General features: G+C 37.9%; 3 protein-coding genes across 3 annotated transcripts; 2 read left to right on the forward strand and 1 right to left on the reverse strand.

The window, feature by feature from the left end:
• Positions 1–13,695: 13,695 nt before the first annotated feature.
• Positions 13,696–14,157, reverse strand: LOC145787255 (uncharacterized). Its single transcript, XM_082598969.1, has one exon. The coding sequence runs from the start codon at positions 14,155–14,157 to the stop codon at positions 13,696–13,698; it is 462 nt and encodes a 153-aa protein (XP_082455095.1).
• Positions 14,158–16,529: 2,372 nt separating this feature from the next.
• LOC145787256 (uncharacterized) lies at positions 16,530–26,898 on the forward strand. Its single transcript, XM_082598970.1, has 6 exons — positions 16,530–18,037; positions 19,596–19,793; positions 20,981–21,275; positions 22,125–22,376; positions 25,222–25,975; positions 26,792–26,898. Exons 1-6 carry the CDS (start codon positions 16,530–16,532, stop codon positions 26,896–26,898), a joined length of 3,114 nt encoding a protein of 1,037 aa, XP_082455096.1.
• Positions 26,899–27,910: 1,012 nt separating this feature from the next.
• On the forward strand, positions 27,911–59,642 carry LOC145787391 (polycystin-1-like protein 2). Its single transcript, XM_082599128.1, has 37 exons — positions 27,911–27,962; positions 28,364–28,494; positions 28,768–29,000; positions 29,920–30,090; positions 30,725–30,837; positions 31,206–31,315; positions 33,091–33,172; positions 34,346–34,456; positions 34,922–35,054; positions 35,255–35,372; positions 35,584–35,878; positions 36,702–36,882; positions 37,463–37,557; positions 38,254–38,375; positions 40,568–40,777; positions 41,181–41,329; positions 41,458–41,574; positions 41,865–41,995; positions 42,485–42,592; positions 43,416–43,586; positions 44,628–44,788; positions 45,399–45,559; positions 46,080–46,226; positions 46,719–46,804; positions 47,665–47,792; positions 48,054–48,234; positions 48,844–49,015; positions 51,177–51,409; positions 52,135–52,309; positions 53,141–53,309; positions 53,574–53,739; positions 54,060–54,248; positions 54,489–54,654; positions 55,031–55,299; positions 55,960–56,121; positions 58,167–58,287; positions 58,972–59,642. Exons 1-37 carry the CDS (start codon positions 27,957–27,959, stop codon positions 59,166–59,168), a joined length of 5,670 nt encoding a protein of 1,889 aa, XP_082455254.1. The 5' UTR covers positions 27,911–27,956; the 3' UTR covers positions 59,169–59,642.
• The last annotated feature ends 1,306 nt before the right edge of the window (positions 59,643–60,948 follow it).

Here is a 60,948-nt window from a genome sequence, read left to right on the forward strand (position 1 = left end):
TGAATTAGGAGAATTTATTTTTTGGGAAGGACTTGTTGAAGGATTTCCAACCCAATCAATTGGTGAGATGTGGCAATTTTTTTTAATCTTCTACACCTACAAAATAATCTTTTCAACATGCTTTTAGTTACGTACGCATTTGATAAAAATATAACCAATTTACGCATTTCTCAACTATGATGAAATTTTTCCCAATTATGGACTCTTTGCATGAAAGAAAGACAGCAAGTGCTTCTCATGAAATGACACACCGGTGCAGGGACTTGCATAAGACTGGAAGATGACTGTTAATCTTACTCGTCCAATCGTATCCTGATTAATCTAATGTCTTTTTTTGCGGATGAGTTTTATCTAAAATCAATTTCGTAAAACCTTTGTCTATAACTCTCATGTTAAACTTTGAAACTGTAATCATTTGTTCATTGAATACAATCATATAAAAGTTGTTCTGAAAAAACACTTTTTGTTTACAATAAAGAATTATTTTATCTTCCTTGTTTGGTACCAAATAACACGACTATAAGTATTCACTTCATCTTCCAGGCCGTCATTGCGTTAAGCCTTGGAGTCAAATTGGGGAAAGTTGTTACTCCGCATTTCATAACCCAACTTCAGTATCCCATGCTGAAATCACTTGTAAATTGGTCAAAAGTGAATTGGCGCACTTTACATCCCTATCTGCCTTCCAAGGTTTAAAACGCTATTTATCGAGACAAATTAGCCCCCCCATCATTTTATGGACAGGACTATATGTCACCAAAACGCCAAATGATCCCGATATCGAATGGAAATATGTGCACCTCCCTTATGATGTTTCGGTTAGTAGCATGGTAGTTTTACTCAAAGCAAATTTCATTATTTCACAAATGTTTGATTTAGAATTTTTTCATACTCTCTCAAATTGACATGTCGTTGTGTGGTACGAATATAAAGACTAACCTACGCTCATGTTTATTGTTCCTTGCTTATTTCTTCTAACATTAGTGGTAATTTTCAAGTACTATGCAATGCCTTAGGAAATACCAATGTGCTTATTTTTGAGTTGTGTGCTTAATTTATTTTTAAGAATGTTTTTTATCCGTTCTGCCACTTTTGACTGTGGAGTGAAAAACTTTATTCATCCGTTACTGTATATCAAAAATATTATTAATTTGGTGTTTATTTTTACTCAATAAATCAAATTTAAAACTAACCTATTTGTTTGTTGGTAAAAGTAAGGAAGTCTATGATAAACCTTTATTCAAAACTGCGGCAATTTGATATTTTTTAAACCACAAGTGTTTCGTTTATTATTGTGGTTTATATGACAAAATAATTATTTTCAAATGACTTGTGCTCAAGTAACAGCAGGATTTACATTGTAAGGCTGTCAGGATTTAGATTGTAAAGCTGACCGGATTTACATTGTAAAGCTGTCAGAATTTACATTGTAAAGCTGTCAGAATTTAAATTGTAAAGCTGTCAGAATTTACATTGTAAAGCTGTCAGGATTTACATTGTAAAGCTGTCAGAATTTACATTGTAAAGCTGTCAAAATTTACATTGTAAAGCTGTCAGGATTTACATTGTAAAGCTGTCAAGATTTACATTATAAAGCTGTCAGGATTTACACTTTAAAGCTGTCAGGCACTGTCTGACTCCAATGGTTCACAATGCTGCTATTTTTTTAAACATGCTTAGTTTATTTTACATAAGATAGTTTTATTTACCTAGATTTATGTTGATTATAGTCCTGGGGTATATACACGAATTCACCGAGCTTCAAGTGGTATCATTTAAACTAAAGGAGTAACCACTCGGTAACAGTCTATCAGACATTATGGTAGACAGAGGGTTACAACAATATTTGTGAACAGCTTGCAAAACTTTCAATGCTGAAACAGAATTTTGTACCTTCTTTTTACAATTCTGAAATGAGCAAAATATTAATACGATCGGGTCATTGACCTGTAGGTTTTCTGGTTACCTCTAAAAAACAGTCACTAAACTAAAATTAAAGTAATCTATAATGTCAACTAAATCTTTCAGTTTTGCTTTCACATTTACTTTTACATTTCTTTATAATAGATATTGGGAACCTCTTCTAGCTTGAAAAATGAATGAAATAATTACCTACTCAATAAAAATCGTAAAAAATTAAATGAAAAAACGATAAGTAATAAAGTGCTTTTTATGTTTTTAAATCTTCGTTCTGGCTTCTCGATGTTGGGAGAATTCCAGATTCAAATTTTATTAGGATACATGTTTAAGAATAAAAAAAAATAACTAAACATTTTTTTTACTAGGTCCAGCGATAGCGTTGTGTTGAAGCAAATATTGTTGTTAAAAATTCATTTTGTTACTTAAAAAAAATCTTCCATCACTTTCAATTGTGCCACAACATCTGTAACAATGTTGAATCTAATTGACTTTTGCATTTGCGTAGAATTACAACAGTATTGCTGGAGTGAACATTGATGCAACATCGGCCTCCCACTTTGTGGTGCACCAAACCAGCGACGGCTATCAACGTCAAGAGATGTATTTCTCCAATCAAGAAAGCTCTTCACCGGATGGCTACTTGTGCGCTATGCCCCTCAGTCAAGGTACCATCAGATCATTTCAAATTTGATTTTAGTGTTGAGCATATTATCTTTCAACTTATCTAAACTACTTTATGATTTCTTTGCTACTCAATCTTGGTAACGAGCAATGTTGTGTATTTATTCTGCAATCTATAGGCTATTTAATATCGTAGCGGCGAACACCTTATTTCTGTATGAAAATAACTATTCCTTGTATTATAAGTCAATTTCTTAACTTCAATATATGCGTATGTTGTAGTTTGTTTTTGTGATGTTTGTCAGGTCCAGTAGTCCCCTCATTGCTTTAACAATTGGCACTCCAGTTGTTTTAGGAACGAGGAGACCACTGATTCTTTGAACTAATCCATCTAGGCTACTTGTTTCAACTATCAGGCTTGGTAGCCGTGCCTAATTATATTCATCGATACATATGTAGGCTATAAAGCATAAAATTATATCTTGCACATGCACGTCCTAAACCATTGAGGTTTTGCTACCTTTTCCTTTTGTTGGTATTGTTGCTGTATTTGATTTTCACAGTATCGCTTTTTTAGCGTTCCAACAAAAAATAAATTAATTGAATTGTGACTCATCAGTAAGGTTATGACCCATTTGTAAGGTTACGACTCATCAGTAAGGTTACGACTCATCAGTAAGGTTACGACTCATCAGTAAGGTTACGACTCATCAGTAAGGTTACGACTCATCAGTAAGGTTACGACTCATCAGTGAGGTTACGACTCATCAGTGAGGTTACGACTCATCAGTAAGGTTATGACTCATCAGTAAGGTTATGACTCATCAGTAAGGTTATGACTCATCAGTAAGGTTACGACTCATCAGTAAGGTTATGACTCATCAGTAAGGTTACAACTCATCAGTAAGGTTATGACTCATCAGTAAGGTTACGACTCATCAGTAAGGTTATGACTCATCAGTAAGGTTACGACTCATCAGTAAGGTTACGACTCATCAGTAAGGTTACGACTAATCAGTAAGGTTATGACTCATCAGTAAGGTTACGACTCATCAGTAAGGTTATGACTCATCAGTAAGGTTACGACTCATCAGTAAAGTTACGACTCATCAGTAAGGTTATGACTCATCAGTAAGGTTACGACTCATCAGTAAGGTTACGACTCATCAGTAAGGTTACGACTCATCAGTAAGGTTACGACTCATCAGTAAGGTTATGACTCATCAGTAAGGTTACGACTCATCAGTAAGGTTACGACTCATCAGTAAAGTTATGACTCATCAGTAAGGTTATGACTCATCAGTAAGGTTACGACTCATCAGTAAGGTTGTTCTGTAACATTAAAACTTCTACACTTATAAATATCAAGCTTTGAAGTTAAAAAAAGTTTATCATGTGACTGCAAATTTTTTAACGTTTTATTTATTTTGACGTAAGCGTTTGTTGAAGATTGGCCCAAATAACCTTGAGAGACACTAACCAACCTTCGTATACAGACTCGTATACTCATAATGTTATAAAGCATAACATAATGTAACTTCAGTGGATCATATTAAATGCATCCCTGTTTTTCTTGTTCTATCATTTTATAATCAGAAATTAGTTTTAAACGGATAAAAGGGAAAATCAAAAAGTTATTGTCGGTTTTGTTATGATGTAATAAACTGAATTATCGAAAGTACGGTAAAGGTGAGTCCCACACTTGATCCAAGCATTGGGGGATGAGAAGATAAGGTTCTCATTATACTAAGTCTTTGGCACTAACGAGAGTAGGGTGGCTAGTTCCCTTCTCTCGGCCGCTTTTTTTCAGCAACTACGCCCACCCAATTTATTACGCCCTGGGTAGAGGTGAGCGGTGTTTATCAACAACCTGCATAAGCCGGTAGTCGAACCAGGATTGCATAATTGGAAAGTGAGCGCCTTACCCGCTTCGCTATCTTTTCGGGTGATATTCGAAAATATTCATATTTAAATTTTCGTTTGGTTTATCAATTACAGTATGCCATTTGTATTTCATTAGAAAAAAAATATTCGTATTCGAATACATTGTAAATCAATGAGTTTATACACCAGTTTAGAGAAATAGAAATGTTCACATCCGAATACGTTCTTCAGTGTTCACCCCAACTCTGTCCCTGTCATGAAAAAATAATTCTTAAAATGAAGTTAAATCGATAATCATGATTACTCATTGTTTGCCATATTTTTTATAGATTATCTCCATCGCGGCTGTTACACTCCTCATTTGGAATCAGAGACGTTTGGATACGGCTCTTCTGATGGTTTCTTTACGCATGATCTTGTCGCTGAGCTTCCAGCTGGCATCATAAACAGCCTTGGTGATAACGATATCCCACACAACTGCCGTCGATCTTGTTATCTTGAGCATGGTTCTCTTGTGTCGGTTGTAAAATCCTACAAATGCTTTTGTTTGAGTAAGCTCACAAAGCTAAGTGACATTACATCCAGAGCATCCACTATAACAGACAAGCATGCCTGCTCCAAAATGGACGATCTATTTTTTAGCAATTCATTGGAATTTGGTTTTTCTATTCTCAATTCAAAGCACAATCAGTTTAGCGTCCTGGATAAGTTTACTGACCCAAACAATTGTGGACCATACGACAACGGTGGGGTTTTCAAATGCGGCTCAGTGCAAAAAGCTGCCATTTACGGCCTTGGTGATCTTTTTTCTGTCAAAGACATTTCCCTGTCTCCCCTCAAACAAGTAGAGTTGGATATTCTTGGTTTTGATTTATCCAAACCACTTGTTTTGAATACATTACAAGTGATCACAATTGTAACAAAAAATCTTGTTTGTGAAAGTATCCCTGTACCACTAAACCAAGACGACATTGGATGTAAAAACTCGTCCGTTGTTCTGAATATCAATTACGGAAATGGAAGCATGTTTAGTCACGTGATGTTACCAGAAGAGGCAGAAAACTTTCAAACTCTACATTTTTACAACACCAGTGGAGAGTATGTCATACAAATTAACATAAAAAACTCTATCGGGGAAGGATTTACTTGGACTGGGAATGTAGAAGTTCCAGCCACCCCAGAAAAAGTTGAACTTAATTATGTACAGATCAATGCCACAAGACCAAATGATCTGACAGAAATTATGGTTTTAGGTATACAAGGAACTTATTTCACATGCACATGGGATTTTGGGGACAGATCACAATTTGAAAAAACATACTACGACAAGATGGTGCCTCTTAAAAACTTTCATCGCTTTAGGTTGCCTGGTATATACACCGTTGTTGTAACTTGTGGGAACAGTTTGCAATATCGATCGGTAGTCACGAACGCTTATGTTCAGGAACCGATTGTCGGATTAAGAGCTGAAAGTGATGTAGTGGTTCATTCTGGCAATGAGTACACACACCAATGGAGAGCATTGCGTGGTTCGCATGTCAACTGTTTGCTGTTTATTGGTAACCATTCTGTGCAAAGTACATCGACAAAGACGCTTTCAAGTGGTCAATCTTCATATCACTTTGATCAAAGCACAAATCGGGGCCTCGCATTGTTGCCCTGCCCCCAACAGCAAGACCAGTGTTATCTGCCGACCGATGCCACCAGCTACACATTGCTAGTAACGTGTTTCAACGCTGTAACCAATCCATCGCCAACTGCCATAACTAATGTCAAAGTTGAATTTCCAATCACTGAAATCATCACAAATATCACACACAATACGTCATACATTCAACCCGCAGAAAGATTTTGTATTTCAATCAGCGTAGCCACCGGTTCTAATGTAATACTGGGAGTGACTTGGGAAAATGATGAAAAGCATCTTTTGAGTGTGATCGAATATTGTGGATTAGAAAAATGTGAAACAAGGTATGGCTTCAAAAATAAACGTATAACATTCACAACATATTTAGGTTAAATTTACAGCTCCGTTCTAGAGCTTTCTTACATAAAAACTAAATAACCAGATACAAATAGATGATTGTTAGGTGTTCACAAATGGTTGGACTTGATAACTTTTTATTGACTTTGTGAATTTTTATAAAACTTCTATAAAGTTATAAGCTGACAAATATTAATCTATTTGACAATTTAGGCTACTTGTACGGTCTTAATTAAAACTCCCTGAGAAAGATTCTGCACAGAAACAGCTTGTTACCAAGATTACGTTGGTGTTTTATGGTACATACGCTCATACGCTGTCAGAATTGTTTCTGAATTGGCAAAAACCAAAATTGATAATGGATCGGCTGTACCTTGGAAAAGAAAGCAGAATTACACATTGCAGTTTTTGAAATTAGCTGATCAAACCGTATCAAGAAAGTTTTCATTGCCGGAGCATGAGTTCGAACGAAAATTTGTATCAAGTTACATCTTGAAACTAGCCCTGTTGAAAAATAAAATTCCAAGACTTCCTGTATCAAGACAAACATTTATATTAAATGAAATTCTTTTTTATTGTTTCAGAGCTTTTTGTGTTTCTCATAATCTTCCTGGAACGTACATGGTGAATATCAAAACGTTCAACCCTCTTGGCATAAAAAAGAAGGATATCTTCATGAGTGTGGAAACGCCAGTTTCTAAACTCAAGATCGAGTTCAATCCAGCGCCTGTCGCCTTTCAACAAAGCGAAATTATTCTGTCTCACTCGCGACCCCTTCCGAAAGGAAGCGTGCTCATCAACTATGGCGACGGCATTGTGCAAAACATCACGATGCTCTTTGATGAAACCACGACCAAAATGAGCGTGTTGCACAGGTAACTCTAACCTTACGATAGTGCGTACAAACTTGCTTCACTTGAAAATCAACGGGCATCATTATTGATTTAGTATTTATGATAATAATACATATAATAAAAGTAATTTGCGTTCTTCTGGTGACTATTTACTAGGTTACCTCCTGATGTTAAAGATGATAACTAGCTTTTGTATTTCCGACGTTTCGTCAGTCAGCACGACTGACTTTATCAAGGTGGCTAAAACAGGTTAACACAACCTGTTCAGCAACGATGGCACAACACAAAAACGTACTGATAAAATGAATAAAGTAAGCAGCAAGAATCAGAATTAAAACACGCAACAATTCTGATTCTTGCTGCTTACTTTATTCATTTTATCAGTACGTTTTTGTGTTGTGCCATCGTTGCTGAACAGGTTGTGTTAACCTGTTTTAGCCACCTTGATAAAGTCAGTCGTGCTGACTGACGAAACGTCGGAAATACAAAAGCTAGTTATCATCTTTAACATCAGGAGGTAACCTAGTAAATAGTCACCAGAAGAACGCAAATTACTTTTATTATAAAATGCCTGGTGAACAGTCTCTCTCTGTTTTTAATAATACATATGTTGCGTAAACCTTAATAAACATCTATATTTTTATAGTTTAGTTTTGGTAGAGAGATAATTCCTAAATACCATAGACAGATGATTGATAACAACTTGATAGAATTGAATTGCATAATTCAAAAAGAACAGATAAAACTGTAGTAACATAACAAAATATTTAATTGGAACGTTTTCGGCTAGAGTTTCTAGCTCAATGCCGAAGACTGCCTATGGTATTTATCTTTTTGACTACGTAACATCTATATATCTAGGTACCCGGCCATCGGGTTTTACAATGTTTCTGTCACAAGTCGAAACAATGTCAGTAGCTCCTTTAGTGAATCTCAGATCCAAATTGGAATTATTTTACAAGATTTGAAGCTAACAATTGCATCTGTCAGGTAAGTCTTTTATTTCACTTATCCAACGATTAAGTCGCCACTCTGCTTAACAATTTTTTAATGGCTGAAATTTATTCAACTTGATGATTTAAAAAAAAGGGAAATTGTTTAACGGAAATCGTTTTAAGATTGAGAGTCAATTTGAAATCAACTTTGTAGTCTGTGAAACGATACAACGTAACAACGGCACAATAAAATAACACAAAATTACACAAATAACATGTTTCCCAATCACAACTCAAGCTATCAAATTATACTAGCTGTTCTAACTGCTATCAAGTTTTGCAGACTAGCTTCCAGTTACATTTGAAGCTTACACGTTGACATTACCGGCGCGCAGGGCCGTGTGAGCACCATCTTGCCCCATCCCTAAAAATCCACAAATTTGCCCCTATGTTTAGTGATAGTTGTTAAAAATAAGACAAGACAGCGTTAGGTTATGGCCGAAATTTTTTCAATGTAAGAAAAAAATTCACTTTCATCAGTGAAGTCAACAACTCTGAGATTTTTTAGGAAAAAATACTAAAGATGTCGACTATGCAGTAGCAGATTTGAAAAAAATTTGGGGAAGGACCAAAGTTTCAACAAAGCAAAACTGACAAAATAAACGGACAACGCAAAACTAAATATCCGGAAAAGTGAAGTCGGATAGGGCCATTAGGGAGGTGTATAGGGGGCTTTCCCTCGGAAAATTGTGAAACTATAATCTTGTTTATGGTCAATTTTTAGCATTTTTGGCGCACTAATTCTTTTAACAAGATGCACACTTTGTATATAACCATTGCTGTAACCATAGGTCGGTTTGCATGTAAATAACCTCATCAAATTAAAATTGCATTTGCATGAAAGGTTTGGTTTAAAATTTAATTTAGATTACCATTCCAAACAAAAAAAACTTCATTCACGGCCACAAAAGGATTTCAATGATTAATTTCTTGAAAATTTGCATAGCCTAGTGTGTAGCCTTTCAGCTGGCCAGAACTTCGAAAATCTATCTGAGGTGTCTTCATGCTCGCTTCACCTGCAATCTTTTCACGGCACAATTCACTTTATAGCAGTCATCTCCATTTAACACTGACGTTTATTTATTGAATTGTTAATTAACTAGGCTATTTAAGTGAGTGGTGTTTACTTCGGAATATTACATTATTTTGTTAGTTTTTAGAAAACACAAAACAGTTTTACTTCCTCAATCCACTTTCTGAAACTACCCTATGCATGTTCAAAATAGGGTAGCTGGTCTGGTGAATAAATATGGTTGCGTGGGCAAGCGAACGAAAATTTTTTCAAAATTGGAAGAAAAATTCGAAGAAAAAGTATAACAAAGGTTACATGTAAAATTACCAATTCGAAAAACGCTACATAGAATAATATGCGTGGGCTCCTAGAGAGAGGTGGACCCCCAGCCAGGGCTTGGGAAGCAGTAAATAGGCCTTGCATAATTTAATATTAATTATTGAGCTTCTGTGGCAGCTGTTTTCTTTTTAAACAGTCCAAAAACATTCTACAGACTAAAATGAGGGGGGCTAAGCTACGTTGCCTCCCTCGGCCGAGAAGCATGGGGGGCAGTTTACACGGCCCTGCCTGAGTATTAGTCGCCATGTTTGGAAAGTTAAACTTACGGATTTGATTGCGCCACATAACCTATGATATTGTTTGGTTTTTGTAGCGAGTTTGGTTCATTAACGTGTAATATTCTTTTCTGATTTGTATGTTTAGGAATAGAAGATCTCAGTTAGACAGTGTTTTGTTTATTGTGAGCATTGCCAATGGATCAATACCGAGATACAAATTCCATTTTGGTTACGAAGACAAACCACCATACGTTGCAAACTCTGTGCTATCCTTTGAAGAAAATTCAACGAGGAATTCTCCTGATCTTCCAGATATCCATTACATTGAGCACATATATAGCCAACCTGGAAACTACACCGCTTTTGTTCAAGTAGAAAATATATTTGGTAAAATGGAAGTTAACAGCACTGAAGAAATCATTGTGCAGAACCCACTCATCGGCGGAAAGTACAAGTTGGAAGTCAATGCAATCCCGCCAGTAGCCTTCCCTCCTGGGACTACATCCTTTAACGTTGATTTGGTGAAAACAAAATCTCAAGACTTTTATCTAAACGAACCTGAACCTGACGGCTGGGCTAACGACGTTCATATCACGTGGGTAAACGCTAGATCAACCGAAAACATCGTTCTCCAACGTACTTTTGCGTCACGCGACTTGGGTAAGATTAAAATATTTACTGCATGAACAATTTTATAATTACGTAAAAATTATCTCGCTTTGACATTGAGACGTTCAACACAGTAGGCATACTTCTAGTTGCGGTATGAAAATTGATACTGTAGTTAGAGAGCCCAGTCTAGTTCGATTACACTCTGGAGTACAAAAGGTTTGGCACTTCAAATTAGTAGATCTCGGTCTTCTTATCAAGAAAAGCAATTAAGTTTTTCTTATGGTGCGTTTAGGGCGCGGCTCTTGGAAAGGCCTAAAAATCATTTTCCATCACAGTTTTGAGCTTTGCAAGGAAATTATGTTTTTTCTAGTGAAAGAAGAGTTTAGAAAGAAGAGTCAAGTAGGAGTCAAATAAGTAGAATACACTTTTGAGTAAAAGTTTCAAAATTTGAAAAAAACTATACTTTATAGATGCACTAGTTTTAAAACACCAATTCAGGAAGAAAAAAAATTTGGCCGTTTTTATTCAAAAACGAGGGTCAGTTAAAGTTCATAGCCCTATAAACTGCATTTTGACGTCTGTGCAAGCTGATTATTGTGCAGCAGTCAATTGTATTGATGTTGCTGTGCACAACCAGCGACTTCAAAAATGAATACAACTAATCGTTTGTAACAAAAATTAGGAGTTACATAATAACCAAAGAGCCCCTACTTGCTTTTTATATATAATTTCGTAATGGACTTGTTAAAAATATCTGTTTAAGGATAATAGAAGGGAGCGTGGTGCAGTTTTGTGTCTTTATTGCATCTGCTCCGGGAGCCGTCCACACACTCAAACATTCAGCAGGCACACCATACTTAGGCCTAGGATTGTATCTAGCAGGGAGAAATAGGACTCACTCTTGTCGAAAGAACATGTTTTCGCCAAGCTCGAGAACTAGCACGTTTTGAAGAAAAATAAGTATTACTGTAGTTTACATGGATTTGGTTTTGTTTGTGTGCGTAGGATTCATTTTGGTGCCCATTTGAAAAGGTACACCGTGTGTAAAAAGGGCCCCTGCAGTCTGACATTTCATTTGGCCGGAATGGCAGAGAGGAGCGGCCAGAAGGAAGGCAGTCTTGTTGGGCCTAGACTCTTTGTTTGAGGGGCCGCTGTAATCATATCATTCCATGGCAAATGGGGCTAGGAAGGGGGACAGTTAAAGATGCCCCGCTGCAATCACTTTTCGACATCCTGGCGTTTCCAATGAATGAGATGGATGCGTTAACATTAGAAAGACCAGTAGCCATTTTTGACCGCAGAATGATTTTGTTTTCTTTATCATCGCGTTGTTCGTGCAAATTAACCTTTGTCTCTCAATGAGTTTTCCTAACTTTGCTAAATGTAACAAGAAATAAAAAGAAATAAAAACGTTAAGTTGGTCAAATTTTGAAAACGAGCTCCCAAGGGCTATTTCTCGAAAGACGGAGCGGTGAACTTTTTTTGCGAAGCAAATTTTTCGCGATTTTAAGAAGTCAACTTATTCAAAACTTTTGTTCGTTATTTTAATTCATTTTTGTTTCTTATAACGTTAAATGTGGTAGTGTTGCTACGCATTGTTTTTTTATGGTTAAAAAAGAAACCTCTTTACCCAAATCGTGAATATATGGAACACAAAACGGTCCACAAAACTGGCCCTGTGGGTAATAATGACAAAAACCAAAAACATAACACAATAACATTTCTTTGTCATCTGACATTTCCTCCTTCTAAGCCTAATCCTATACTGTCAAAAGAAAATTCTATTTTTAAAATTCCATATAAAAGTTCTATTTTTATATGGAACAAAAAATGGAACCCTGCAAGGTGTAGTGATATCTACCATGAACTCTGAGCCTTGTGATGCGAAAAAATTACTGATGGCTCTAATTTTCTTACGGTTTTTACAATTTGAATGTGAATCAAACTTAAAAATTATTTTTAACACCAAACACGAAACTGCACTACGCCGACTATTGTTCTTTTTACGTTAACTGCCAATGGAAAGATAACTTGTGATGGTAAAAGGTTATTTTCTATTTCCTGACGTCATAATGTCCCAGAGCGGCCTGCTGTACCACCAATTTTGAGGTCTGTTACGTTGCAAGGTAGAGGAGAGGCACGCCTTTTCATTCTTATGCGTTTCTTTTTTCGATATTTGTAGATGTAGATCAGATCTGTAATTTCAATTTATGAAGAACATCAGTCAGTTGGTTACTTGAAAAGGGCTAACAGAAGTATGGCCGAAAATGTTTGTAATTTTTAGTTTATTTTCATGTTATTATGTTAAATGCCGTCTGGTTGTTAGGTTTTATTTGTCTACGGTTTAAAAAAATGACCTATCTACCAAAATTGTACTTTAAGATCACTGGGCAAAATATAATTTCCTTGGGTGTCTCACAAAACTTTTAACCCATTCAAATAGCTTTATTTCATGAACCAATCAACATAGTTACAAAAACTAAACTGAAATGGAAAGCTGAGATGTTAACAATTCTGAAAAACAACATGCCTACAATGTAATACTACATCCACAGTAGTAATACAGCAGTTCATAAAACATGCTCCAGATGGCCATCGTTGCGCTGGAGGCATATTTGAGCACGGCGAGCGAAGTTTTTTTTTTTTTTGTCGTATCCAGGCTTACACCCGGTGGTTGAAGATTTAGATTAAGTGGACGGGAAGGCAAGAAAGCCAATCTTCGTGTCCACCTTTAGGCATGCCTTTAGGTGTCCTGCCAAAGACACTGCCGCATGCTCTTGAGCGGTGTCGAATCGGCGCCCTTTTGATTGCCGTTCCAGGGTTCTCACCACTCGGCTATGCAGCCGACGAAGTCGTCAATGACCCGACCACATTCTTCCTTTGGGATGGCCCTGATCTTCTGGGTGATGCCTTGTTTTAGTTCAGGGATGTTCTGAGGATTATCCTGGTACACATTGTCCTTCAGATAGCCCCACAGATAGAAGTCAGGGGGGTTGAGGTCCGGGTAATTCGGGGACCACTCAGGGTCTCTGCGGCGGCTGATTAGGCGGTCTGAGAACTTCTCATCCAACCACGCCAGGGTGACATAAGCAGTTTGGGGGGTGGCACCATCTTGCTGGAACCATTGCTCTGCTCTTAGGAACGGGCTTCTTTCTTTGGCTTTGTTTCTACGCCCCATAGCGGTCCAGAACTGCTGGAGGACCACAAGGTAACGCTCCTTTTTGACAGTGACTGCGTTCTCATTTTCATCTTCGAACTAGATTGGGCCAATGATGCCATGTTTTGAAATTGCAACCCAGGCAGTGGATCTGACTGAGTGCAGGGGCCTCTGTAGCACTTCATCAGGAGGAGAGGTGCCCCAGAACACGTTGTTTTTACTGTTGACATTCCCATACAGGGTAAAATGAGCCACGTCAGAGAACCAGAGGTTGTCAAGGAAGTCAGGGACCTCTTCGACGATGTCCATGAACCACTGGCACATGGTAACTCGCTTAGCCTTGTCTGCATCAGTAAGTTTATGCTTTATCTGGATCCTATATGGATAGAGTTTCAAATCTTCCTCCAGAATCCTCTGTACAGAGGACCGGGTCAGACCAAGCATTTGGGCCCGTTCACGGATCGATTTCTTTGGACTTCTCCCAACGGAGTCCCTAACTGCAGCAATGTTCTCTGGAGTCCTAGCTGTCTTTTTTCTCCCATTTTTTGGTGTTGTAGGCATTGTCTGGTTGTTGTGAAGTGATCCAGTAGCTTGAAACTTTTTGACCCAATAAAAAACGAGTGGTTTTGATGGAAATTTGTTGAAGTCATACTTTTGCCTGAATTTTGACTGCACTTTTTTGTACGATTTTGACTCCAAATACAAAATCACACAGAAAATTTTCGCTTCCTTGGTGTACTTCATCCTTGCAGATCTAAATTTGTTATGGGCTAATTTAGTTAAATCTGAAAAAGAATGAAAAAAGCATTAAAATGGACAAAGTTATGCAAGGTTATACGGGTTAAAAGTTTTGTGAGACACCCTGTACTCAAAAATGTAATGAAAAGTGGTTTTAGGCCTTTCGAGACGCGCCCCAAAAAGGATTGTTAGGAAAACTTGAGAACTGAGATTTTTTTATCAGAACACTGGGATGAACTACTTTTAAGTGTCAATTTTTTTGTAAAGAGTGTAAAATCGGCTGGGCTCTTTGAGCTTGGGATCATTGAGCAAACTCAAAAATTCATTTTAAGCGATAACTTTGAAGTAATATGCCAAAAATTAAACGAATAAAAACAGAGAGAGACTGTTCACCAGGCATTTGATAATAAAAGTAATTTGCGTTCTTCTGGTGACTATTTACTAGGTTACCTCCTGATGTTAAAGATGATAACTAGCTTTTGTATTTCCGACGTTTCGTCAGTCAGCACGACTGACTTTATCAAGGTGGCTAAAACAGGTTAACACAACCTGTTCAGCAACGATGGCACAACACAAAAACATACTGATAAAATGAATAAAGTAAGCAGCAAGAATCAGAATTAAAACACGCAACAAGATACCTAGAGGTTAAACTGAATGCAGTGAATGCCTAAAACCAGTAGGCTACTTTCCAACAGCGTAAATTTATCTATCTATTGGGCCACCGTCAAGAAACATAGAAAAGACATCAGACAAGACAGAAACCAAGGGAATTGGCAATAACAATGATAGAGAAGACGCACTGAGAATGGAAAAGGTGAAGCTAAAGTTAAAGTAATTTTTTGTACACAGAGGGGAAATTCTGACCATCTTTCTGGTTAAGAGCATGTTGTGCTTTCTGGTTTATGTACCACTTTTCTGTAAACAATCTTTTTGTATAATCCTTTTCAGTTTTAAGAACGGTAGCGTTATTAATGGTAGCATTCAGTTTAACCTCTAGGTATCTTGTTGCATGTTTTAATTCTGATTCTTGCTGCTTACTTTATTCATTTTATCAGTATGTTTTTGTGTTGATAGACGATAGACACGTGTTTCGCCCATGAGGCTGGGCTCATCAGTATCGCACCGTATTCTGCCACAAATTTATTCGACCACGGCGAATCGCAGCTGCTCGCTGTACTAGTGAGTGCTCACTGCTCAGCCTTGTGCTGATAGCCGGGAAGAACGCCCCTTTCTTCACAATGTCCTCTGCCCTGGCGCCTGCTGGTTTTGTTGGCTCTTTCTTTGTTTCCACAAAGATAAGAGTTAAACTGACTGGTAAAGCGGTGGTCGAATAAATTTGTGGCAGAATACGGTGCGATACTGATGAGCCCAGCCTCATGGGCGAAACACGTGTCTATCGCTGTCAATTCTTGCTGCAAATCGGCTGCCGAGAAACATATTGTTGATTGGATGATCTGAATGGCTAGCGTGGAAGCTACACCGTTATGGTTGGCGAATCGCAGCTGCTCGCTGTACTAGTGAGTGCTCAGCCTTGTGCTGATAGCCGGGAAGAACGCCCCTTTCTTCACAATACACAAAGATACTTTCGAAGAATCACAAAAAGACTTTTTGCATTCAAGGTTAACTCCAACGCCCAAGACTTCTAAAAAGCTGGAACTCGAGCTCGATTAGCTTTCTATTTACTCACTTGTCTCAGCTCAGGTCATTCAAATACTAACACTGCTGGGATCCACATATCTTTGTGAAGCTGAGTTTTCTACTACAGTTGCTGTTGAGACCAAGGACAGGCTATAAGTTGAAGACTTAAGCTACATTGCACAGTTTCTGGAGTTAAACCTCGCATTAAAAATCTACTTACGGTACTGAAGAAGTAATCTCATGTTGTACCTTGTTGGGGGCAAAGTATGGGGTGAGGCAAGGCATGCAATCACTGCTAAATGAAGGCGAGTCAAAGAAAAGTTAAGATCCACTGAACTAGACGGCAAAGACAAAAAAATTTAAAAAAAACTATGCGCAATTGCGCAGTATATTTCTACAAGTTTTGCTTATTTTTTCCAACCAGATGTTTTTTGTTATTTTCAGATTTATTTCCATACAAAGTCACTTTCAATGTAAGTGATGTTGGCGATGTCAATGTATACGCCGAGCTATCAAATTTGGTGAGTAGCATTCACCTTCACTTCTCGTTCACAATGATGGAGCAGATTGACGGCATTCTAGTTATTGTCAGCAACACAGAAGGCTCATCTTCCACAGTGCTGCGAATCCTTGAAGACCCATCCTTACCAGTGCTACCAAGCCTTGAAGATCCATCTTCATCTGTACTGCCAAGCCTTGAAGACCCATTCTCAGTGCTGCCAAATCTTGAAGACTCATCCTCATCAGTGCTGCCAAACCTTGAAGATCTATCTTCATCAGAGCTGCCAATGATTGAAGACCTAATTTTAACAGTGCTGCCAAAAAGCCTTGAAGATCTATCCGCATCAGTGCTGCCAAACCTTGAAGATCTATCCATATCAGTCTTGCCAGACCTTGAAGTTCCATTTTCAACAGTGCTGCCAAACCTTAAAAACTCAGATTTAACAGTGTTGCCAAACGACGAGGACCCATTTTCAACAGTGCTGCCAAACAACATTGAAGAATCATCTTCATCAGTGCTGCCAAACCTTGAAGTTCCATCTTCAACAATGCTGCCAAATCTTAAAAATCCAGCTTCAACAGTGCTGCCAAAAATTGAAGGCCGATTGTCAAGAGTGCTGCGAAACATTGAAGACCCATATTCATCAGTGGTACAAAACAATAATGACCCATCTTCAAGAGTGCTGACAAACCTTGAAGACTCATTTTCAAAAGTGTTGCCAAACGTTGAGGACTTATCTTCAACAGTGCTACCAAACAGCCTTGAAGACCAATTTTCAACAGCGTTGCCAAACATGGAAAACCCATCCTCATCGGTGCTGTCAAGCATTGAAGACCCATTCTCATCGGTGCTGCCAAGCATTGAAGACCCATTCTCATCGGTGCTGCCAAGCATTGAAGACCCATTCTCAACAATGCTGCCAAACATTGAAGATCTATCCTCATCGGTGCTGCCAGACATTGAAGACCTATCCTCATCGGTGCTGCCAGACATTGAAGACCTATCCTCATCTGTGCTGCCAAATGTTGAGGATCTATCTTCAACAGTGCTGCCAAACAACCTTGAAGACCTATCCTGGTCAGTGCTGCCAAACCTTGAAATTCAAGTGTCAACTGTGCTGAAAAATTTTGAAAACTCAGTTTTAACAGAGCGGCCAAACCTTAAAAACGTTGACGGAAATTTCGTTGACGCTTCCGTGATGCATGAACTCACATTTAGGGTTACAGTTGCTAAAGGATCTCATGTGACATACCGCATGGATTTTGGAGATGGTGTTATTGAATACAAGAGTTCACCTGTTTTGTTTGCCAAAGACATTTTTGTCCACTTTACTCATTCCTATGAAACCAATGGAACGTATACGATTGAAATCACTGCCACCAATCACATTGATCTAAAACAAAAAGTATATTCCAACATAATAAGAGTTTATGAAAAAGTTGACAAGATAGAACACTCTTTAAAACAAGTTGACTACGACGAAAGCCTGTATCAGACAGATATATTTGAAGCACCTTCCGAAGTGTACGTGCTAACATACGGAAAGTCTTATTCATCAAGGTCAGGGGAATTTTTTTTTTATGTTGTGTTAATTTATTTTTGTAAATTATTTCATTACTTTCACATACATTCAGAGCAACATAAACTTATTGAACCATAAATATTAGTAGCCTACAGCCTCTCAGGTACATATAGCTCTACACAAAGTGAAAATTCCATGACTTATTGACTCATTGAGAGGTTACTGATATTATTCGCTTGTTGATTTATGAATATCAGTTTGTATCCTCTTGGATCCTTCTCTTGTATCATGGGCCAATCCTATAGATGTTTGCTGGTACAACCTTTCAATTTTTTTGAATTTTATACATATCTATGCCGCTTGTATTCAATTTCTCGTATTATTTTGGATCCATCTCACATCATTGTTATGTCCATGCTTAGTGACAAATTCCTGTCTTTTTCTCATGTTTTTATTTTTAACAAATTCCAATCATTTTGCACAACTTTTCTCGAACAATTCCCACTTTCTAATTGACAAGAAAATTACGTTTCGCTAAAGTCCGAAATTAAAAATTAAACCAATTCTCATTGGACATATTAATCACTCTTGGAAACTATCATCTCATCCGAAACTTCAAGACAGCTCTCTACTTTCATTTCAATGCACTGAAAAGGTTTTTAACCCTTAGAAGGTTGGGGGGGCTGGCAATTCAAATTTTTGTATGAACAGTTGTATCTCTAAAACCACTGAGGCTGCGACTACGAGATTTATTGACTTTTCCTAACTTTTATTCACCTCTATTTAGCTGAAATTTTGAGCAAATAAAGGTTATAAATTGAGAGATATAAGGCATTTTTCAGCACATCCTCTGAAATATTTCATATTCTATTGTTCATAATTTTCCCACCAGCTGGATGAAAGTAATTAATTTGGCCCATGTCTCGTTAATCCTAACTGTTTCACAGCGTGAAGGGAATTGGTTGTATGTAAAATTATGTAAAAAAAATTTAATCACAACATTGCAATGCATGTTCTTCATTACTCTACCAAAAAATAATGTGTAAACTCACGCTACAATTACAGTCATAAGTCACCTCAACATTTCTACGTATATGAGCAGTTCTAAAATTCACATAGTTTTAATTTTCGGATATGCTCAACGTGAATAATTTTACAAAGTGAATCCCAAATTTTGAAACCGTGCCTTAAGAAATAACAGAAATATCACTCCTAAAGCATAAGAAGAATCGACAGCCCCCCCCCCCAAAACTGAGCAAGTCTCCAGGAGCCCAACCTTCTAAGGGTTAAGATCAAAACATCGGCCTCTGTCTGCAGTTAAAAATGTCGTTTTAGACATTATCTTTAGAAAAAACAAAAACAGAAAGTCAATAAGTCATGTTCTGTAATTTTCACTTTGTGTGGAGCTACATGTAGGCTACTTGAAAGATTACTGATATTTTTTTATTCACATTTTTAGAAATAATTGCAAGATTTCAAAGAGTGAGATAAAAATGTCATTAAATTTCAAGTGAATCTATTGTGTTATTTTTCTGTATCCAGACAATAATTTCAAGTATACAGTAACATATTGCAACAAATCTTGTATTTTTGTAGTGGAAGTGGTAACTCATATTTTCCATTGGATCGCCCAATCCATTTTCATGCTGGAGCTTTGAAGGGGTCGAATGCCACAATGACAATAAAACTTTTAATTTCAAACATCAGCATATCTCTAGATCAAAATCAAAATATTGTTGCTTCAAATTTTGAAACTGGTGCAAATCTTCCCATGGAGAACGGAATAGTTGAAACGTAAGCAAAGTGTCCCTTTAAGTTTATTTTCTAAAAGCTTAATGTTTGGCATTGTTAATATTGCATTGTACCAAAAGGCATTCAAACGAACTAGCAACTGCTTGACAAGAGTATAAAACCTAAGTCTTCTGTACACAAGGTAAGCGTATTAACCATTGCGCCCAGCGGCGTAGTCAGGGAGGCAAAGGGGGCAAATGCCCCACAAAAAGATTTTAAATAAAAAGTTAACACTCTGTTACAGCATCATTTCACAAAGTTCTACTGTTGACTTAGGCTGAAAATACTCTCCGAAGGCGCAATTTTAGGGCACTTTTTCAAAAATTTTAGGGGGAGACCTCCCTACCCCCTGTCGGTGCTCCGCTTTTGGTGACTCCTTGCCGGGATCACTCACATGTGCAAAATACTTATTTGCCCCACCACCAAATTTTGTGCCGGTTACTCCCCTGGTTGCGCCTCTTTATTTCTGTTGACAACCAACGCCTTCACAGCACTGCAGCACATCACCCTCCCCTTATTTTCAACTTTCAAACTAGTAGGCTGTTTCTTCACTATTGCAACGTGCCCTTACACTACATCGACAAACTTGTACCTTCTTTTGGTTATAGTTGGCAAAACAAACGATAAATACGATAAATCCGCCCCGATGGTTTAACTAGTTAAACGCCAAACATTGAGGTCAAGTAACGCTGGTCTGACTCTTGAGGTGTGCGCATGAACAACGCATTTTGAAAACAGCTTCGCACTTTCTCAACAGTAAGCAGAAATTTCACACTGTTAATCACGATGACCGGTCTGCGTCAGTGGTTCAAACCCTTTACAAGTATGCGAACCCGCCAGGGTTGAACCTTGAAAGAATGTTTACAGTTTGAGGAAAATGTTTTCACAATAGTAATCAAGACAAAAATGAGGCAGACATAGAGCTATAACACGTGCAAGCATAATTTTAATAGCAATCTGAATCTTTAAAGTTTTTCTTGCTCAGTACTTTTATTTGCGGCTTACTGTATAACGTTTTTGCAACTAAGTTGGCTATGTAAGCTACAACTTGTAAAATGTGGAAAGGTTTGCTTTATATCAGAATCAGAATAAAGTACAAAAAGGTAGGCTACTTTTGTTTACACAAAACTAAAACAATACTAAAAAGTACTTAAGCATTTTGTTTTGCAATTTTCTTTTTTGATTTTCAGAGATGCAGTGAAAGTAAAACCGCTCGGGGAATTACCAGAAGAGCAACTACAATATCTAAGAGAAGAAGTAATAGAGAAAATCGACACCACCAATTATCTTACGGAAATTTCATTGTTGCTTCGTTTTGCAAATCCTGGACGGGAAATTTTTGAAATTTCTGTCACCAATCCTATCAGCTCCAAAACATTGACCAAAACGATCGAGCTCATTCCACTTATTTTGGGGCTACAGTTTAAAAACTTTGAACCTCCAGTAGCAAATCGAACGTCAAACATATCTTTTACTGTTCAACAAGTTAGTATACAACCTGTCGTAAAAATGTGATTTCTAGTTGAACTATGACCGTACGCCATAACAGTTATTATTATAGACTGAACATATTCACAATGACTTGATATAGGATGCTGTAGGAAAAACTTCCCTGCTTCAACTAATCAACAAACGTCAATTTCTCTGGTTGGGACATAGAATACGACATCTAATAAACTCAGTTTATAATGAAATTCTCCTATAATCAAAACTGATCAAAGGCAAACGAAATCAAGGAAGACCAGCACAAACTTTCATGCGAAGGGTTCGATCTCCTACAAAGCACAGCCAGGAAGAACTGTGACAGTAGGCTGAAAATCGCCAATTATGGAGACTTTTTATTGACGCTATTTTGCACCAATTTGTGTAAAATAAATCATTATTATTATCATCGTAGAATTTTCAGGTTTTACGGGGCATTTTTGTCACTCGTATGCCCCACGCCAGATCACTGGCTAGCCCTGCACGCGTGGCAGTTTCACACTGGAATTCCCACTGGAATAGCAGAAGCTTTGCAATCATTAAGCATAATGCCTGCCTTGATGGCTCGGTTAAGCACCTAACCTTGTGCACGAACGAATCCCAAGATCAAGCGGCGCTAATTCAGTTTTCGGGGTGCGCGATTGAGCAACTCAATATCAAGCACTGCTACCGATTCAGCGGTACCTAGTGAATGGAAGAATTCACAGACAATAACGTCTCAACAACAATAGAAAAAAAATTTTCTCTGTCAATCTCTATGACCAGGCTCTTGTCAGTTTGTGAGATGATTAAGTTTTTTAAGCTTTTTACCAACCGTGTTTTCAAAAATTCCATTTTTTTGAATTTATTCAGATTGGAACTGATACATGCTTTAAACTGGACCCAGGAGATTTTACATACGAGATTGCATTCGGCTTCAACGAGACTTATTGTGTTGAAGAAAGTGGAATGGACCCTAATATCTTTTACGAATTACCTGAAGATATTTCACAATACAAAGCCTCCGATTTTTCGTTTTATAGCTTTGAAGGAAAACCCAAACATGGTTTAGCTCAGTTAAACTTCACATTGCAGCACGTGTATGCCGAACCGTTTTTGACTGAGGTGAATTCGCACTTGTACATTATAATATTTTTTTGTTCAATGTATTTTAAAATGTTTGTTTGGTATTTCTAAATATCAGGGTCAGCACAAGTAGTCTAGCAAACTTGGTGAAAACTTTAAAAACACGAGCGTTGTTTTGGACTGTCGATTTTATCACACTGCATAACATAAAACGTAGGATATTTACAGTAGTGTAAAGCAGAGCTTCCCAAACTGGGGGTCGCGACCCCGCAAGAGGTTGCGTAACGAACTTTAGGGGTCGCAGAAAGTGTACCGGTTTTTTACACAGTACTCTATATTAACACTTCTGTGCAAGTTGTTAACTTTGAGAGTCGCACCCTCAATACCGGTAACCTACTTCTATTTTTTAGAAATTGATGTGGTAAAATGAAATCAGAATTTAAAGCCTTTTTGTTGCAATGTGAAGTAGGATAGCTGTCAAAAGTTAAAGCTTTGAAAGGCTATTAGTGTTGAAAATTGGAGTCGTGATTTTTCTAACGAAAAAAAATCAGCCTGAGTCCACCATTTTCGTAATGACATCTGGTTTTTAAAATTATGCTATTTATCAAATTTGCTTGAAAAACTGAACGAACGTAACTTGTCTTTTTCAAGCAGAAAACATCAATGTTGTTACATTGAATTCTAATTTGAAGCGTTCATCAAAAATAAGAACAAAAAATTTAAACTTTTTCTTCTTCATCCGTTCAGTCGTTTACGACTCTCGGTCACTCTACATGTCATCTTTCTCCACATCTCTCGATCCCAAGCAGCTTCCTTCAACTCATGCCCTCCCATACCACTGTCATTTACGATTGTGTCAAGCCATCTTGTTTTTGGGCGCCCCCTTCCTCTTCCTCCGCTGACCAAACCAAGCATGATGTCTTTTTTCATTGATTTGCTTCTCATTATGTGGCCAAAATATGAAAGTTTCTGCCTGAAGATTCTAGCTTCTAGGGATATGTCCGGTTTAATTTGTTCAAGAATTTTCTCATTTGTTACTTTGGCTGTCCAAGGAACACGCAGTAACCTTCTCCAACACCACAATTCAAATGCGTCAATCTTTCTTCTGTCTGTTTTGTTTATTGTCCATGTTTCGCATCCGTAAGTTGCAATTGGGAATATAATAGTTTTGATCAGCTTCTTTTTTGTTTCTAATTTTATATCCTTGCTCTTCCAAATGCTATTCATTCCAACAAATGCACTTCTTCCCAGCACTATTCTTCTCCTTATCTCTGGTGAGTTATTAGAGTCCCATCTGCTTGAAAATGAACACCAGGTTGAAAATGGTCCATTTGACATGTTCTCATTTACTGAAGAGTTCTTGGCGAACAACGACGCTGATTCAAATGTTATTAGACCTCTGGTTATTAACCATTTATCAAATCTGTTGAAACAGTTTCAAAAGTATTTTCTAGCAAATTACATTGGATCCAAAACCTAATCTATTTAGCCTACAACGCAAAAACAAAGTACGGAGCATCTCTCTCAGGAAGAACTTACTGATCTATCTTCTGATTTGAAGTTTACATTTTCTAGAAATTTATGAATTTTGTGCAAAAAAGCTTCACACTTTTTGGCTTTGCGTTAAAGCGGAATGTCTACCATTCTCTGATTCAGCAGAAGGGCTAACCGCACTTCTGCCGTTTGTATCGACGTATTTGCGTTGAGAATTTTCAGCCACAAAAACTGAAGCAAATGCTAAGCACTAGTTGGGAGGATCGTCTCACCAACGATTTAATTACAATGATCAGCTAAAAGCTTCCTCAACCAAGCAAAAATTGATGTAGAATCGTGGTAACAATTTGCCAGTGACATGTCAATCTGGAGGAAAAATCTAGTAAAAGCACGGAATTTTTCGAAAAAAAACAAAAAAAAAACAGCATACAAAAGGCTCAGGAAAAACAAAACATTAGAAAAGACAAGCTAAAAAGACGACGTTCTCCGCCCTCCACACAATGTGACTTATGCCAACGTCTTTTCCACCATAGACTATGGGCTTCCAAAGCCACATCCGATATGACCATCCAAAGCGAAACTCGATTTGATGACAAAACTAATGTTCGGACACGAGCTGAATCTGACAACAATTTGTACGAGTCAGCGTTTCCAACGTTGAAAATAAAACAAATACCATCAAAACCAAACAGCGTATAAACATCATTGAAACAGCCTTGGGGCTAGCATCAACAAACATTGACCCACGGCTGGACTTGCTTTGTAGCAAAATCAAATCTTTGTCGTATCTATCAAACTGAATAAATGTGTTTGGTTTTTAGTTTTTTTTTTGGTAGGCTACATGAAAATTGTAAACTGTGAAGTAGTAGGCTTGGAGTATGGTTATTGGTTGTTTTTAGTTTTCATTTGAATCAAACCTTTCCATAAATATCACAAAGGTATATTTCACGCTGCTTATCATTTTTACCGTGAAGAGTCGCGAAAATTTTTAGGAGATTGAATGGGGTCGCGAGCAAAAAAGTTTGAGAAGCCCTGGTGTGAAGAACGAAGTATTGCGGAAAGTAACCACTTAATGATAAAATAATCGCGTATTATAAAATTCTCTTTTGTGCTTTACAGTCTGACAAGAGAACACGGCGGTTGCGTAACCTACGTAAAAGACTTTTTTAAATCATATTTTTTTTTTAAATCGTTGCTTCGCAATTTTCGAATTGATTTTTTGGAACCCGCTTGACACTTGTTAAAATATCTTTCACTGCGTTAAATATCGGTAACAACTCGTCCAGTGAAAATGACTTAAAAGTTACAATATTGAAAGTTGACTATTTAGAGAAAACGAAAGCTAGCAAACCTTTATCATGGCAACTAATTATTATTTTGTGTGTTTCAGATCAAGCTCACTGCGTTTAATCGCGTTTCGCAAGTTAAAACATCTCGTGATGTTGCAATCACTGAAATATTATGTGACTACCCTAGTGTTAGTATTGAAAAGCAACCAGGGAATTCTCTTTCTTCACCAAGACAAGTATTGAGCTTTTTGGAATTTCGTGTGTACACATTGATTCGAACCAACTGCAAATTAACCAGCTTAACTAATATCACTTGGCAAGCCTACCAAATCACACCAGCAGCTCCACAGCTATTGTTTGATAATAATGAAGAAATAAAAAATGATACTGAAGGTTTTGTGAAGTTACCAAAGTCAGCAAGTGCTTTCGTGTCACAACAACACAACTACAGACCAATCCCGGGTCTCGCGTATACGTCCAACTCTGAAGATATCACCATTAAGTCGAGATTCTTGGATGTTGGAATGCATTTGATTTGCGTCAACGTGGCTATGCTCAAAGTGATCGGCATCAATACTACTGACTGCGTTTTTATCAAGATCGTCCGTCCACCACTTATAGCTGGCATCGCATTGGGAATTCGACGAGCCGTTGGCTATGGCCAGTTATTGACAATGGACGCTTTATCGGCGTCATACGACCCGGACCAACAAACTTTAGCTGATGTTGAAAATCCATCAACACGTCAGCCATCAACTCTACTCTTCAAAATGTCCTGTCCGTTCGCAGTTGAGAATAGTTCAGCTGATGGACAAAGTCTCGATGAGAAGTCGCTGATGTTCTCTGATTTAAATGGTAGGTTAATTCATTAATATGTCCAAATTTACTTATCTGAAGTTGGTTATGTAATGTTATTTTCTGTTCACGGTGGCCTGGAAATTGTGATTTCCAATTTGGAGTTCCGAAAATTGTAAGTTGTGGGTTCCAAAAAGTACAATAGACAGAAATGACAGTCTATGCAAAGACAACATATTTCATCAACATTCCAACTGACTTTTGTGGTAAATAAATTCATCATTTCAGATTCTAAAACTGCTCATGTATGAAAATTTTCTCTCTGTAGAGTATTTATAGTGTATTTGTATTCGAAATGGCGTACCTGAGTTCCGCGTTGCCAGCCAAGTACGTCATCAAAAAAATTAACCAATCAAAAGCGCTTGAATCAAAATGACTTTTTTAAGGCCATTTTTCAAGTTCTGACAACAACAAAAATATTATATGTTAAAAAAAACGTTTTATTTCATTGAGATCTATGAAAATAAAAGCCAATAAATTGTGTTTGCAGTCTATTTTTAAGCATTGAATTGCAACAGCTAATTTCCTGTCCTAAGTTGCAAAATGGCCAAAGCCCAAAAGCCTACCAGGCCTAATTCAAAAAATGGCCATACTAGGCCAAGTTTGAAAAATCCATATTTTATGGCGAGCTCTTTGACAAGATACTCAACAGCGAATCTGGCAGCTCTTGTACGAAGCTATAAGTTAATGCTACAAGTTTGAAGTCCGTATAGATAAAGTGGATACTGGGCCTTGAAAGGGTTTCATGTCGAAAAACCTTAAAAGGTAGCTGATAAGTAAACAAAATTACTTCAAAAGTTTTTTTTATGTTTTCAGGTTGGAGCAATGAGACGTTCTGTGAATGGATCACCATTGACTGTGGAAATGCTTTCAAAGTGATTGAGTTTCAGACTGTTCGATTGGTAACTGACAACAATCCGTAAGTTTGTTTCCCAATCAACTTTAGTAGAAAGTTTTTCATAATTTTGCAATGTTGAGGCCACTGTTAGTAGATCTGTTTTGTTTGTTGGTGCTTGATATAAATCTATCAACACAAAAATACCGACTGGTTTGAGCAAACCGAGTATTCTGATATTGCATTTCAAGCTGACGCAAAAAGTGTTTCGAACTAATTAGTTCAAGCAAACAAAATTTCTTTCACAAGTTTAGTAAGTTTCAATAGAATACTGGCCAATAGTGGCCATGTGTTAGGTTCGATTTGTAGGTTCCATGTTTGCTGAATATCCAAAAATCGCTTTAGTCAAAGTTGGTATTAGATTCACTCGTGATTGTTCAAAGTTAGAACTTTTACCCAAGTCCCTGTCAGGTCACTCAGGTATTGCTTCTGCTTAGTATCTTACAGTGGTCTGCTTACTTGATCGTTGATGTGTATATTTTCAATGCATTATTTTCATTTTTGTCTACTCTTGAATACGATTTACTTTCATGTCAATTTGTTTTCATATAAAAGCGATTGGAATACAACTGTTCCAACCAACATCAACAGCTTCCACTGTGTCGGTGACACGTTTTGTAACGTCACAGCCAAAGAATGGCTCGCCAACCACTTTATGTCCTATGGCTATAACATATCTGATGATAATTCAACCTATTGTTTGGAAATAAACTTTAGATGCAGAGTACCAGGTATGCATGAAATGAAGCTTGATATTATTTTAATTTAACAATATTTTCTAAGTAAACAACTTCCAAAAACACCACAAGAACGTTGCAGTCCTAACACTTAACTGATGTTGGTTATTGCTCATTAGGATTTTTTTTCTTAGTTACCGTAAATGTTGGCAGATTATAACAAGACTTGTTAAATCTTACAGCTTACAGTTGTCTTAGTTTCAGCTACATTACAGAAAATTCTGATCGTTTTGACTTTGTTCAACCTAACAAGCCCTGCATACCATCTGGCTATTATCCGAAGCTTGGAGGAAGAAGCAGTGCAAGTTGCTTTGCCATCACTTCAAGAACTTTCAATGAGTGTGGGATCATGGAGGTAAAAGTTACTGACATCTTGCAACAGCACAAATGATTTTTATTACATTTGCTTGACAATATTTTTTATAAACAAATTTATAACAATACGAAGAGTTCCAATATTTTTGTAAAAGCATGAATAGGCTCATAATACGATAATTAGTTCAAGGGATGTTATTCCTGAAGAGGACATCTTGTGATGTCGAAAACGTTCGATATTTAACTGTTGCGTAGTTTTGTGTTTCTATATGTAATAAACTTTAATATGTTAAACTTGATAACATTGCTCGGCTTCGTATGCCTATGGTTCAACAAGACAAACTCTCTACCAAAACTCTATCAAGGGATCAAAACGTTTTTTGAGGTTGTGAAACAAATATTCACAAACATTTTTCTACAAAGTTACTTTTAATTTTAAAGATCGACTCGAATCTCCTTCAGTCTCATTTAACTTACATGGTCCGTGTCGAAGTCATCTATCCCTTGTCCTCCAGAATGAAAATTGGATCTCAGGCGTTTCAGTTCACTTTGGGCGAGCCTCCTAAACTCAGGTGAGCCTTGCCAATAAATTCAAAAGACTTTCATGTTGATGGCTTCTGAAGTGGCACAACGTTGAGGAAGCTTCAAGCGTTTGTTGACAACTTTTGTTTTCAAACAACCAAAACAACTCTTGAACATGTTATTGTGTTCACTGCTAAACCAATGAATGAGCAATTATCAGTACGTATCATTTTAACAACAACAATAAAGCATTAAAACGTGTTCATTTTTGGAAAGTGTCACCTTCGTCCATATTCCTTACAGCAGCTATCGTCCATTTTTAGAATAAACTGCATCGTCAATTGCGATATCAAAGTCAATCCGCGGACAGCAATTTCTGTTGGAGCTTCCAGAATAAACGAGTTTGATGAAGTCGTCCATGACAACAGTACGTCACCAATCGTATACAAATGGTCCCTCCTCCAGGTCGTTGGCAAACAACGCAGACGAAGAGACACTGGGGAGGAAGATGTGGATTTACTTCCAGTTCTTGGTTTTGAAGCCTTTGCTGCAATCGGTGATTATTTGTCGAATGTAATTTCACAATCATAAGATTCCATGTTTTAAAACTGCGAACTGTTCCAAACACCAACCATTGCATATAATTAGAAATTTTATCTATGTTATGCAAATTTTTTGTGGTCTTTTTCCAAGATTATTTAAGGCCTATAGAGCCAAGTATGCCAAACGTACAGTATATCTCTGTTTTATGTATAGAAGTTTGCTTTATGATGAGTTAATTATAAAAGTCGCGCGCTGTTTCTACGAAATCATTTAGGTCAAATACTTCCAAATGACAACTGTCAGGTAGACAGACACCGCACAAAAACCTTATTCAACTTTGTCGACCTGCAAGTCAATTTTTTCCATGCAAACAATTCAACTCCCGTGTAATATTATGGCCTTTCAAACTGCATAAGGAAAGCAAACGTCTATTGAACGAGTAATCGAGTGTTTACTGTTGAATGTAATTGGTTAAAGAAGTCCATGATCGGTTTGTCTGGCTGCTACTGACCAGCTGGCCCAATCGTAATCCCTCTAGGATGCATTCATAACTGCCCTATTTTTCTTGTCAAACATATTATTAACAAAAATTTTCTACAAATTAAAAAACAAAATTCTTACATCACAAACCACTGAAATTGTAGATGGGCAAACTCCAAGCTAACGTCTGCGGTTCAAAGACAGCGGCTCTCTAGCTTGGTGAACGGCGTAGTTTAGTTGACCATGGCAAGCGGCAACGTCTAACTATCGTCTCGAGTGATTGGGTCTGCCTTAATAGATCTAACCTATAACACACATAAGAAACTTCTACAATTTAGCTGAAAAAGTAACTTTGTCTGTATAGGAATGCAAACATAAACATTTGCACAAACGCTCAACGTCCATCTAAAGGCTCATACTTTAAAACAGTTAACTTTAATTCCGTTTTTCAGGGACCCAAGGTAAATACTTTGTCATTCAACCTGGTTTGCTGGAGCCGATGGTGAGGTACAGAATTCAGTTGGTGGGTTCTGTAGTTGGCGCCTCTCCTGGTTTGACCGAAACCGAACTGAGTTTGAATCTTTCTCCGTATAACGGCGATTGCTCTGCAGCGCCACAAGAAGGTGAATCTAAAGAAACTTTTTACCACAAAAAATATCAATGCAAATATAAGACATAAAAATTTAGAGAGAGGGAATTTACGTCGCTTTCATTGAATCTTGATGTAATATTGTCGATAATTTCCACTTACTTTAAACTTTTCTATATTATGGTTTTTTCGTCTGGAAATCAATGTGTTTTTAAACGCTCACTAGCACGATCATCATTTCAAAATTTATTTATCATTTTTAAGCTGTTTTTACCTGGCGCAGTGTTGCATTTCTCATCAACTAGTCTACCAGTTGAGCAAATTGTATTTGAATTATTTTCAGCAACAACTGAAACAAAACGTTTTTTTTTTTCAACTTTACAACTATTAATAGCGAAGAACAAATGACGAAAAGATTAATTTGCTCTCTCTCTCTCCATTTTGCTTCAAAGAAACCTAGTCTTCATCCCGAAACATTAGAGTCTTGTCTGCAGTGGCTCCTCCATTTATCTATATTGTTGGTATCTTCAAATTTTAAGTTAGTGTTTGTCAAAGAAAATCGTTATGTACTGTATATCTTAACATTCATTGGTAAGTCATTCAAATGTCTCCTGGTGCACCTACTGACCGTGGTCCTTTTACAACAAATGTTTCTGACTATATGGTAGGTCTTGCTGTAAACGAAACCTTCACAATCTCATGCACTGATTGGAAAGATGAAGGGATTAATGTTGACAGGACAACTTATATCTCTCCTAATGAGTATTCGTTGGTTTACCAGGTGCGTACAGGCTATGTATATGTAGCCTATATTGCTGCATATCTTTAGTCACGTTGTCATAATCTTGCTGTGTTTTAGTCAAAAATGATTCAGATTTTGATATTTGTTCTGACACTTAACAGCGCCCTAGCATTGCAAGACCAAAATTGACTGTTGTCATTATGCATAGATTTCATCACCGGCGAATACCTAATGTGGTCTCTCATGAACGATCTGTTTCAAAAATTATGAGTTCTGTATATTTTTTGCTAAAATTAGTTAATGTTTCAAGACCTACTTCTATAAAATAAAGACAATTTAAAAACTATTAATTATCTCAAAATGTCTTTTGCAGTGTATGTTTTAAATATTGTTTAACATTTAATTAGATTTATTACCGGAAGTCCGAAGATTCTTTATATTCATTGTTGCTGTATGGAAGCGAGCCGGTCGTGACTGGATTATTCCTGCCTCCTGGTTTAGAGAAAAATGATTTCAAGTAAGCTATATTGTATCAGCAAATAATAATACTGTAAAATACAGGGGAGATATACGGCCTATTATACATTTTTTTCTTCTTCTTTTGATCTCTTATATTCAGCTTACATTAAAATTACACTAAATTTTCAGAGAATACAGCCAAGGTCAATGTTGATTGACGGTACAAATACCTTGAGAACCAAATTCATTTTTGCGAAGTTACAGCTTATATACACTTTTTTTAAGGGTGTGTAATAGGTCCTACCCCTGAAGGGCCTAATATACACAAGCAAGCAATGAAAAAAAAATACTATATTTTTTTGACTTTTTATTAGAAAAATAAACACAAAAAAATGTGAAGCTTAACCAATTAATGTTTATAGACACCTTTCATTGCCAAATTAAAATTAATTTATTTTGTTTGTTTGTTTATCTTTATCCTGCATTGCGGGAAAGCGGACTTGAGCGCTATGCATCGGTGTACGCCTTCCGACGTACACCTGACCCACGCTGCAGCCGACGGCAATGTCTTTTTCCGGTTGTCTACTCTATTTATGACTTAAATTTGGTACTACCCATTACTCGAAATCGATCACTGGGTAGAGGCAATTATCGTGAAGTTTCTTGCCCAGAGAAACAACAGCAAGTGCGGGTGACTGGAGTCGAACATGCAGGCTCTCGACTGCGAGCCCAACCCGCTAACCACTCGGCTATTGCTGCCGACTGCCGATTACATCAATAGCTAATAACTGGGGAGACACGTCTCTGGAAGACAGCGTCAAACCCTACTCCGCCACGGGCCAAAATTTACCTTATGTGTTGAAATGACTTTCGGGGCTTAGTCTACATGTAACATCATGCTGCTATAAAATTAAGTTTTCATGCTAAAACATCCTAAATTTAATTTTTTTGGTGCTTTGGGCTCACTGTATAGTAGGTACTGGGAGTCATTGTGCTATCGGTCCTTCAGTGAACCATTTTTACTTCCTAAGTAATGTAAAAGTATTTACACAAGCAATCATTCTTAAATTTTGTGACACCTTAGAGTCAAAAATTAAGATTAACTACCACATAACAAACAACAAAGAGATACAAACTTTTCAGAAGATCCTTCATGACAAAAATTATTACTTTACTATAGGAACTTCCAAAATCTTACTTTTTTATCCCAAAACTGAAAATCCTGTTTTTCTCTTAAACCAGAAGCTTTCATCACACGAAATTTCACACAACGTAGTTGGACTAAAATCTTGATCCAAAATCACAAAAACTAAAAACTTATATTTTAAAGTAAGGAAAATATGACGTTGTATCATAGTTTTTGCATCTTCCCTGCAGATAAGATAAAGTAAAAAATGAAAAACAGAAATAGAATCATCATGCTTTTCACCTTTTTTAAACCGAGAAGCCGGAAGGGGGATTGGAAGACAGTAACTACTTTGTATCACAAATTAAATTCCTGGTTTGAAGGGAACGCTAGTTGTTTTGTTTGTCGTATCCAGGTTTAGACCTGGTGGTTGAAGATTTAGATGAAGTGGACGGGAAGGCAAGGAAGCCAATCTTCGTGTCCATCTTCAGGCATGTCTTTAAGTGTCCTGCCAAAGACACAGCCGCATGTTCTAGGGCGGTGTTGAACCGGCACCCTTTAGATTGCCGTTCCAGGGCTCTCACCACTCGGCTATGCAGAAACGCTGGTAACCTGCAAACACCGGCTGTTGTAATTGCTAGTGCATCGATCACTTTGACGGCTTTACCGTTCAGATTGGCGTCACCTTGAAATTTAAACTTTTTCAGAGTTTGGATTCAAGTTCGAATTGTCGATGAGTATGGTGCACAAGCTTCTGTCAATTTAACAGTTCGAGTGCTGGAATCTTCGGTACGTAAAGTCTTCACTAAAGTTTCACACTGAATGATTCCACCTGGTGCACTGAGTGATGAGCTGAAAATATAAAAGATGATATATAATCTATTATTAAGCCTCAGTGCTACATGAACATGTAATTTGGCCTGCTTTGTAGCCCCACTTCACTGTTGCTTGGTACCTACGGTGAAAAAATGGTTCTAATTAGATTTAATGCTTTTCACTTTGCTCAAGAGGCATTTGCTTCTAGTGAAAGGGGACTCTGGTTGTGGAGCCTTCATTTCAGTATGGGATGGGTTGTTCTTGAGTTATTTTTTCAATTGCAAAAGTCTTGCCTCTTCTTTCTGTTGAGGATAAAGACTTTTTCTTGAATTGACCAAGTAAATTATAACAACTCATTACAAGCGCACAATAGACAGAGCCTTAAATACAACTCAGTCGTCCTTACTAACTTAGTTGTGGTTTCTTTTCCATAACTATAGTTGTCACGGTTTATTTAACCCTATCTTAATACGAGCTGTTTTCGTACGCGAAAAGCACGTCACGTACAATCTTAGCCCCGTGCTAATTAATCGCTAACCATGGGAGCTATGAAAATCACAGAGCCAAAATAGTTTACAAGATAATAGCAATGTGTATTGTAGGGATAGAAATTAAATTTTTGCCCAAAAAAGTCATTGAAATAAAGGGTTTGAGATGAAAAGACATCCGAAAGTCTGGTTTTATTCTACTTTCCCAAAAATACCTTAAAATTGAAATTTTTTAATTACAACATAGCATAAAGTAATGCTAAACTAAACAAAAAATTACTTTTGCTCATAAATATAAGGATTTTTTTGGGCGTTTTTACATTTCAAAGTAATTGCACTAGCATTTATATTACACTTACATTAAATTATATATATCTGGCATTGCACGAAAATGTCTAGCCACCTGAGACGAAATGCTTATTGTGAAGGGCAGGAAGGTAGAAAAATGACCAGTGCAGGTTTAGAATATTTGCAAAGAACAAAAACTAAAAGTCAAGAAATTGCACATTTCTAGCATATTTCCTTTTGAGAAATATTTCACTACTAAAGTGGGGCGTCCTCATAAAACCCCGTGTCGCTACAGATAGGGTTAACATTAGATCGATTAAGATGTGGCCTGCTTCACAAAATCTATTTGCTATGTATTCTCTTGCTTCAGGATCTGTCCAATGACAAGTTGGGAAATATAACTTCAACCGAAATTGCTACATCAAACGCACAAAGCATCGCTCAGCTCTCTTCGTCAGTGTCGGAAATTCTAAATCAACAGGTACCAATCTTATTGCATTTAAACGAAGGAAAAACGCCTTTAAAGTGAGCTTGTTTGAAAAGAATGCTTGCAATCGTTTTATAAACCGGGAAGAAATGCACAATATTCAAAACTGATATTCCAATATTGCTGGTCAGTTAATGAAGTATTGAATGTCCAAGAAGGAGAGTCGCACCAAATACTGTGCATGGTCAACTGGTGTCTGATGCATTGGTGTGTTTGAGTCGCACAAGACGATAAAGAAACGACAATTGTAGTTTCATAAGCTTTTAACAAGTGGTACTGTGATTGGTGATGTCACACACAACAATAAAACCACGGGAAACCGTGGAACAACTTTCAGGCAATCCGGACATAGAGAGGAAGTAACGTGACTCAAGATACTATGCAAATGCTACGTTGGCTATCATGCAAAAGAAAAAGCCGAATATTTTTAACATGTTTTCTGTTGTTTATTCATATCAGGCTGAAACAAGCAGCAACGCTTCATCTGTTACCAATGACGAGAAGGAAGTTGAATTCCAAGTTAGATCTGGACTGCGAAGTGAATTAGTTGATGCTGTTGTTGGAAAAATCAACACAGACAGTGACCTTGACGGTAGGTTTTGAACTTTTATTTTAAAGTTGAATAATATGAGAAAGTTTCATGGATTTGTGGAAATACAGTGTGTTCAACAACTGCTCAACAGTCAACTCTAACCTACCTTCTTACAACTACAGAACGTTGATACCTCGTGGTGATCAATGTGTTTGTGAAGGGGATGGTTTGTAACCGTTTGTTTAAATTGCTTTCGTCAGGTATCCAACAAGTTTGTAGCACCCTAACCAGCCTAACTGCAGTCTCGGAGGAAGTCACAGAAAGCACTCAAATTGTTGCCATAGATGCTTTGTCGGAACGAACGAACCTTTTGTCGAGGTGAGAACAGTTCTTGTTTTACTTTTGCGCGGTAGGCTACTTACAAAATTATTATAGTCAGTCTAAAATCCTCTCTCTCTTTCCGCCGGTCACAATAGTTTCAGACGAAGACATTGTTTCAATACTTTTTTTAACCTTTATCAATTGTTTCAATTAATTTTGTCGACTAATTTTATCAATGCTTTGTGCTATTAATACAATAAAAAATTAGACTTTCAGATACTAAAACAGCTGTCGACGTCGAAGAAACTGCTTCGATGATGATCGCTGGGTTTGAAAATGTTGTGAAGTCAGCCCAGAGTCAGATGGTCTCCAACCTGGACAGCAGCGATTCACATTCAAGTCTTGTGCCCCAGCCAATCTTCTCTGAACCACCAGCTCCTCACATATCTTCCAAGATTGTTTTAGATGAAGAGGAGAACTTCTTATCCCCAGAAGAGCGAGAGGAACGAAGATTGACTCAATCACTTGAAAAGTCACAAGTTCGATCAAAAAATAGAAATCAGGTGAAATGAAAAAACCTTAATCGAAGAGCCCCTAATAAAACCCTAATCGAAAAATAAAGAGCTCAAAATGTAGATACTAAGCTTATGTTTACAAAAACGTTTCAAAAATTATAACCTACTGTCTTCATATTGGGTGCTATAAATATTATATTTATGATACTAAAGATTAAGATAGTATAGTTTTCGAAACGTTTGCTGAACATGAGTTTAGTATCAAATATCTAAGCTCTTTATATTTTGATTAGAAAGAAATTTTTCTCTGAACAATTGTTACCAGCTTCCTAGCTGGGCTTTAGTAAGACCATGGCCACCTGGAGATGCGGCCTGATTTGTCACATTTTGCATATTTTGATTACAGCTACTGCTAGTGCTTGACTGACATTTTTTGAGATATTTTTACTTTTTGCGGTTTCCCAATGACAAAAAACTTTTTTGTTGCCTTGGGGAAGCAGTAGCAAATGAAAAAAAGGAAGTTGAAAAACGCAAAATCAGACTGTGATTGAAAATTAACAGTCTGACTAAAATCTACAAAATCAAATTTTCTTTGTTTTTCAACATGTGAGGATGTTAAAACCTATTGTGTCATCTGGGGAAAAGAATAAAGAAAGCGTAAAAATCTAATTTTTAGAAAAATTTATTTAAACGTTCGCCCAAAGTTAGAAAAATCTGGAAATTTCTGCAAAATGTGACAAATCAGGCCGTGTCTTTAGGTGGCCATGGTAAGACTCTGATTTGGTTGTCGAAATTCAAAATTTAATTAGACACCAGTTTCCAACCATATTCACCAGTTTAGAGTTGTATCTTGAAATGTGTTTCTTACCAGACGAAAACTGTGGGACTGAAAGCATTAACTTCCGTCAACTCAATTTCGGGATCTCTCTTGAAGCAAAAGATACCGGGGGAGCCTGTAGTTAGGTTGAAATCGCAGGGAATGAAGTTAGAAGTTCAGAAGAGTGACCCCGCCGAGTTATGCAGAACTCTAGCCCAGAATATTTCAACAAACTGTAAGTGTTGGTATAAATAACCTAAACGGAATCAACAATGTCAGTTTGACTACATTGTTGGCTACGCTATAAAACCTGGGCATTGCTGGCTGTTGCTTTGCTTTAATTTTCCTTGTCGCGTAAGAAAACAATCAGAGTGTCAGTAAGCACGGTTGTCTTGCCATCTGATCTGTTTGGCCCAGGACCAGATAAAGTGGTTGTCTGGAGTGTGTCACGGCATACTACAAACATTGATTTCACGTGTAAGCTAGCTCTTCAGGTAGCAATATGGTCAAAATTGTTTGTAGGGGAGGGCTGCGTAAAGGCTTTAAATTCCCCAAACAACTTGTTATTTCACTTCATATCTTATGCATCATATTTCCGCTATTTTACTGCAGAAAGAAACTAAGTACATAGACCATATCATGACCTTAGCTTTTCACTGTACATTGGAATCCACATTTTGTTTCACAATTTGCAAGTGTGTGATGCGTCCTTCACTCTGCATTGCACGTCTCACAAAAAGTGACAACGAATGTTTAAATGTGGTTTTCATTAATAAATGATAAGCTTAATATCAATGCATGATCATTATTTTTAGCTACACCTTCATTCCTATCCAGTATTTTACTGAGTAGTCATGTTGATATGTCTGACTGCGATGCTGGGGGTGATGAAGAAGCGGTTGAAACCGAGGTAAGTTTTCTCTAACATTTTATGTCAAAGAACTTCAATGAACTTCAGTGAACTTCAGTGAACTTCAGTGAACTTCAGTGAACTTCAGTGAACTTCAGTGAACTTCAATGAACTTCAATGAACATCAATGAACTTCAATGAACTTCAATGAACTTAAGTGAACTTCAATGAACATCAATGAACTTCAATGAACTTCAGTGAACTTCAATGAACTTCAATGAACTTCAATGAACTTCAGTGAACTTCAATGAACTTCAGTGAACTTCAATGAACTTCAATGAACATCAATGAACTTCAATGAACTTCAATGAACTTAAGTGAACTTCAATGAACATCAATGAACTTCAATGAACTTCAGTAAACTTCAGTAAACTTCAATGAACTTCAATGAACATCAATGAACTTCAATGAACTTCAATGAACTTAAGTGAACTTCAATGAACTTCAAAGAACTTCAATGAACTTCAATGAACTTCAGTGAACTTCAATGAACTTAAGTGAACTTCAATGAACTTCAAAGAACTTCAATGAACTTCAATGAACTTCATTGAACTTCAATGAACTTCATGTTAAGAGGTTATCTTTTGAGTAGCCTACTATTAATTATTGTATCTAATCAACTGAAAACTGCTTTTCAAAAACGTTTTTTTACTTGCAATATTTTAACCAAAGGCCACTTCTTGTATGTGTTGACAGCTGCTCGAGTTATCGGACAATCCTTATATTTGGGACGGAAGCGCCGATTTTGTCCGTTCCTCGGTTGTCAGTTTGTCCTTTAAGTTTCCAAACGGAACAAAACCTTTCCAAGGCAAAAATAAGTAAGAATATATTTCAACATGATTTATATTGATCAGTGTTCTGCATAATACCGATCCTCAGACTTTGGTAAACCAAGTTTGATTTCATTTGTTGCTGCAAAATTTGCTGATTTCTGTTTGTTTCATATTTTAGGACTTAAATATTTGAGAGAAAGAATAATAATAAAAACAAAATTTTTCCATAGCAGCTAACGTGCAATCCAAGTCGCGCGGCTGTGAGTGGTGAAAGCACATTTGTTGTAGCCTACCCATCAACTAATATCATGCTTGTGTTTAATACTCAAAGCTAACGAAACTAATGATAAGATTCCTTTTCACCCAACTTGTATCTTCTATGGAAGAGCTTTTTTTCGTAGGCTATTGTGGCTAAATTTTAAGACATGTGTTTGCTAGCTACTGCCTGGTGCCGTCCGAGACCAGGCCCTCTACACCAGGGGTCCGCAAATAGTAGGTCGCGACCCAAATTTGGGTCGCGAGACCATCCACAGTGGGTCGCAAAACGGTTTAAACTTACCATAAATATAACTTGTATGGAAAAAATAAATACAATCATATAGACTTTGATGCGCTGAGTTTCGTACGATTTGGTAGGCTACAACAAAATTTATACTTTCGATTGCAGTACAGTAGCTAAGCCCACGGTTATATAGCCACCTTGAGGCAGGGCATAAAACCTCTCTCAGCTTATCTCCAGAACTGGCGACTGAAACTCAGCGAAACCAAAACATTGGCGGCAGCTTTCCACCTCCATAATCGGGAAGCTGATCGTGAGCTACATGTTCAGAACAATGGAAAACTTCTGTTCTTCTGCACCGAACCAAAATATTTTGGGGTGGCACTATGACAGATCGTACACACACCGCCACCATTTGGTGTCACTGCGCAAGAAAATAACATCCCGCGCTGCACTACTCAAACGCCTGGCAGGCTCCAGCTTGGGGGCGAGTGCTGACACTTTGCGTATAGCAGCCTTAGCTCTTGTCTACTCTTCAGCAGAGTACTGTGCACCTGTTTGGTGCCGCAGTGCTCACTGCCATAACATCGACACTGCCATAAACAGTGCCCTGCGCACAGTTACCAGATGCTTAATGCGTCCCACACCATTGGACAATTTTGCCATTCTCGCTGGCATCCAACCTGCTGAGCTTCGTCGCAAAGAAGCCACTCTGTTTCTTGACCGACGGGCACCACAGCCTAACCATCTTCTCCATCACAAGATCTCTGCTCCCCCAAACCAGCACCCCCGTCGACTGAAATCAAGACACCTATTCGTGCCAGTCGCTCAACTTCTGATCAACGAAGCAGATGAACTTAATCTCTGCGGCTACTTGGGCGGACTATAAATGGAATTCTGAAGGGAAGTCAAGTACCACCAGACTCCATCCGTTCATCCCCGACGCCGACACATGCCCCATCGGCCTGAAACTACAAAGACAAGCATAAGTGCGCCTCAACTGTCTTCGTACGGGCGTCGGGCTTTTCCGCTCAACCATATGCACCAATGGGGAATCGGCCTCTTCCTCCTCCTGTGATTGTGGTGCCGATGAGGAACAGACCGCAGACCACATCATCAATGATTGTACCGTCTTCAAACCACCTAACGGAGTGGAAGGTCTACGTGTCATGGATGATGAAACTAAAAACTGGCTGCTCTCTAGTAGCCTTCCAGTGTAGTCCGGGAACATCTTGAATCTGGGGCGGTAAAAGGATAGAATAGACCCTCGGCCCAAGAGGCTTGCACGACGACGACGACGAAGCACACGGTTAATAGGCCCACCCGCTTATTAAGCCCAATTTGGTCCATTTCGGAATTACTGAAGGTATAGGAGTGGTAGAAAATTATCACCCGCTGAATAAGCCAAAATCGTCCGGTCCCGATGTGGCCTTAATAAGCGGGGACGACCGTATTAGAATTGATATTAATTTGCAAAGTGTTTTGCGCATTCCGAAACGTTTGGGTCGCGAAGATTTCGAACGATTGCTTTTTGGGTCGCACCAAAAAGTATTTGCGGACCCCTGCTCTACACCATGATGCAGCCTCTACAGATGGCAGGCCACAACCACGATTGAAAGAACAAAGCTTATGACGGGAAAACTAAGATATTTGTTCTGAAAATGTTTGAAAAACAGCACTGTTTTCATATCCAGTGCTTAGACTGTGGCTTATTTACTTAACTTTTTCTTCAATCCAGCTCATTTCGTTTGGAATTGCCTGTGAACCCAACTCTGTCCAACGTTCCTTCCGAGTTCTTCAACTTCGTTCCTTCTGGCTTGGACAACATGTCTTTCCATGAGCTGTCCATCAACCAACCAGACAGCGTGACGTTTCTCGCCATCAATCCGCACAACTCAAGTCATACCAGCGACATTAAAATGAGAGTTTATTTTCTTTACACCAACAAGTATGTTGTTACGGTGCATCTTGTGTCGTGTTAACGATTTTGAATTACTGAACAGATGAGGTGAAAATAATTTCATCTTAATAATGTCAGTGCGATTAGCGTCGTTTTTCCAGGACAAGCACATACCCTTCGTGAGTATCGAACCGGGGTCGATGTATACATCAAACACGCTTGCACGTATTTGCCTTGTAACCAACGAGTATGTTGATGCAAGGGCAATGCATTTAAGCTGCTCCTAGTTTTTAACAAAACAGATTTAAATAATAAATTCAGGAGATTCCGTATTGCTTGAACATGCTTTAACTATATTAAAGTTAATCCACATGCACCAAAGCCAACAACACTTTGAAATCTTTAAAAGATCTCAAAAACTTGGATTAATGAATATTTACATTTTATTTAGTCTCAAAGACTTTCCCAACGTTGTGAACTACACATTCTCCTACGATCTTCCTGACTACGGGTCCGATCCCAGCCATCCGTATCGGATCCGACTGGATAACTCAAGTTTGGAAGGAACTGGTCGATACGTTTACGGGATTTTACAAATAGGTAAGTAGACGGCTATGAATAAAGTCAACTCACTTCCTTACTTCGTGTTTATTTACTTTCAAGTAGCAGTGCAGCACAGTTCAGTGAAGACACAAAGCACAAACACGTATAGAGTCCTTGTGTTACAGATGACTTCGGTAACATCACAAGCGAACCCCAACGCACCCTCCGCAACTATACCCTGCACAATATGGCGACTTCGTGCCGATTCTGGAACGAGTCTACAGAGCAATGGGAAACTACTGGCAAGCAAATATATCGCTTTCTAATCAAGCACTTGGATTGTGTATTACATAACTGGCACTTAAAACATAAAAATGTGGATTCATTGTTTAGTTAATTTTGATCAATGCTTGTGTAACTTATCTTGTGAAACTTGTGTAACTTATCTGTTTACGTCACGATTATTTCTATGGCACTGTACTCGTACACTGTGCTACTTATCGTCATACAAAACATGAGTTTGTAAAATGTGGTTCCAATAGACTTTTTATGAAAAAATACGTTTTTTAATGTTATTTTTTTCGTATTGAAGGTTGCACTGTAAGCAGTGAGACTAACAACAAAGTTGTGGTGTGTCTTTGCAACCATCTGACATCATTTGGAGCTGATTTTCTTGTTGCTCCGAATCCTATTGATTTTTCTGCCCTTGCATCTAAACTTCAGGTAATTTGTGAAGTATCCGTCGCCAATGTTTTGTAACAATTCCATGAGATTTAAATTTTTTTTCTTTGTTTGAGTTTCTTCTCCTGAGTTAGATCACCAAGAACCTGCATGCGGTGGCCATGTCTTTCTGGTCAGGCCACACATACTTTCTTATTTTTTCAAGTCAAGCATGACATCATTATGACATCATCAGTTTTACTCCTGTGATCTGATGACGTTTGCTGACGTCTGCGCTTGAGCGGTAAGTTGAACTCCAGCGTGGAGATGGTTGAGTCGCATCCATGTCTGCTTCCTCAAATATATCAAGAAAAAGAAAAGATGAAGATACAGAGCTTGGTTGTTTCTATTTTGATCTCCATAGTCGCCCCTCCCCTAACAACGACTCTAAATATTCAGTCAATGAAACAGAAATGTTTCCCTTTTCTATAATGAGTAATATTACAAAGTATTTGTTTTAGTAGGACTATAAAATTATCTTCTTTTTTTTAGAATATCAAAGACAACTTGGCAGTATTGATGACGATCATCGGATTATTTGTTCTCTATGTTGTGGGAATAATTGCTTGCCGACGACAAGACAAGAAAGATATATCCAAGGTAAATCTTCACTGATTCCTGACGAGAGTTCCAAGACGAGTCGGGCTTGTTGTGTAAATTTTAGTTTGAAGAATTGGGATTGATCAATGGCCTGAATTCCTTAGTGTTGCTGGATTTACTTCGGATTTTTATCACAAGTGTCAAAACCTCTTCAGGCATGCCTTTCAGTGTCTTGTCAAAGACATCTGCCTGTTCTTGAGCGGTGTCTAATCGTTGCCCTTTCGGCCGTACTATTGCTCTCACCACTCGGCTCTGCACCCGAATTTCTGAACACGAAGAAGACACGAAGATTGGCTTCCTTGCCACCCTGTCCACTTAATCTAAATCTTTAACCACCGGCTATAGACCTAAGCCTGGATGAGACAAAAATGTAAAAGTAACCCAAAGTCACACAAAATATAGGCTACACTAGGACTCTACTGTATGTCTATCTATCATTGACTAATAAAACTAATAACTTGACATAATCATGCTGTGATATCGAAATTAATTTATGATTAAAAAATGAGCCTGGTGAACTGTTTGTTGCGTTGAGTAACTAGGCTTATAGTACATCTATCAACATAAATCACACTAGCGACTTATACAAGCAACTCTAATTAACAAGCACGGCAGCTCAACGTCCACAGGTATAGCCTAAAGCTTGCTTGTTAGCATTCCATTATTATATATTTTGGTTGCCATGGGCTGTGATTACAACTCTAAGCATAATTGCTGACCCAAAAGCTGGATAATAAACACCGTGGAAAGTTTTTACCCATTTCAGCAAACCTGCTACACATGAAAAGTTGAATCTTTTTATTTTATTCATTTGTTTAAAAAGTGGTCGGTTTCTCTCCTGATGGACAACAATCTAAGTGACCATTACTTCTACCAAGTCACCATCCAAACCGGGTCCAGGCGAGATGCGGAAACAGCAAGTCGAATCTTCTTCATGGTCAGTGGAGTTGAAGGGGAGACAACTCTCAGAGTATTGGCTGACAAGGAAAAAACTGTAAGATTTATTCATTTAAAAAACTTATTTTAAATAGTACGATAGGCAGTGGGCTAATTGTATGTCGATCAATTTATTTGAATGTAAGAGTGTAGACAACAGTTTGTCATTTCTTGAATGACTACATGCTGTCGCAATATTATCTGGTGCAAGGTTGTAACTGTATGACATATCAAATCATTGCTGTCATGTTGCTTATTTAAACAAGAGCTGTAGAAGCGACAACCACAACCTGATTTTATCTCCAGTGTCATTATTATTCATTTTTTTGCATTTTGGATTTCGTATTCGTTTTTACTTCGTCTTTATTGCGTCAACTTACCATTTAAAAACGCAATACTTGCTTTCGTATATATGTTTAAATGAGGGAGTGCAGACTCCACGACCTCTCACACCTATCCCAAGGTTATGGTTTTTCGCAGTTATCGGATGAACAGTAGGCCTACTGTATGTTGTTTTTTTCATGCACGTTTGTTTCGCATCCAAACAAAAATAAATCACCATCCAACCATCCTATTAACATATAATCCAGCCCACAGAAAACGTAGAAAATCGACAACAAAACGTAGTAGACCCAGTGTAGTTCAATCATTTAAAAAGATAAAAAATACAATAAGAGATGTTGCATTAAATGTTGTATTCTGACAACGCTTAGTGCCAAATCTACAAGAAGCAAAACTTGCAGAAAAGCTGCAGAATTGTTTTGTAACTCAAACTACTTGTTTTGAAACACAAACACAGTCTACCAAAATCGAGATCAACATTCACTGGGCCTTGCTGATGGAAAGACATAAACCACCAAGCAGCTATGCGTTGAAAGGGCGTCTTTTGTGTTTGGCTTTTATTGGATGCACTTGTCTCTTGCTGTGTCGTCACTTCTAGGAATTTGTTCGTAATCTTATCACTCTTCCTATCTGTCATTTTGCTGCACTTGATTTGCAACCAAATGTCGGTGAACAATGAAACCAAGATGCCCAATTGTAGTTGTATTGGATAATATGCTACCCGTCACCTGATTCAATATTGCTTTTATTTCAATAGAAATTTGAACGCGGGAGCACCAGAAAGTTCCTAATGGCGGTCGATAAACCACTTGGAGTGCTTTCTTTTGTGAAAATTTGGCACGACAACTCCGGCAAGCGTGGCATGGCGTCTTGGTATCTCGATCATGTTGTCATTTCAGATCTACGCTCCAAAATGAGGTTTGCAGTTGTGCGATACATTAGGCCTATTATTGTTACTAACAGAGTATCAATCAATAAACACTCGGTTATGCAAAAACACCAGAAGCCACAATGGTTCCAGTTCCTTCGTTTGTGGTCGCGCGATTGCAGATGTCACTGAACAGCGGCAGGTGCGCGATCATGCATAGTAGGGTAGGTTAAGTGTTCAATTTTACACTGAAGGATAGGAAGAACATTACATTGTGGAATCACTTGTAGATGTGGGCTTGTCAAACAACCAGTTAGGGAATTTATCAGAGTTATATGTTTAATACCAAGTTTGTTTTTTTTTCGCGCAATATACCAAAGTATACCAAGTAGGCATGCTTGCTCTTTATACAAATGTCCTTTACTAGTTTTCTTTTTTTAATGTTTTTTTATGTTACTGTCTTTATTGTGGTTTCTAATCAATTGTTACCACAAATAAATTGATAAAGTTCATTTGGATATGTTGATAATTTTCTGCAAAGAAACAAGTGTAGCCTATTGCAAACTTGTATGACAACCATGGATGGTCATAAATAATAAATGCTATTGGTTTGGACCAATGTTAGAATTGCTGTGATTATTTTATCTTTCGTCTCAACAGGTACTACTTCTTCTGCAATGAATGGTTAGCTGTTGACCAATCAGATGGGTCTGTTGAAAGAATTCTTCCGGTTGCTACGGACAACCAACTTGGAAGCTTCAAACACGTTTTTGCGTCATCAACTAAAAAGGATTTCAGCGACGGTCATTTATGGTTTTCTTGTAAGTTGTACGAAATCTCAAATTCAAATACCTTATTTTTTCAGCTCGTGTTTGGAGGATAACTTTAATTGTTTCATGCAAGGTAACTACGATTGTATACAGTAGGCCTGCAAGCAGTCTAAGCGTCTGAATCGTCGTTTCTTTTCAATTGTGTACTCTGCTGCACTTTGCAAGAGAAACTGAGACATTAACCAGATTTTGCTCGCAATTGTGCTTTTATGAAGGTAATTCCAAACAGCAGAAACACCACAGCTGGTAGTTAATTTATCTTGCTGCAAAGATAAACACTTCAACGTTTTCCAGAAAATATTTGAGTTTGATACATTGTGCCTACCCTGGGTAGTTGTTGATGCAAATCTTTGCGTTCGCTTTTTTTCATGAAGTGTCTGATGTTTAGATGCCATCACTTTGTTATTCTTCTTACCTAACAAACATAATTGATACAGCAACGAAGCTGGTAGGCTACTGTTCATTTCTTGGTTTACGTTAGAGCTTGGTAAGATGTTTGCTTCATCTTCAGTGTTTTCACGTCCTACAAAGAGCAACTTCACTCGTGTCCAGCGGTTGACTTGCGCTCTGACCATCTTCTTCTCCACCATGTTGACCAGTGCGATGTTCTTTGGGAGAGATGAAGACAACAGTGGAACCCAGGGAGCGTTTGAAATCGGTTGGTGTCATCAACATTTGTTGAGTCATAACGAATTGATAGAATGGTACCCATTGTCTTCCCATGTAATTTTTTCCTTCTAATGTTTTTTTCATATATGCTGTGTACAATATTTGTTTATGAAAACTCTTTGAAAAGCGCGATCCCACACTTGCACCAAGCAGCTGCTGTATGTTGCCTGCACTTGGCTGGTTTAGTTTTGAATCTTTATCCTCGAACTGACAAAACCTTTAATAGGTTATTCCCGGTAGTTTTGCATACTTGTGGAGGCTTTGAACCACAGACGCAGGGCCGGTCACCGAGATTGACAGAGTGGAGGTTCCGATTGTTGAAGTGTTGTTGCCGGGGAGTTATTCCATCCATTAGGTGCCGATGAGTGGAGAGCAGTCTTGAAATGCGTTGCTCAAGCGCACACACCGAGAGTCGAACCAGCGCCGCGTGATTCATGTGGGCGCTTAACCACTGAACTAACGAGTTTGTTCACTTTTCCAGGTCCAATAAGATTTACGGTGCAGCAGCTCCTGATCAGCATTGAAGCAACATTGTTAGTTGTTCCGATCAACGTTTTGCTGGTTCAGGTACTTTTGCATTTTCACGACATCAACCAGTTGAGTTGATATGTTTCATAATTGCAGCGCTATTTGTTCCAACTTTTTATTTTAATCTCTTATTGGTTTTGAACTAAGATGAAAAATGATTAGATCGATTCGCTAATTTAAACAAAACGAAATGTTTCCAGCAGTACAGAGTTTAAAGTCTTCGTTCAACAATGTTCAGATAATGGGTCTGAACTGGTGTGAACTAATATAACAATTGAATTTTATTAGCACTGAATGTGAAAACCGTTACTTTTCAACAACTTCAACCGTTGGTTGAACTGTGAGCTTAGTTTGCAACGTTTTGGCTCAGGGCTTGTGAATTACAGATTTTAATCCTACTTTCAATTTGAGGCTCTAGATAGCACAACGGCCCCAGTTCAACCTTTCCGGCCGCAGCCCATAATTTGAAAACCACTGCTCTGGCAGGTTCTAAAAATTTGTAGATGATAAACTATTTCTAAGAAAGTGTGACGCATTAGTCCACCCCGTTCGCTCAGTGGTTACGCGCCCGGCTCAAGATCACGCGGCGCTGGTTCGACTCTCGGGGTGTGCGCTTGAGCAACGCATTTCAGGACTGCTCTCCATTCAGGGGCACCTAGTGAATGGAATAATTCCCCGGCAAGGACACTTCAACAATCGGAAAACTTCACTCTGCCAATCTCGGTAACCGGCCCTGCGTCAAGAACCTCTACAAGTATGCGAAACTACCAGGAATATAACCTATTAAGACTTTATCAGTCCGAGGATAGAGATTCAAAACCAACCAAACCATTCAAATGAAGCATACGTCATTAAGATTGCACACAGGCAGGAATAATAACCTTGTGAAATAAATGCAGTTGTTCCGGCGTGCCAAGGCCAAAGACAACGTTGATAACGGAAAGGGAGTTTTAAATCTGCTCAACAAATCAGTAGAATCTATTGACAAGGAAATAGACGAAAATGAAGGAAAAGAGAAAAATGAAAGGTAGACACTAACCTGAGAGAAGTCGGTCTGCTGTTGGTACATTGTCGTGATTTGTATCCTCTCTAAGAAAATGTTACTGTATAAGTTCATGAATTCTTTTTTTAGGAAAGCAATTCTGGATCGATAAAAAAGGCATTTACATCACAGTATTGTACAGTAGATAGACCGCCTTAATGAGCTAGCTACTATTTTAATTTTCTCTTGGATGTTCATGAGATAGTGAAGCAGAACTACATAACAAGAAATGTTTTTCCATTACAGCTATCAATTCCCTCATTGGGTGGTCTACATCGCTTGGTGCCTTGCTGTTCTGATCACCCTTACAAGCGCCACATTCGTGTTCCTTTACAGCGTTGAGTGGGGTGCCGCAAAAGCACAAGATTGGCTGCTCTCCATTTTTCTTTCCTTCTTTCAATCAATCTTTGTTATTCAACCGGCAAAGGTCCAAGCTGCTAACGATTTGATTTTCATTTTATTATCAAATTTTAATACTTAATTTTCATCTCAAATATACGAAAGTAACTTGACATTTAGTGGCTTGTCGTGGAGACAGCTCAAGGGTTGATAAACCTTTTGGCTTGTCCTTCTTGTATTCGCCACAACAGTTCTTACCACAATGGCTACTAAACTGTTATAGACGCGTGTACTTTATTATTGTTCAACAAGCCATCGGTCATAATGAGTAAACTAACCTTTCACATTGAGCTTTATAAAATTTATTTTTTATTTTTTGTATGATACATTAGATCAAACGTGGAAGTGCTTTCGTAAACGTAATGTTTTCAGCAAAAAGAGTAAAATAAAGTAGTTAGATTTCTCTTGGATTTGGATTTATGAAACATATCATGATATGAACATTACTTAATACAAGGCTGGTTTGCTGTTGGGAATTCTTGCAACCAAACGGCCAATGCTACATGCCTGCACTTTCACTTTTACCCAGAAATGTTCATATGCTGATGTGAACGAGACACAAATAACTTTATTGGTCTGTAAAAATCGCTGCATTTCTTTGATCCAATCTTTCTTCATGTCAAGTTTTGTGTTTCAGGTGATACTCGCAGCGGTTGTGTTGTCCTTTTTTGTGAACCGGTGTCGGAAAGAGGATGCTGGTCAGATTATTGGGGAGAACGACGAAGAGCAAGGAACAAGCGGAGACCTTGAGGAGTTTAAAAGGAAAGAAGAAGAATGGCTCTTGCAGATGCCAAAAGATAACCACCTTGGTAACGAATGAGCCGCAGCTGTACTTGTGACCTCACGCGTCATATGACGTCACGTATTAATACTCCGATCGCGAACGAGTGATTGATGTTGCTTGCTTAATATTCTAAAGCTTCTCTATACATCATCCCAGACGTGTGGTAAACACAGCACCTGGTGCCGATACATTAACCTATCAAGTGCAATCCTGCACAGAAAATTGATAAAACAGTAAATCATCTCCAGCAAAAAGTAAATGAAGACGATAATGAGGTAATTATTGCAAAAAGCGGAAGTTGTTGTGGCAAACAAATTGAGTAGAAACCCCACAACAACAATGCGATGACGTGGCACAGTGCTGCAGGAATCGCTGATGCGTGACGACATTATACGAAAGGCAATGTTTCAACAGCACTGGTCGTTGTAAATCTACAATCTTTATTAGAGACACCAGTTGATGTTAGAGCTATGGGCTTAGAATGACTAAGACGAGTTGAAAGTTGTTGTTGAAATGACTATGACGATTTTAGCCCACTGTCCAAAAATCTCCCCCCCCCCGAATTCTAAAAGTGGATAGAGCCCCTGGTTAAAGCTGTTCGTCGACAGTGCGCATACGGTTCACATAAGGTTACAAGACAAATCCAATACTGCGCATTGTGATACCCCGATGCCGATAGCTCAATTGGTTAGCGCGTCACTTCTGGAACGAGGAAGCTTCAAGATCAAGCGGCGCTGATTTGACTCTCGGTGTGTGCGCTTGAGCAACGCACGTTAAGGACTGCTCTCCATTCAGCGTCATCTAATGGATGGAATAGTTTCCTGGCAACAAGACTTCAACAATCGGAAACTTCACTCTGTCAATCTCGGTGACCGGGCCTGCGTCAGTGATTCAAAGCCTCTACAAGTATGCGAAACTGCCAGGATTAAGCTCTGCAAGAAGCTTTCCCAGTCCGAGGATAAAGATTCAATCAATCAATCAATATGCGTGCACAAGGCAGCGAAACATTGCAATGGATACCTAATATTTCAGCGAATGAGCTTGTCTGTGAAAGGAATGCCAGGACAAACAAACAAAAAAACTGTAGGATTTATTAAAATATTTTTAAACTTGAATTGTTTCTGCATTTCCTCTGCGACGATGCAGCATACTTTGCTGGTTTCGTTAACAGCAATAGGAGAAATAATGATAACAATAAATCCAGAAACAACATTTCGACTAGCCATAGGACTGAGCACCTGTCATGAAAAACGTGTGGTTGAAACTCGTAAGCGTAATGCGTACCAGACAAAAGAAGAAAAAGAGCTGTACCTTTCACAGAGGACCACGGTGGGCACATTCCCTTCTTCAGGGAATAGTCTATTGATCAAATCATCGAACAAACAACCAGTTTTGTGATGTCATTTAAACATTTTTCCTGCAATGTTTACGTTGTGCATGACTGGCATTGAAATAAAGCAAGCACAGATGATCAATTTTATCGACGTTCGTATTTACCCTACAAAATACCTTTGATTGTTTGAAGTCAGTAGAGTATAAAAATTTAGACGAAGACTCTTAACTTGAGAAGAGCAAACAATTTATATCATTAATCAAAGTCTTGGATTTTACAAGGAGTAAATATTTATTTTTTGGCCGCATAATGAGAAGCAAATCAATGGAAAAAGACATCATGCTTGGTTTGGTCAGCGGAGGAAGAGGAAAGGGGCGCCCAAAAACAAGATGGCTTGACACAATCGTAAATGACAGTGGTATGGGAGTGCATGAATTGAAGGAAGCTGCGTGGGATCGAGAGATGTGGAGAAAGATGACATGCAGAGTGACCGAGAGTCGTAAACGACTAAACGGATGAAGAAGAAGAAATATTTGAAAATTATAGATTATTTTTTACGATTAATAACTTCAAATTTCCTCGATATTCTATTACATCTTGTACATAAAGTAAAATAAAAATAGTAAAGCTGCGAGTCGCTATTTATCACATCATTCAATACTTCATTCTTCATTAATCACAACGATCGTTGCTTTCATCAATTATTTTGAAGTTCCAAAGTTTGCTGGTGGTTTTGCATATTGAAATAAGAGAATTTTTCCTAATTCAAGAAGATGTTTTAATTACATTAAACTTGAAAAATTTTCGGTGCATAGAAAACAAGAATAAAACTGTAGCTTAATATTATTTTCAGATGACTTGCAGAGACAGAAAAGCAGCGTGAACAATGCCCAACTGCAGGCCGCTCGTCAAAAGTGTCTCCGTGACAAGATAATGGTTAATACGATCCGTGACATTATATCCTACTTCTTCTACGTGGTGGTCCTCATCACTGCCGCAAATAGCACGAAAGATCCTCAGGCTTTCCGGTTCCACCGCTCCCTGTCGGATGTCTTCCTAGCACAAGGGAGTCCAGCCTTTGAAATGGTATGTTTCGTTTGCACACGTCAATGGACATCATTGTTTTGTATTAAAGGTTGTCTAACAAAAGTCAGCCATACAAAACTAAGGCAAAGGCCGTGTCAGGTTATAGCTCAACTTAACACCAGGATTACCCTGTTTTGTTTTTTTTATGTCCTATACCTGCTATAGTACAGGTTTGTAAGATATCAAGAGTTTCTGTTTCTTCCGACCACGTCATCAGAAGTTGAATACTTTCATCATCTGATTTATTATCATCAGTACTATTGACTTTAGTAATCTCACTAATTACTGTATATTTACCAAAGAAAAAAACATATGTGGTCCTAATGAGTGAGCTTCCGCTGACAGCTTTTAGCAACAAAAGATATTTAGATTCGAAAACCACATGAACAGATCAACTCAGTGTGTGCGATGGTTTTAACTTTCTCATAGTACACTGCGCTTAATTAAAGTGGGAAGCCACAGATGAGTAAAAACTCATTAAATGCATAATTTGGGCAATTGTGAAACACAAAGAAGTTTCAAAAATAAAACTCTTAAAACAAAGCAACGATGGCAGATTTAGGAAAGCCCGAGGGACACTCTAGTTATCGTAATGTTAAATGTAGAATAAGCCTAATCGATACCTACAGAGAATGAACTGGACTAACTACAGACCTGATAACACACTGCCTAAACGTTGATGTGGATAGTAAATCATCTAAAAACATTATGTTTGTATCCACTAGATAAGCACTCCAGATGATTTTTGGAATTGGTGCGAAAATGGCCTAGTAGCGGGTCTTCACGCGTCGAATCGTTACAACAATGAAAGAATAACGTGGTCGGAGTCTCGATTCATTACGAACAGGGAGACCTTTGTTGTTGGACCTGCCAGAATCAGGCAGCTGCGGGTTGAAGAAGGTTTTTATATTTATTCACGACAGTGATGAACAATCGTCTAACTTTAACACCACGAGCAAGTTTTCACAAAAATATCGAAATCAAAATACAACAGAACACGTTGAGAGGTCACTAATACTTCATTCTACCATCCCTGCCCAACCAAACGGCCATACATCAATAATTTGTGCGTCCTCCTTTGATAGTGGCCACAGTCTCCATTCGTCTTGACGTAGCCTACCTTGGGTCTGAAAATTATAATATCCTCTGCATATTTCTTTAACCAAACTTCTATCACTCTAACCAACTCTGAAGGACTTGGTGGTTGCACGAGGTGTTATCCTGCATATTATATTGTAATCATGGATGTAGTTGCAGATTTTTTGACAACAGCTCAACATATTTAGGCTCATATCTTCAGAAACTAATGACCACAAACCCCGTTTTTGGGAATTACCCCCGAATCACCTGACCCGGGGGATGTTTCGTAACAGATGCGGGGTCTTTGCCATCGAAATGGCTTTCCCGGTGGTGGTGGTGTTCTGACGAGGCGTTTGTGCTCCACGAAGTGTTATAGGAATACAGATTCGATTGAAAGCAACAGCCCTCCCCTGCTGGGCGTGCGTCCAGTTACAGTATTTCATTTCGTAGGCCGGTCGGTTTGCTTTCATGGCAAGTGTTACCATTGGCTTTTTTGCCGGTTTATAGGACTTCAATATTTTATTTCATGCAACAAACGGCAAAAAACTACAACACCATATACTGTATTTGTTGATAAAATCTTTCCCCACAGCAAAAGCTTTTTAGCTTCTTCCTCATATAGACTCACATTAAATATGTTTGAATTTTCAGATGCGTGCATAGTTGCCAACGAGCCAAGCTCCCCTGCCTTAGTATCACGTGACTGCATTCCATCATATAATTGGTTCAGTGAAGATACGCGTCACTTCTTACCTGGGTGGGCAGAAGATACAACAAATCTATCGTTGACAAATACTCCGTGGGCATACCAAGATTTCATGTTAGTTCTATTTGATCTCTCTCCTTGCATGATTTCATTTCAGCGTCATATGCAATCCGGTATTAAAACGTGATATTTGTACCTGTATTAAAACATGTTTTTTGTAGAGCATGATAAATTTTTAGGGGGCGATTGCCCCTAAAACTTTATCCCCTTAAAACTTATATCCCCCCCCCCCCCGGGGAAACGTCTCCGCTCTGATCCTTGTGCCTTCGTCTTTGCTTCAAAATAAAATATTTCAAAGCTTTTTTTCTTCTGATCCAGGGATCTTGGTGGGTTTCCTTATCATGGACTACGCAATTTGTACTCGGGAGGTGGATACGCGGTCACTCTTGGCAACACTGCAAAGTCAAGCAGAGAGAAACTGGCAACACTAAAAGCTGAGAAGTGGATCGATCGTTTCACGGCGGCGGTGTTCATTGAGTTCACTGTAAGTGTCTCATTTTGTTGGTCTTCTTTACAGCATTTTTACTTTTATGTTTGAAAGGTTTGAAGCAATGATTTGAATCAGTGCCTCATAGTTTGCGATGAGATTATTGAATTAAGCCCAATCACGCTTGTGACAGCAATTGACCAGACAATAACTTTACTGTTAAGTTATAATTATAATTCAATTTAATGCTAGCTAGTGTATCTTAACTACGACCGTGTTTTAAAAATATTTTTTGGTAATTCAATGAATTAGCAAAGAGCAGATATAATGTTTGTTAAAATAAATGTTTAACCATTTGCTGATATTCAACTTTTTAGGTTTACAACGCAAACGTCAATTTGTTTGGTTCACTGGTTTTACTGCTCGAGAAGTCATCGAACGGAGCTTTCTTTGCCCACCCGGTTATAACACCACTACGATTGTACGAATTTATTGATGGAAAGGGTTATTTCCTATTGGCAATTTACTTTCTTTTTGTAGTGGTGCTGGTGTATAACATGTGGCTGGTAAGTATGAAAAATCAACTTATTCAACCACAAGACTAAAAGCTTATTACGCTTTACATTTAAAATACTGTATTAGCATTTATGTTTTATAGCGCATATAAGAAGTGGTTAGTTGCAGTTAACATCACTTTAGATGTCACTCTTCTTCTGCTTCTCCCTCTTCTTGAGCTACTAAATTATCAGGCTACACCTTCCAGTTGTGACAAAGCTATTTTGTTATCGTCATCATTTATCCTGCAGATGATGCGGAAGATCTATGTTCTAAAGAAGAAATTCTTCCATCAATTTTGGAATGTAGTTGACACCTTGATAGCTATATTTTCAATAATTTCCATCGCTTTTTATGGAGTTCGAACTGTCCACTCTGGTACGACGTTAGCCAAAATCACAGCAGATGTAGACAAAGGTTTGTACGATCAGCAATATATTTTGAGTCAACGTGTTTAAATTTTACAGTAACCTACTGACCTGCTGTTGTAGCATGTATTTACAAATCACAGCATACAGTACACTATTACAGCAATTACAAAATTTTGATGCACAAGAAACGAAACGTTTTTCTTGAAGGTTTTTCGCATTTTATTTTAGAATATTTTATATTGTAATACGGTATTTTTCATGTTTAATTTTGCAAAACTGTTTTAAAATTCTTTACATTGAGTTCCTTGTTTATACGGTTTATAGTTATGTGTGTAGCCTGTTTGTGTGTGTCAAAGCTTCTTGCATACAAATATGAAAAATCCACTCATCTAATGTCAGACATGATATTTCTATTTTTTCAGAAACCTTCGTGAATTTCCAGTACATCGTTTTTTGGAATGACATCTTTCGGATTTTCGTTTCCTTCACGGTGTTCCTAGCAACTGTCAAGTTCAGCAAGCTCCTTCATTTCAATCGGAGGATTCGTCTATTGACGTGCACCCTGAAACACGCCGCAAAACCCGTTCTCTACTTCTCAGCGATGTTCCTTATCTACTTTGCTGCGTTTATGTTCCTAGCAAACATGTGGTTTGAGCAGAAGTTGTACGCTCACAGCTCCCTGTACTTAACTGTAAGCTTTGCGCTACTGCTTCATACATTTTGCTAAATAATCGCATAGTTTGAATAGTATCTCGTATAACCTTATTCGGAAAGTATACGCTTAATGTGTCTACTGGTTTACACTGGCATAGTCTATGTCTATAGTGCATGTTGCATGTAAGTAAATTTGTTGTATTGTTTTCTTCGCTTCATAGGGATCGTAATGAAATAAACGTTTAGTAAAAATCATATACATGAACAATCGCACTAAAACCGATGCGCTTCCGTATTTGCAACAAAGTTATCCACTTTTTGTCCTCAATCAGTTCATAGGAAAAGTATTAACATCCAACTTAAACGGTCACAAATCATCGTCTTGGTCACATTAGAGTAGTTACATATTTGTTTGGGGGGGTAAAAAAATCGGCCACCATTATAGAGGCAAAAGACACTGAAGCTGTTTGTTTCTATGTTTTATGTCTATGTTATAAAAAATATTAAGCAAAGCTTTAAAAAATTAGCAACAAAACAGCTTTCGCAGTATATTCTCCTTAGAAATTTCATACGTAGACACTACACAGTTCTTGATATTTGTTTAATTTAAATTTACGTTTTATCTGTTTTAGTTGTTGTGGTAACACAAAAGAACAAAAATTGAATACAACGTTCAAGAACTTAATCACACTTGCAGGCTGTGGAGTTGTTTTCAATGCTTCTTGGCCGGTTTGACTTTACTGAGCTTCAGTCCGCCGACCAACTTCTAGGCCCCTTATTTTTCATTGCCTTTACTGGAACGTTGACGATTACTGTGCTGAATATGTTCATTTGTATTTTGGATGACAGCATTAAAAAGGTAAGTAGCAACATAATATAGAAGAGTTATGTAGTTGAATGAGTTTCGCTTTTAGCAGCATGATCGTTTGCTTACTTCACAGTGTAGATTCAAACGGTCTGTTGTAGCCTGATGCTGCGGGTTCTTTTTGGCAATATCAAATTACACTAGCTTTCGGAACACAGTTCCCTAGTCATGTGCTATGACGAATGGTGTTGAAGTCAGTGAGTGGTTCTTTAAAGTGGCTCAATAGAAGAGTTAATTGGTGGTACAAAACTTGAATATAAAATTGCAAGTAGAAGGTTGCTCATAGTAGTTCGAAGATGCAGGTTTTCGTCTGACTCTCTTCAGGAGCTATCGTCAAAATAAAATAAGCCTAAATGTGAGGAAGTATTTATAGTAGAAGAAAAACGAAATGCAAATTTGGTTGATCATAATAATTCAAAAGTAACGAAGAAGTTTCAAGGCATAAACAAATTTTTTTTGGCGGCATAAGACTGGATCGAGAGTATTTATAAAGATTGCTTCCAGTGCTGCGAGGTGGAACGAGGAATGGCCTTTAGCAAGAATTGAAAACATTTCTGGTCTAAAGTTCAAAGCACCTTCTTCGATATCCAGCAGGTGTTGCCCTATTGCGGAGTTACTGGATATGTTTTTGCCATTTACAGTTTTTCAAGCTCGACTTGGTTGATTTCTTGTTGTATTGTTTCCTTCTTTAATTATTTTCGGGACATGTTGTTTGATTCGTTCCTCCAAGCGTTCGGACGTGCGGGTTACGTACCGACTCTCACAGTGGAACTTAAATTGATAAATTACGTTACTAAATGCTATGGTAGGCAAGCAGTCTGTTGGTAGAACGGAAAATTTCTTTGGTCGTGAAGAATATACATGGTTTGACACCAAAAAGAATTCGTTGATGCCTTAAAATTTCTTCGTTAATATTGAATTATTCTGATCAGCTAAATTTACATTTCGTTTTCCTTTTACCATAAATACTTCACCACATTTAGGTTTATTTTATTCCGACCATGGCTCCTGAAGAGAGTCAGACGAAAACCTGCAGGTCGAACTTTGACCAACCTTCTACTCGCAACATAATATAAACTTTGAAAGTTGTCTACATAGCTGAGTGATGAGAGCTCTGTACGCCGCTCGGAAGGACGCCGGTCTACACCTCTCAAGAGCACTCGGCTGTTTGGCATGACATGGAATGCTTGAAGACGAACAAGAAGATTGATTTTCTTGTATTCCCGCCTTCTTGATCTAAAAGTTTTGATCAGCAGCTATGGGCCTGGCTGCCCCAAAGATAAAATTACGTCGCAGGAGTGCTTGCAATAATATCAAATATTATACAGTAATGTAGATGTAACATTTTGCTACTAATTACATGCCCTTCATAACTGATTGATTGCTTCCTGGGACGTGATGTAATTTAGAAGCTTTTAGCACAAGTTTGACGAAAATATTGCTTCACGAACATAGAATTCAAAGCGAAACCAAAGGAATCTTGCAACAGAATGGGACAAACGTTTCTTTGTTAGGGAAATATTTTTGTTTTGGTTGTTAAAGCAAATACTTTTGTTTAAAACACCTCTGAGCCTTTGTAGCTCGTTAATATTGGCGCAAGGCCACGCACTTTATATTTTACGGTTATTTCTGCACTCTTACCTTCTCATTCATTCAATTATTGCTTTAAGCACATAACGAAATGAAATTAGCTTAGAATTTCAAATGAAAAAGCTAACAAAGCTTTGTGTTAATATGACATAAAATTGCAAAATGCATTCACTGTTAATTCGACCCCAATCACAGCAACAGTGATCCGATTAAAACAAAGGCAAGTGATCCCAATAAGAGGTGAAATCTGTAGCTTGTATTTGTCAGCAGTGAAAAACAGTCCAAGCTAAATAGTAATCTGAATACACTCGGGCTTTCTGTAGAGTTCATTGAATTTGTGTTTCAAACAGACCAATAAACGATAAAAGCCAAGGCTGATATCATACTAACGCCTTTAATAATCTCAACCTAGAAATGCATCAAACCGATATTTATTGTGAGTTGTTTAGGCGAGAGCTGAAGTTGAGGGGCAACAAAATGAATTTGAAGTGATCGATTACATGATGAAGCAATTCTCGGAGTTTGTCTACACGCATATGCCTCCAGCGCTTGCTAAAGCAATTAAAACAGGTGTGCAAGTGTTCGCTTATCTTTGTCAAAGTTGCAACGGAATTTTTCGAATAACTTTAAGAAGAAAATCACTTTTGAGCATAAATTGACCAATAACCGATAAATAGCAGTTTAGATTTAACTACAGCAATTAAATTGTTCAATAGATGTGAAATGTCACGCATATGGCGGTGTCTTGGAATGGTATGCTTGATTGATTGATTGATTGATTGATTGGTTGATTGTGGGAGTCTTCATTCTTGGATTAAGAAAGTCTTTTTGAGGACCTAATCCTGGCAGTTTTTCATACCTGTAGAAACTTGCTATACGTAGGCCCGATCGCCGAGATCGAAAGAATGAAGTTTCCTTTTGCTGAAGTGTTGTTTCCAAGGAATTGTTCCACTCACTTGGTGCCGCTGAATGGAGAGCAGTGCTTGAAGTGAATTGCTAATGCGTACACACCGAGAGTCGAACAGCGTCGCTTTAACTTATAGTTAATGGTTAATACGATTTTTTGCCTTCCTTTCCATTCAAACTGAATCTGCAACCATCGGTTGTTAGCCTGGATTGTACGCCGCAGTGCGGTAGACTATCAGTATAATGCGATTTATCAATTGTCAATTTTCACAATATTTGAAAACTTTTGTTCAATTATGAAGTAGAAAAATGAATGCTTAAAATCGTCATGATTGGGTGTTGTTGCAGAAGAACCCGAAGATCGGGACTGTCCCGTTTACATTGAATTCTCCGATGAGGTACTTGAACTTCGTGTTGACGCTCTGGAGAAATACGTCACAAAGATGGAAAGCGAATTTTACGCCACTGTCACTTTAGAAGAACTGGAGGCTGACTTGGAAGAGGATGAAGAAGAGTTTGCGGACGACATCCCCAAACTTTATTAAGATCTGTGGTGGAGAAATATGAAATATGACTTGAAGAGAAAGTGAAATGTCAGTCAGTAGTTTAGTTCGTAGTCACGTTTAATTTGCACTTAGTTATTGTAACTTAATTCTTGGAACTTAATTGTTTGTAAATTAATTTTTCTTACAAAAATACACAACTAAACCAGTAAAATGTTATGCCTGATAAGAAAAATTTAACCGATTGTTTGTGCTATATAAACGTATTTAAACGTATATTTTATACCAATCTTTTACTTGTTTCAATGAAGAACATTGTTTTGAATGAACTTGAAAAATTAAATTTCTTTTTAGACTTTGTATTAAAATGCTAACCTTCGTATGTTTACCACTCTAAAGCATCAATCTTATTCATGACCGAATGGCTTTTATCAAATTGCACAATGTTTTAGCCCACTCAAGCAATATTTTAGTTTCACTGTGTGCTTGTGCACTTGAAATAAAAACCACTGTATTGAGGAATTAATAATTTTTGACTTGTTTTTGATCAGACAACCACCCAAGCAGGCACAGTACTGAAACTACCAGAACAAACAAAAAGTTGGCTTTGAGCAGTTCTTAAAAGCAGTTCTGTAGGCTAATCGGTAGCTGCTTAGAGAGAGAGAGAGAGAGAGAGTCCTAATCCTGGTACGCCAATCGAAAAGGAGCAGGTTCTACACCGCTCGAGAGCATGTAACCGTATTTTCCATAAAATGGAACCAAATTGCATTTTGTATACCTTGATATTTGATGCTTCACTAAGAAATTTACACCCAATTGCCAACACATCATGTTATTGACTATTATCACCAGGCTATATTGTGGCGGTGTAGCGTGTAGCTGTTGAATAAAATAAAAAAAAAAGGTGGCCACAGAAAGATCTAGATCTTGTATAAGTTACAGTATATTTTATCGATAAAAACAGACAAATTTTTCACAACCTAAACGCAACGAAAGGTCGTTGAGGACCATTGTTTCAAACTCCCAATATGATTTTATTTCAAGTGCTTCGCATACCTATCAACGTTAACTTTAATAAAGGTAACGACTAGAACATCACACGCCCAGGGCGAAAGAGAAAATTGAATTGAGTCCTGTCTTTGTCATGAGTTACCATGGGGGTGGGGGGGGGGACAGGTTATACCTGGGACTGGTATATAAGTCCCTCCCGCACCCCCCTTGGTAACTCATGACAAAGACAGGACTCAATTCAATTTTCTCTTTCGCCCTGGGCGTGTGATGTTCTAGTCTTTTCCTTTAATAACAATGATCAAAAACATTCAAAATGTTTTTTGAATCGAAACGAGAACGAATTGAAAAAACGCCCATTTGCAAATAATAAGCAGTAAGTTGTATTGTGTAAGATTAACCTACATAGCACATGACTAGGGAACTGTGTTCCGAAAGTTAGTGCAATTTGCTATTATCACAGCGAACTAGTCATATAGTCCGGAAACATCGTGAATCTGGGGTGGTAAAAGGATAAACCCTCGGCCCCAGAGGCTCACACGACGACGACAGTGAACTCGCAGCATCAGACAAAAACAGGTTGTTATTATCTACATTGTGAAGTAAGCAACGATCATGCTGCTAAAAGCGAAACTCAATTTATTACAAAGTAGATTGTGCTCCAGTTAATGTTTTGATCCATGTATGTATGATCGAAAATAGAAAAATAATTGTTTTACTGTAAAATCCAAAACATCTAAAACGTTATTTAGTTTGACTTTGATTTATAACGCAAGACAAGGGGGCACAAAGTTCTAAAAGTGACGGCAAAGGG

The sequence above is a fragment of the Aplidium turbinatum genome, chromosome 18 (assembly GCF_918807975.1).
Source record: "Aplidium turbinatum chromosome 18, kaAplTurb1.1, whole genome shotgun sequence".
NCBI classification, from domain to species: domain Eukaryota; kingdom Metazoa; phylum Chordata; class Ascidiacea; order Aplousobranchia; family Polyclinidae; genus Aplidium; species Aplidium turbinatum.

Bases quoted from the DNA above. Each gene is read 5' to 3' on its own strand.
- LOC145787255 (XM_082598969.1), bottom strand. From the start codon at position 14,157: ATGCCTACAACACCAAAAAATGGGAGAAAAAAGACAGCTAGGACTCCA.
- LOC145787256 (XM_082598970.1), top strand. From the start codon at position 16,530: ATGATGGAGCAGATTGACGGCATTCTAGTTATTGTCAGCAACACAGAA. The intron at 22,377-25,221 runs GTGAATTCGCAC...TGTGTGTTTCAG, and splicing joins CCGAACCGTTTTTGACTGAG to ATCAAGCTCACTGCGTTTAA. The intron at 25,976-26,791 runs GTAGGTTAATTC...TTATGTTTTCAG, and splicing joins GATGTTCTCTGATTTAAATG to GTTGGAGCAATGAGACGTTC.
- LOC145787391 (XM_082599128.1), top strand. The intron at 44,789-45,398 runs GTTTGCAGTTGT...TCGTCTCAACAG, and splicing joins GATCTACGCTCCAAAATGAG to GTACTACTTCTTCTGCAATG. The intron at 54,249-54,488 runs GTAAGTATGAAA...TTTATCCTGCAG, and splicing joins TGGTGTATAACATGTGGCTG to ATGATGCGGAAGATCTATGT.